Here is a 72,089-nt window from a genome sequence, read left to right as displayed (position 1 = left end):
GAATGTAGACAGGTTCTACAATCATTTTCACATATGTTTTCCTTGATACCTAGTCAAACTGACTGGTGTACCCATGTGGTGGACACTGGTGACAGTCTGCCTGTAAAGAACAAGCTTTACAGACAACCTGACCACGTCAGGGACTGTATAAAGGCTGAGGTACATAAAATGCTGGAATTAGGTGTCATTGAACCCTCAGAGAGCCCCTGGGCTAGCCCAGTGGTTCTGGTCCCCAAACCTCACACCAAAGATGGCAAGAGAGAGATGCGGTTCTGTGTGGACTACAGGGGTCTCAATGCTGTCACCAGGACAGATGCACACCCTATTCCAAGGGCAGATGAGCTCATAGACAAACTAGCTTCTGCAAAGTTTTTGAGCACATTTGACTTAACAGCTGGCTATTGGCAAATCAGATTAGCTGAGGAGTCTAAGGCCAAAACAGCATTCTCAACCCCAGGTGGGCACTACCAGTTTGTGGTGATGCCCTTTGGTCTGAAGAATGCACCTGCCACCTTCCAAAGGCTGGTGAACCAAGTCCTTACTGGGTTGGATGACTTTTGCGCAGCATATCTTGATGACATTGCTGTCTTTAGCTCCACCTGGGAGGATCACCTGATCCACCTGAAGAAGGCTCTTGAGGCTCTGCAAAGGGCAGGCCTCACTATCAAGGCTACTAAGTGCCAGATAGGGCAGAGTAAGGTTGTATATTTGGGCCACCTTGTAGGTGGAGGCCAAGTTCAACCACTGGAGAGTAAGATACAATCCATCAAGGACTGGTCCCCTCCAACCACCCAGACTCAAGTTCGAGCTTTCTTGGGCTTGACTGGGTACTACAGGAAGTTTGTTAAGAACTATGGGTCCATTGTGACTCCTCTTAATGATCTGACATCCAAGAAGATGCCCAAAAAGGTTCAGTGGACAGTAAGCTGTCAGGCATTTGATGACCTGAAGGAGGCCATGTGCTCTGCACCTATCCTGAAAAGTCCTGACTACTCCAAAGAGTTTATTGTCCAAACAGATGCTTCTGAGTTGGGTGTGGGAGCTGTGCTGTCACAACTTAATGTAGATGGTCAAGACCAACCCATTGCTTTTATTAGCAGAAGGTTTACCCCCAGAGAGAAGAATTGGTCAGCTATTGAGAGGGAGGCCTTTGCTGTGGTGTGGGCCCTGAAGAAGCTGAGGCCATACTTGTTTGGCACTCACTTCAAGATTCAGACCGACCATAAGCCCCTCTTGTGGCTAAATCAGATGAAGGGTGAAAACCCCAAACTGCTTAGGTGGTCCATTTCCCTACAGGGGATGGACTTTACAGTGGAGCACCGGCCAGGTACTGACCATGGGAATGCAGATGGTCTCTCCAGGTACTTCCACTTAGGACATGAAGACGAGACTGGTCAAGGCTAGTTTAATGTCCCAGCGTTTGGGGGGGGTTGTGTAGGAGAGTAGGGTCTGCTATCCTATGGTCACCCCAAATTTTTGCTTTTTGCTTCACTGGTTTTTGACATATTGAGGCTGTGGGCCTGCCAATCAGACCCCCAGCCTGCTGTTATCTCTACTAAATTAAAACTATGCACCCTAGGTGCATAACCAATTGGAAGTGGATCACCCTGTCAGCCCCTGTACCAGTGTACACTAGGTACCCAGGGCATTGGTGTACTCAAGGCCTGCCAGGGGCTGAAGCATGTATTATGCCACCCCAGGCTTGGCCTAACAATTTGACACAACTGGCTGATCACTCAGCTGGGGTAAGTTGGTGTAATCACCACTTACTTAGGTGTAGTATACCTATACCTAACCTTAAATGGGACACATGGTAACCTATAAGTCACTCCTATGGCAGGCCTTAACAATCCTGAAGGCAGAGTGCTTGGTTCCATGTGAGATGGTGCTCTGGCATGAGCTGAGCCTGTCTGCAGTGGTCGGAACAACTTCCTTCTACTGTTTCCAGATATCGTCATACCATATACTCTTAAGTGCATTATGAACCTCGCGGTTAAATGCTATCTTTGGTTTGGCTTTATCAAAACATGTCGAGTAAGGTGTCATACGAATTGGAATACTAACCCCTCGCCAATTCTGGCGACGGGGTTAGCATTCCACCCTTCTAGAGGGACACGACATGTACAGTACCTGAAACCCGGGTAAAATCAGACATAGCCTCAGCTCCACAAAATGGATGCTGCCACCACAGACACAAGTCTGCCCTCCTGCTGCTGGGAGTCCTTCCAGCTTGGGAGGTGTGGACAAAGGGTTTGCTGCCAGGGGAGGTGCGTGCACCACCCCAGACAGGATTTTGTGTATTGGTCAGGTAGGGCTTGAAAGAAACCAGACATGCCTGTGGCTCACAAGGAGCCTCGGTGCATATGCCAGTTCAAACCGGTCCTGGGGCACACCAGTCCCGGGCCTGGGGCGAGCTAGACAAAGGATTGGGGGTGTAACCACCCCCCTTCCTGGTCCCACCCATAGGGAGGGACCTAGCAGGTAGTCCGGCCCCTAGAATCCGCTTAAAGGTAGGAGCTGTGTCCTAAGACTTCAGACATCCTGGAATCAACTTAACACTAAGAAGAAGACGGGAACTTCGACGCTCTGCTGCACAGAGGACTGAAGCCAATCTCCCCTGTGGTCAGGGAGTGACCACCTTGCTAACGCAAGCACCATCCAGCGAATCAACGTCTGCTTTGCCGCCGCCTCCCGCCGGAGCCCGAGCCCAGAGACTGACAAGACCTGGACCTCCAGACCTCTCACCACCCGATCCACAGTCCCTGAAAAGAGGAGACCCGTGGAGGCACCGAGACACGTGGAGCCAGCCATCTTGAAACGACCACTACAAGCTGACAAGCGCAACAACCGAGGCTCCCTCCAAGTTGTGCTTTGGGATCTGAGAAGCCCAACACCCGAGTAACATCTGCACCAAAGGTGAGCCCTCCAGCATCTCCATGATCTGCGTGGGGCCCTTCTGCATTTTGCCACTCGACGCGCCTGACCGGTTGCTGGCCCGCTGGCTAGTAGCCATCTTGGCGACGAACTCTACGAAATACACCGCTGGTCTGGTTGCTCCAGACTGGCCCTTGCTCCCCTCCAAAGGAGCAGTCCTTCTGACCTTGCTGGTCAGAACCATCAGCTTATTTCATCTCCTACAACGATTGCTTTTGCCAAGGCTTGGTTGTTTCGATCAAGTCGCCGACACCGCCGACAGCGAGAGTCTGCGTGGGACAGCTCGTGAACCGACTCCTGGACGTCGTCGACCTCCAGGGACCACGTGGCTGCAGAGACAAGCTACACCTTTCTTCCTGTTTGCACCCGACATTGCCTGGTACCCACCTGGTGCCACGCTGGTCACTGGCTAGTGACTGTGAACACTGTCCCCTCTGCTTACAGGTCTTCAGCATCCCCGATCCACTCTTGGATCCACTGCATCTCTCCCGGACCGACCGCCTGCAGCATCTTTGTCTTCAGGCTCCACGGAACAGATCGAAGAAACCCGACGCACTTCGAGGCCTGTGCACCCGCTTCCTGTGGGTGAGGTAAAGCTGGCACACCTGTGCCCAAGTGTAGTATTACATCTCTAGTGCCTGTGTTCCAAATCTTGAGTTCCTAGTCCATCCGGAAGATCCTCTTTGCAGTAACTTTGTACTTTTTACGCACCCATTGAAACCTATGGGAGCACGCGTGTGACTATTTGCTCTGCACACGCCACCCGTGGACCTCCTGGTCACTAACTGAAGTTAGCTCCTTGTAGGCCCAGCGATTCTAGAGGCCCTAGGCCTTTTCCCTTTTCTGTTCGTGGTACTTATACCACTATTTTAGTATATGGTTTGAGCGGCCACCAGGGCCTATCCATATAAAGTGCAACTTCTGTGTATTCTACTGTAATCTTGTTTGACGATTTGTGCTCCTGTGCTCATAAAGAGACTAGGGGTTACTTTGAGAAATAAATACATATATATTTTGAATATATATCTGTGTGGTGTCCTTTCATTGGTATAAAAGGGGGTTACATTTGGTAAAACAGCTGGCTTAACACGCTTCACGAGTTTAGCCTCAAAGACGGCTTAGCCTACGCTACCACTAGGGCAGCTAGTCCGAAAAGGTTGACTTACAACCACACCATAAGGGTTGCTTGGCATGGTACAAGGTGATCACTTTAACTAGTGAGCATCATATACCAGGCCAACTTCTCACACTTACACTCTGTGATACGGAGCCCACTGACACTGAGGAGCGACGCCTTACACTCAGTGATACTGAGCCCACTGACACTGAGTAGCGACGCCTTACACTCTGTGATACGGAGCCCACTGACACTGAGGAGCGACACCTTACTCTCTGTGATACGGAGCCCAGTGACACTGAGGAGCGATGCCTTACACTCTGTGATACGGAACCCACTAACACTCAGGAGCGACGCCTTACACTGTGTGATACAGAGGCCACTGACACTGAGGTGCGACGCCTTACACTCTGTGATACGGAGCCCACTGACACTCAGGAGCGACGCCTTACACTCTGTGATACGGAGCCCACTGACACTGAGAAGCGACTCCTTACACTCTGTGATACAGAGCCCACTGACACTGAGGAGCGACGCCTTACACTCTGTAATACGGAGCCCACTGACACTGAGGAGCGACACCTTACACTCTGTGATATGGAGCCCACTGACACTGAGGAGCGACGCCTTACACTCTGTGATACGGAGGCCACTGACACTGAGGAGCGATGCTATACACTCTGTGATACGGAACCCACTGACACTGAGGAGCGACGCCATACACTCTGTGATACGGAGCCCACTGACACTGAGGAGTGACGCCTTACACGCTGTGATACGGAGCCCACTGACACTGAGGAGCGACGCTGTATACTCTTTGATACGGAGCCCACTGACACTGAGGAGCGACGCCTTACACTCTGTGATACGGACCCCACTGACACTGAGGAGTGATGCGTTACACTCTTTGATACGAAACCCACTGTCATTCTGGCACAGAGGAGCGATGCCGTACACTCTGTGATACGGAGCCCAGTGACACTGAGAAGCGACGCCTTACACTCTATGATACGGAGACCACTGACACTGAGTAGCGAAGCCTTACACTCAGTTCTACACAGCCCACTGAGGGGCGATACCTTAAACTCTGTGATACAGAGCTCACTGACACTGAGGAGCGATGCCTTACAAGCTGTAATTCTGAGCCCACTGACACTGAGTAGCGACGCCTTACACTCTGTGATACGGAGCCCACTGACACTGAGGAGCGACGCCTTACACTCAGTGATACTGAGCCCACTGACACTGAGTAGCGACGCCTTACACTCTGTGATAAGGAGCCCACTGACACTGAGGAGTGACACCTTCCACTCTGTGATACGGAGCCCACTGACACTGAGGAGCGACGCCGTACACCCTGTGATACGGAGCCCACTGACACTGAGGAGCGACACCTTACATTCAGTGATGCGAAACCCACTGACACTGAGGAGAGACGCCGTACACTCTGTGATACGGAGCCCACTGACACTGAGGAGCGACGCCATACACACTGTGATACGGAGCCCACTGACACTGAGGAGCGACGCTGTATACTCTTTGATACGAAACCCACTGTCATTCTGGCACAGAGGAGCGACGCCGTACACTCTGTGATACGGAGCCCAGTGACACTGAGAAGCGACGCCTTACACTCTATGATACGGAGCCCACTGACACTGAGTAGCGAAGCCTTACACTCTGTGCTACACAGCCCACTGAGGAACGATACCTTAAACTCTGTGATACGGAGCTCGCTGACACTGAGGAGCGACGCCTTACACTCTGTGATACGGAGCCCACTGACACTGAGGAGCGACACCTTACACTCTGTGATACGGAGCCCACTGACACTGAGGAGCGATGCCTTACACTCTGTGATACGGAGCCCACTGACACTGAGGAATGACACCTTACACTCTGTGATACGGAGCCCACTGACACTGAGGAGCGACGCCTTACACTCTGTGATACGGAGCCCACTGACACTGAGGAGCGACACCTTACACTCTGTGATACGGAGCCCAGTGACACTGAGGAGCGACGCCTTACACTCTGTGATAAGGAACCCACTGACACTCAGGAGCGACGCCTTACACTCTGTGATACAGAGGCCACTGACACTGAGGAGCGACGCCGTACACTCTGTGATACAGAGCCCACTGACACTGAGGAATGACACCTTACACTCTGTGATAAGGAGCCCACTGACACTGAGGAGCGACGCCTCACACTCTGTGATACGGAGCCCAGTGACACTGAGAAGCGACGCCTTACACTCTATGATACGGAGCCCACTGACACTGAGTAGCGAAGCCTTACACTCTGTGCTACACAGCCCACTGAGGAACGATACCTTAAACTCTGTGATACGGAGCTCGCTGACACTGAGGAGCGACGCCTTACACTCTGTGATACGGAGCCCACTGACACTGAGGAGCGACACCTTACACTCTGTGATACGGAGCCCACTGACACTGAGGAGCGATGCCTTACACTGTGATACGGAGCCCACTGACACTGAGGAATGACACCTTACACTCTGTGATACGGAGCCCACTCACACTGAGAAACAACGCCTTACACTCTGTGATACGGAGCCCACTGACACTGAGGAGCGACGCCTTACACTCTGTGATACGGAACCCAGTGACACTGAGGAGCGACGCCTCACACTCTGTGATACGGAACCCACTGACACTCAGGAGCGACGCCTTACACTCTGTGATACGGAGCCCAATAACACTGAGGAGCGATGCCTTACACTCTGTGGTATGGAGCCCACTGACACTGAGGAGCGACGCTGTACACTCTGTGATACGGAGCCCACTGACACTGAGGAATGACACCTTACACTCTGTGATACGGAGCCCACTGACACTGAGGAGCGACGCCTTACACTCTGTGATACGGAGCCCACTGACACTGAGGAGCGACACCTTACACTCTGTGATACGGAGCCCAGTGACACTGAGGAGCGACGCCTTACACTCTGTGATACGGAACCCACTGACACTCAGGAGCGACGCCTTACACTCGTTGATACAGAGGCCACTGACACTGAGGTGCGACGCCTTACACTCTGTGATACGGAGCCCACTGACACTCAGGAGCGACGCCTTACACTCTGTGATACGGAGCCCACTGACACTGAGAAGCGACTCCTTACACTCTGTGATACAGAGCCCACTGACACTGAGGAGCGACGCCTTACACTCTGTAATACGGAGCCCACTGACACTGAGGAGCGACACCTTACACTCTGTGATACGGAGCCCACTGACACTGAGGAGCGACGCCATACACTCTGTGATACGGAGCCCACTGACACTGAGAAGTGACGCCTTACACGCTGTGATACGGAGCCCACTGACACTGAGGAGCGACGCTGTATACTCTGTGATACGGAGCCCACTGACACTGAGGAGCGACGCCTTACACTCTGTGATACGGAGGCCACTGACACTGAGGAGCGATGCTATACACTCTGTGATACGGAACCCACTGACACTGAGGAGCGACGCCATACACTCTGTGATACGGAGCCCACTGACACTGAGGAGTGACGCCTTACACGCTGTGATACGGAGCCCACTGACACTGAGGAGCGACGCTGTATACTCTGTGATACGGAGCCCACTGACACTGAGGAGCGACGCCTTACACTCTGTGATACGGAGCCCACTGACACTGAGGAGTGATGCCTTACACTCTTTGATACGAAACCCACTGTCATTCTGGCACAGAGGAGCGACGCCGTACACTCTGTGATACGGAGCACAGTGACACTGAGAAGCGACGCCTTACACTCTATGATACGGAACCCACTGACACTGAGTAGCGAAGCCTTACACTCTGTTCTACACAGCCCACTGAGGAGCGATACCTTAAACTCTGTGATACAGAGCTCACTGACACTGAGGAGCGATGCCTTACACGCTGTAGTTCTGAGCTCACTGACACTGAGTAGCGACGCCTTACACTCTGTGATACGGAGCCCACTGACACTGAGTAGCGACGCCTTACTGTGAGAAGTTGGCCTGGTATATGATGCTCACTAGTTAAAGTGATCACCTTGTACCATGCCAAGCAACCCTTATGGTGTGGTTGTAAGTCAACCTTTTCGGACTAGCTGCCCTAGTGGTAGCGTAGGCTAAGCAGTCTTTGAGGCTAAACTCGTGAAGCGTGTTAAGCCAGCTGTTTTACCAAATGCAACCCCCTTTTATACCAATGAAAGGACACCACACAGATATATATTCAAAATATATATGTATTTATTTCTCAAAGTAACCCCTAGTCTCTTTATGAGCACAGGAGCACAAATCGTCAAACAAGATTATCACAGAATACACAGAAGTTGCACGTTATATGGATAGGCCCTGGTGGCCACTCGAACCATATACTAAAATAGTGGTATAAGTACCACGAACAGAAAAGGGAAAAGGCCTAGGGCCTCTAGAATCGCTGGGCCTACAAGGAGCTAACGTCAGTTAGTGACCAGGAGGTCCACGGGTGGCGTGTGCAGAGCAAATAGTCACACGCGTGCTCCCATAGGTTTCAATGGGTGCGTAAAAAGTACAAAGTTACTGCAAAGAGGATCTTCCGGATGGACTAGGAACTCAAGATTTGGAACACAGGCACTAGAGATGTAATACTACACTTGGACACAGATGTGCCAGCTTTACCTCACCCACAGGAAGCGGGTGCATAGGCCTCGAAGTGCGTCGGGTTTCTTCTATCTGTTCCGTGGAGCTTGAAGACAAAGATGCTGCAGGCGGTCGGTCCGGGAGAGATGCAGTGGATCCAAGAGTGGATCGGAGATGTTGAAGACCTGTAAGCAGAGGGGACAGTGTTCACAGTCACTAGCCAGTGACCAGCGTGGCACCAGGTGGGTACCAGGCAATGTCGGGTGCAAACAGGAAGAAAGGTGTAGCTTGTCTCTGCAGCCACGTGGTCCCTGGAGGTCGACGACGTCCAGGAGTCGAGTCACGAGCTGTCCCACGCAGGCTCTCGCTATCGGCGGTGTCGGCAACTTGATCGAAGCAAACAAGCCTTGGCAAAAGCAATTGTTGTAGGAAAAGGAAATAAGCTGATGGTTCTGACCAGCAAGGTCAGAAGGACTGCTCCTTTGGAGGGGAGCAAGGGCTAGTCTGGAGCAACCAGACCAGCGGTGTATTTCTTGAAGTTCGTCGCCAAGATGGCTACTAGCCAGCGGGCCAGGAACCGGTTAGGCGCGTCGAGTGGCAAAATGCAGAAGGGCCCCACGCAGATCGTGGAGATGCTGGAGGGCTCACCTTTGGTGCAGATGCTGCTCGGGGGTGGGGCTTCTCAGATCCTAAAGCACAACTTGGAGGGAGCCTCGGTTGTTGCACTTGTCAGCTTGTCGTAGTCGTTCCAAGATGGCTGGCTCCACGTGTCTCGGTGCCTCCACGGGTCTCCTCTTTTCAGGGACTGTGGATCGGGCGGTGAGAGGTCTGGAGGTCCAGGTCTTGTCAGTCTCTGGGCTCGGGCTCCGGCGGGAGGCGGCGGCAAAGCAGACGTTGATTCGCTGGATGGTGCTTGCGTTAGCAAGGTGGTCACTCCCTGACCACAGGGGAGATTGGCTTCAGTCCTCTGTGCAGCAGAGCGTCGAAGTTCCCGTCTTCTTCTTAGTTTTAAGTTGATTCCAGGATGTCTGAAGTCTTAGGACACAGCTCCTACCTTTAAGCGGATTCTAGGGGCCGGACTACCTGCTAGGTCCCTCCCTATGGGTGGGACCAGGAAGGGGGGTGGTTACACCCCCAATCCTTTGTCCAGCTCGCCCCAGGCCCGGGACTGGTGTGCCCCAGGACCGGTTTGAACTGGCATATGCACCGAGGCTCCTTGTGAGCCACAGGCATGTCTGGTTTCTTTCAAGCCCTACCTGACCAATACACAAAATCCTGTCTGGGGTGGTGCACGCACCTCCCCTGGCAGGAAACCCTTTGTCCACACCTCCCAAGCTGGAAGGACTCCCAGCAGCAGGAGGGCAGACTTGTGTCTGTGGTGGCAGCATCCATTTTGTGGAGCTGAGGCTATGTCTGATTTTACCCGGGTTTCAGGCACTGTACATGTCGTGTCCCTCTAGAAGGGTGGAATGCTAACCCCGTCGCCAGAATTGGCGAGGGGTTAGTATTCCAATTCGTATGACACCTTACTCGACATGTTTTGATAAAGCTAAACCAAAGATAGCATTTAACCGCGAGGTTCATAATGCACTTAAGAGTATATGGTATGACGATATCGGGAAACAGTAGAAGGAAGTTGTTCCGACCACTGCAGACAGGCTCAGCTCATGCCAGAGCACCATCTCACATGGAACCACGCACTCTGCCTTCAGGATTGTTAAGGCCTGCCATAGGAGTGACTTATAGGTTACCAGGTGTCCCATTTAAGGTTAGGTATAGGTATACTACACCTAAGTAAGAGGTGATTACACCAACTTACCCCAGCTGAGTGATCAGCCAGTTGTGTCAAATTGTTAGGCCAAGCCTGGGGTGGCATAATACATGCTGCAGCCCCTGGCAGGCCTTGGGTACACCAATGCCCTGGGTACCTAGTGTACACTGGTACAGGGGCTGACAGGGTGATCCACTTCCAATTGGTTATGCACCTAGGGTGCATAGTTTTAATTTAGTAGAGAGAACAGCAGGCTGGGGGTCTGATTGGCAGGCCCACAGCCTCAATATGTCAAAAACCAGTGAAGCAAAAAGCAAAAATTTGGGGTGACCATAGGATAGCAGACCCTACTCTCCTACACTTACACTCTGTGATACGGAGCCCACTGACACTGAGGAGCGACGCCTTACACTCAGTGATACTGAGCCCACTGACACTGAGTAGCGACGCCTTACACTCTGTGATACGGAGCCCACTGACACTGAGGAGCGACACCTTACACTCTGTGATACAGAGCCCAGTGACACTGAGGAGCGATGCCTTACACTCTGTGATACGGAACCCACTGACACTCAGGAGCGACGCCTTACACTCTGTGATACAGAGGCCACTGACACTGAGGTGCGACGCCTTACACTCTGTGATACGGAGCCCACTGACACTCAGGAGCGACGCCTTACACTCTGTGATTCGGAGCCCACTGACACTGAGAAGCGACTCCTTACACTCTGTGATACAGAGCCCACTGACACTGAGAAGCGACTCATTACACTCTGTGATACAGAGCCCACTGACACTGAGGAGCGACGCCTTACACTCTGTAATACGGAGCCCACTGACACTGAGGAGCGACACCTTACACTCTGTGATACGGAGCCCACTGACACTGAGGAGCGACGCCTTACACTCTGTGATACGGAGGCCACTGACACTGAGGAGCGATGCTATACACTCTGTGATACGGAACCCACTGACACTGAGGAGCGACGCCATACACTCTGTGATACGGAGCCCACTGACACTGAGGAGTGACGCCTTACACGCTGTGATACGGAGCCCACTGACACTGAGGAGCGACGCTGTATACTCTTTGATACGGAGCCCACTGACACTGAGGAGCGACGCCTTACACTCTGTGATACGGAGCCCACTGACACTGAGGAGTGATGCCTTACACTCTTTGATACGAAACCCACTGTCATTCTGGCACAGAGGAGCGACGCCGTACACTCTGTGATACGGAGCCCAGTGACACTGAGAAGCGACGCCTTACACTCTATGATACGGAGACCACTGACACTGAGTAGCGAAGCCTTACACTCTGTTCTACACAGCCCACTGAGGAGCGATACCTTAAACTCTGTGATACAGAGCTCACTGACACTGAGGAGCGATGCCTTACAAGCTGTAATTCTGAGCCCACTGACACTGAGTAGCGACGCCTTACACTCTGTGATACGGAGCCCATTGACACTGAGTAGCGACGCCTTACACTCTGTGATACGGAGCCCACTGACACTGAGGAGCGACGCCTTACACTCAGTGATACTGAGCCCACTGACACTGAGTAGCGACGCCTTACACTCTGTGATAAGGAGCCCACTGACACTGAGGAGTGACGCCTTACACCCTGTGATACGGAGCCCACTGACACTGAGGAGCGACACCTTACATTCAGTGATGCGAAACCCACTGACACTGAGGAGGGACGCCGTACACTCTGTGATACGGAGCCCACTGACGCTGAGGAGCGACGCCGTACACGCTGTGATACGGAGCCCACTGACACTGAGGAGCGACGCTGTATACTCTGTGATACGGAGCCAACTGACACTGAGGAGCGACGCCTTACACTCTGTGATACGGAGCCCACTGACACTGAGGAGCGATGCCTTACACTCTTTGATACGAAACCCACTGTCATTCTGGCACAGAGGAGCGACGCCGTACACTCTGTGATACGGAGCCCAGTGACACTGAGAAGCGACGCCTTACACTCTATGATACGGAGCCCACTGACACTGAGTAGCGAAGCCTTACACTCTGTGCTACACAGCCCACTGAGGAACGATACCTTAAACTCTGTGATATGGAGCTCGCTGACACTGAGGAGCGACGCCTTACACTCTGTGATACGGAGCCCACTGACACTGAGGAGCGACACCTTACACTCTGTGATACGGAGCCCACTGACACTGAGGAGCGACGCCTTACACTCTGTGATACGGAGCCCACTGACACTGAGGAATGACACCTTACACTCTGTGATACGGAGCCCACTGACACTGAGGAGCGACGCCTTACACTCTGTGATACGGAGCCCACTGACACTGAGGAGCGACACCTTACACTCTGTGATACGGAGCCCAGTGACACTGAGGAGCGACGCCTTACACTCTGTGATACGGAACCCACTGACACTCAGGAGCGACGCCTTACACTCTGTGATACAGAGGCCACTGACACTGAGGAGCGACGCCGTACACTCTGTGATACAGAGCCCACTGACACTGAGGAATGACACCTTACACTCTGTAATACGGAGCCCACTGACACTGAGGAGCGACGCCTTACACTCTGTGATACGGAGCCCACTCACACTGAGGAGCGACGCCTTACACTCTGTGATACGGAGCCCACTGACACTGAGGAGCGATGCCTTACACTCTGTGATACGGAGCCCAGTGACACTGAGGAGCGACGCCTCACACTCTGTGATACGGAACCCACTGACACTCAGGAGCGACGCCTTACACTCTGTGATACGGAGCCCAATAACACTGAGGAGCGATGCCTTACACTCTGTGGTATGGAGCCTGACACTGAGGAGCGACGCCGTACACTCTTTGATACGGAGCCCACTGACACTGAGGAATGACACCTTACACTCTGTGATACGGAACCCACTGACACTGAGGAGCGACGCCTTACACTCTGTGATACGGTGCCCACTGACACTGAGGAGCGACACCTTACACTCTGTGATACGGAGCCCAGTGACACTGAGGAGCGACGCCTTACACTCTGTGATACGGAACCCACTGACACTCAGGAGCGACGCCTTACACTCTGTGATACAGAGGCCATTGACACTTAGGTGCGACGCCTTACACTCTGTGATACGGAGCCCACTGACACTCAGGAGAGACGCCTTACACTCTGTGATACGGAGCCCACTGACACTGAGAAGCGACTCCTTACACTCTGTGATACAGAGCCCACTGACACTGAGGAGCGACGCCTTACACTCTGTAATACGGAGCCCACTGACACTGAGGAGTGACGCCTTACACACTGTGATACGGAGCCCACTGACACTGAGGAGCGACGCTGTATACTCTGTGATACGGAGCCCACTGACACTGAGGAGCGACGCCTTACACTCTGTGATACGGAGCCCACTGACACTGAGGAGTGATGCCTTACACTCTTTGATACGAAACCCACTGTCATTCTGGCACAGAGGAGCAACGCCGTACACTCTGTGATACGGAGCACAGTGACACTGAGAAGCGACGCCTTACACTCTATGATACGGAGCCCACTGACACTGAGTAGCGAAGCCTTACACTCTGTTCTACACAGCCCACTGAGGAGCGATACCTTAAACTCTGTGATACAGAGCTCACTGACACTGAGGAGCGATGCCTTACAAGCTGTAATTCTGAGCCCACTGACACTGAGTAGCGACGCCTTACACTCTGTGATACGGAGCCCACTGACACTGAGTAGCGACGCCTTACACTCTGTGATACGGAGCCCACTGACTCTGAGGAGCGACGCCTTACACTCAGTGATACTGAGCCCACTGACACTGAGTAGCGACGCCTTACTGTGAGAAGTTGGCCTGGTATATGATGCTCACTAGTTAAAGTGATCACCTTGTACTATGCCAAGCAACCCTTATGGTGTGGTTGTAAGTCAACCTTTTCGGACTAGCTGCCCTAGTGGTAGCGTAGGCTAAGCAGTCTTTGAGGCTAAACTCGTGAAGCGTGTTAAGCCAGCTGTTTTACCAAATGCAACCCCCTTTTATACCAATGAAAGGACACCACACAGATATATATTCAAAATATATATGTATTTATTTCTCAAAGTAATCCCTAGTCTCTTTATGAGCACAGGAGCACAAATCGTCAAACAAGATTACAGTAGAATACACAGAAGTTGCACTTTATATGGATAGGCCCTGGTGGCCGCTCGAACCATATACTAAAATAGTGGTATAAGTACCACGAACAGAAAAGGGAAAAGGCCTTGGGCCTCTAGAATCGCTGGACCTACAAGAAGCTAACTTCAGTTAGTGACCAGGAGGTCCACGGGTGGCGTGTGCAGAGCAAATAGTCACACGCGTGCTCCCATAGGTTTCAATGGGTGCGTAAAAAGTACAAAGTTACTGCAAAGAGGATCTTCCGGATGGACTAGGAACTCAAGATTTGGAACACAGGCACTAGAGATGTAATACTACACTTGGGCACAGGAGTGCGAGCTTTACCTCACCCACAGGAAGCGGGTGCATAGGCCTCGAAGTGCGTCGGGTTTCTTCTATCTGTTCCGTGGAGCCTGTGGACAAAGATGCTGCAGGCGGTCGGTCCGGGAGAGATGCAGTGGATCCAAGAGTGGATCGGAGATGTTGAAGACCTGTAAGCAGAGGGGACAGTGTTCACAGTCACTAGCCAGTGACCAGCGTGGCACCAGGTGGGTACCAGGCAATGTCGGGTGCAAACAGGAAGAAAGGTGTAGCTTGTCTCTGCAGCCACGTGGTCCCTGGAGGTCGACGACGCCCAGGAGTCGGTTCACCAGCTGTCCCACGCAGGCTCTCGCTGTCGGCGGTGTCGGCGACTTGATCGAAGCAAACAAGCCTTGGCAAAAGCAATTGTTGTAGGAGATGAAATAAGCTGATGGTTCTGACCAGCAAGGTCAGAAGGACTGCTTCTTTGGAGGGGAGCAAGGGCCAGTCTGGAGCAACCAGACCAGTGGTGTATTTTGTGAAGTTCGTCGCCAAGATGGCTACTAGCTAGCGGGCCAAAAACCGGTTAGGCGTGTCGAGTGGTAAAATGCAGAAGGGCCCCACGCAGATCGTGGAAATGCTGGAGGGCTCACCTTTGGTGCAGATGCTGCTCGAGGGTTGGGCTTCTCAGATCCCAAAGCACAACTTGGAGGGAGCCTCGGTTGTTGCACTTGTCAGCTTGTCGTGGTCATTTCAAGATGGCTGGCTCCACGTGTCTTGGTGCCTCCACGGGTCTCCTCTTTTCAGGGACTGTGGATCGGGCGGTGAGAGGTCTGGAGGTCCAGGTCTTGTCAGTCTCTGGGCTCGGGCTCCGGCGGGAGGCGGCGGCAAAGCAGACGTTGATTCGCTGGATGGTGCTTGCGTTAGCAAGGTGGTCACTCCCTGACCACAGGGGAGATTTCCTTTAGTCGTCTGTGCAGCAGAATGTCGAAGTTCCCGTCTTCTTCTTAGTTTCAAGTTGATTCCAGGATGTCTGAAGTCTTAGGACACAGCTCCTACCTTTAAGCGGATTCTAGGGGCCGGACTACCTGCTAGGTCCCTCCCTATGGGTGGGACCAGGAAGGGGGGTGGTTACACCCCCAATCCTTTGTCCAGCTCGCCCCAGGCCCGGGACTGGTGTGCCCCAGGACCGGTTTGAACTGGCATATGCACCGAGGCTCCTTGTGAGCCACAGGCATGTCTGGTTTCTTTCAAGCCCTACCTGACCAATACACAAAATCCTGTCTGGGGTGGTGCATGCACCTCCCCTGGCAGGAAACCCTTTGTCCACACCTCCCAAGCTGGAAGGACTCCCAGCAGCAGGAGGGCAGACTTGTGTCTGTGGTGGCAGCATCCATTTTGTGGAGCTGAGGCTATGTCTGATTTTACCCGGGTTTCAGGTACTGTACATGTCGTGTCCCTCTAGAAGGGTGGAATGCTAACCCCGTCGCCAGAATTGGCGAGGGGTTAGTATTCCAATTCGTATGACACCTTACTCGACATGTTTTGATAAAGTCAAACCAAAGATAGCATTTAACCGCGAGGTTCATAATGCACTTAAGAGTATATGGTATGACGATATCTGGAAACAGTAGAAGGAAGTTGTTCCGACCACTGCAGACAGGCTCAGTTCATGCCAGAGCACCATCTCACATGGAACCAAGCACTCTGCCTTCAGGATTGTTAAGGCCTGCCATAGGAGTGACTTATAGGTTACCAGGTGTCCCATTTGAGGTTAGGTATAGGTATACTACACCTAAGTAAGAGGTGATTACACCAACTTACCCCAGCTGAGTGATCAGCCAGTTGTGTCAGATTGTTAGGCCAAGCCTGGGGTGGCATAATACATGCTTCAGCCCCTGGCAGGCCTTGGGTACACCAATGCCCTGGGTACCTAGTGTACACTGGTACAGGGGCTGACAGGGTGATCCACTTCCAATTGGTTATGCACCTAGGGTGCATAGTTTTAATTTAGTAGAGAGAACAGCAGGCTGGGGGTCTGATTGGCAGGCCCACAGCCTCAATATGTCAAAAACCAGTGAAGCAAAAAGCAAAAATTTGGGGTGACCATAGGATAGCAGACCCTACTCTCCTACACAACCCCCCCCCAAACGCTGGGACATTAAACTAGCCTTGACCAGTCTCGTCTTCATGTCCTAAGTGGAAGTACCTGGAGAGACCATCTGCATTCCCATGGTCAGTACCTGGCCGGTGCTCCACTGTAAAGTCCATCCCCTGTAGGGAAATGGACCACCTAAGCAGTTTGGGGTTTTCAACCTTCATCTGATTTAGCCACAAGAGGGGCTTATGGTCGGTCTGAATCTTGAAGTGAGTGCCAAACAAGTATGGCCTCAGCATCTTTAGGGCCCACACCACAGCAAAGGCCTCCCGCTCAATAGCTGACCAATTCTTCTCTCTGGGGGTCAACCTTCTGCTAATAAAAGCAATGGGTTGGTCTTGACCATCTACATTAAGTTGTGACAGCACAGCTCCCACACCCAACTCAGAAGCATCTGTTTGGACAATAAACTCTTTGGAGTAGTCAGGACTTTGCAGGATAGGTGCAGAGCACATGGCCTCCTTCAGGTCATCAAATGCCTTTTGACAGCTAACTGTCCACTGAACCTTTTTGGGCATCTTCTTGGATGTCAGATCATTAAGAGGAGTCACAATGGACCCATAGTTCTTAACAAACTTCCTGTAGTACCCAGTCAAGCCCAAGAAAGCTCGAACTTGAGTCTGGGTGGTTGGAGGGGACCAGTCCTTGATGGATTGTATCTTACTCTCCAGTGGTTGAACTTGGCCTCCACCTACAAGGTGGCCCAAATATACAACCTTACTCTGCCCTATCTGGCACTTAGTAGCCTTGATAGTGAGGCCTGCCCTTTGCAGAGCCTCAAGAGCCTTCTTCAGGTGGATCAGGTGATCCTCCCAGGTGGAGCTAAAGACAGCAATGTCATCAAGATATGCTGCGCAAAAGTCATCCAACCCAGTAAGGACTTGGTTCACCAGCCTTTGGAAGGTGGCAGGTGCATTCTTCAGACCAAAGGGCATCACCACAAACTGGTAGTGCCCACCTGGGGTTGAGAATGCTGTTTTGGCCTTAGACTCCTCAGCTAATCTGATTTGCCAATAGCCAGCTGTCAAGTCAAATGTGCTCAAAAACTTTGCAGAAGCTAGTTTGTCTATGAGCTCATCTGCCCTTGGAATAGGGTGTGCATCTGTCCTGGTGACAGCATTGAGTCCTCTGTAATCCACACAGAACCTCATCTCTCTCTTGCCATCTTTGGTGTGAGGTTTGGGGACCAGAACCACTGGGCTAGCCCAGGGGCTCTCTGAGGGTTCAATGACACCTAATTCCAGCATTTTATGTACCTCAGCCTTTATACAGTCCCTGACGTGGTCAGGTTGTCTGTAAAGCTTGTTCTTTACAGGCAGACTGTCACCAGTGTCCACCACATGGGTACACCAGTCAGTTTGTCTAGGTATTAAGGAAAACATGTGTGAAAATGATTGTAGAACCTGTCTACATTCAGTCTGCTGATGGGCAGTGAGGTTGCCTCCAAGGGTCACTCCTTCAACTGAGCCATCTTCAGGGTTCTGAGACAACAGGTCTGGGAGAGGGTCCCTCTCTTCCTCCTGTCCCTCATCTGTAGCCATGAGCAAGCCCATGTCTGCCCTGTCAACATATGCTTTAAGCCTGTTAACATGGAGCACCCTGTGGGGACTCCTGGGAGTTCCTAGGTCTACCAAGTAGGTGACCTCTCCCTTCTTTTCCAGGATTGTATGGGGTCCAGACCATTTGTCTTGGAGTGCTGCTGGGGCCACTGGCTCCAACACCCATACCTTCTGTCCTGGCTGAAACTCAACCAAGACAGCCTTTTGGTCATGCCAAGCTTTCTGTAAGGCCTGGCTGGCCTCGAGGTTTTTGGATGTCTTCTCCATATACTCAGCCATCCTGGAGCGGAGACCAAGTACATAGTCCACTATGTCTTGCTTAGGCTTTTTGAGAGGTAACTCCCATCCTTCCTTCACCAAACACAGTGGGCCTCTTACAGGGTGCCCAAACAGCAATTCAAAGGGGCTGTAGCCAACTCCTTTTTGTGGGACCTCTCTGTAAGCAAACAGAAGGCAGGGTAGAAGGATGTCCCATCTTCGCCTGAGCTTTTCAGGTAATCCTTTGATCATACCCTTTAGGGTCTTGTTGAATCTCTCAACAAGCCCATTGCATTGTGGGTCATAAGGAGTGGTGAACTTGTAGTTGACACCACATTCCTTCCACATAGCTGTCAAGTATCCTGACATGAAGTTGGTACCTCTGTCAGAAACTACCTCCTTAGGAAACCCCACTCTGGAGAATACTCCCAGCAGGGCCCTGGCCACAACAGGAGCTGTAGTGGTCCTAAGGGGAATTGCCTCTGGATACCTGGTGGCATGATCCACTACCACCAGTATAAATCTGTGCCCAGATGCAGTGGGAGGATCCATGGGACCCACTATGTCTATTCCCACTCTTTCAAAGGGGACCCCCACCACAGGTAGTGGTATTAGGGGGGCCTTTGTTGTGCCACCTGATTTGCCACTGGCTTGGCAGGTCACACAGGAGCGACAAAACTCCTTTGTATCTTCATTCATATGAGGCCAGTGAAAGTGAGGGACAAGCCTGTCCCAAGTCTTGTTCTGGCCTAAGTGTCCTGCTAAAGGAATATCATGGGCCAAGGTAAGAAGGAAGCCCCTAAATTGCAGAGGTATAACCAACCTCCTGGTAGCACCAGGCTTGGGGTCTCTAGCCTCTGAATAAAGGAGCCCTTCATCCCAATACACTTTATGGGTATCTTGAGCATTCCCAGCAGCCTCAGCAGCAGCCAGCTGTCTGAGGGGTTCAAGAGAGGGACAGGATAACTGAGCCTGCCTCAAGTCAGCCCTTGAAGGTCCCTCTGCCCCCAGAAACTCATCCTGATCAGGTTCAAGCTCTTCAGGGACAGTTCCTTCAGGGTCCTCTAGATCAGCTTCCTGGGAAGGCTGATCATCACTCTGAGGCAGGGGGGAAGGCACAGCCTTGACCCTCCTGTTCTTCTTCTTGGTAGGTGTTTGGTCCATTGTTCCAGGATCCAAGACCTGAGGTTCAGTGAGGCACTTTTTGGCCTGTGACCTGGTCACAGCAAGGACATGTGATGATATACCTAACATCTCTGCATGAGTCCTGTACTCCACTTCTGACCATAGAGAACTCTCTAGGTCATTGCCCAACAAACATTCTACTGGGAGGTCTGCACTAACCACAACCCTTTTGAGGCCAGTTACCCCTCCCCATGAGAAGTTAACAACTGCCACACTATGTGAAGTAGTGGCATTGCTGGCATTGGTCACCAGGTAATTCTCACCTGGTATGTACTGTCCAGGGTCCACAAAGCCTGGTGTCACCATAGTGACACTGGCACATGTGTCCCTGTAGGCTTGAGCCACTTTTTCGTTAATTAAAGGAGTCTGTCTGTACTTGCCCAGGTTACTGGGGCTCACAGTCAGGGACAAATCAATGTCCCCATCACAGATCAAGACTGCCTGTGTCAGGGTTCTGTCTAAGTCAGAATCTCCTTCCGTTCCCATAGTGATTCCCACTACACCCTTTGTCTGGGGACCAACACTGCTAACAGTAGTACTGGGAGCAGGTGCCTTAGGGGCAACAGTGTTGGGGGCTCCACCCTTCTTACAATCACTAGTCCAGTGAGTTGTTTTCTTGCAATGATTTCACCAGGGTTTCTTTTGACCTTCTTTCTTCTTTCCCTTGGATTGTTGTTGGGACCCACCATCCTTAGCAGTAGTTTGGGGCCCTGTTGAAGACTTCTGGTCTTTAGATTTCTGATCTCCACCCTTTTGGTCTGTTTTCTTCTGATCACCCCCTTGGCCCTGGTTCTGGTTCTTTTGCTTAACCCTGGTTCTGACCCATTTGTCTGCCTTCTTTCCCAATTCTTGGGGAGAGGTCAGATCAGAGTCAACCAAGTGTTGATGCAGTTGCTGGTTTTGACAGTTATTTAAAATCTGTTCTCTCATCATCAAATTATACAATCCTGTAAAATCAGATACCTTACTTCCCAGCAACCAACCCTCCAAAGCCTTAGTGGCACATTCAATGTATTCAGACCAGTCCTGAGTCTGTGTCTTTTGGGTGTCTCTGAACATTAACCTGTACTGTTCAGTGGTTAAGCCTAACCCATCAACTAGGACACTCTTCAGGGCTCTGTAATTTCTGACACCCTCTTCTCTAACAGTGAGGAGTCTGTCTCTGCCTCTTCCTTCAAAGGAGAGCCAGAGGATTGCTGCCCACTGGTCTTCAGGAACCTGCTGTACTTTGCAGGCTCTCTCAAGAGCAGTTATCCATTGGTGGATGTCATCCCCACTTTTGTAGGGGGCACAACCTTAGACAAGTTCCTATTATCAAAGACCCTATCTTTGTCCTTAGGGACAATGCTGCCACCAGTGGGTATAGACCCACTCTCTCTAGGTTGCCTAGCCTTGTTCAGTTTTTCTTCCATCAGGGCTACCTCTAGCTCCTGCTTCCTGATCCTCAGCTGGGCTTCCTGCATTCTGGCCTCATGTTCCCTCCTCTGAGGGGTGGTCATCCTTTTCCTGGAGTGACCTTGAGAGCCTCTAGAGGCATGAGAAGCATTAGAGTCACCTGAGCGATTCCTTTGCCTCCCAAGCCCCTGGTTAAGTCCACTGGGGAGATCCAATGGGATGATCCCATTGTCAGTCCCCAATAGCCTTAGTTTAGCTGGGCCAAGTATAACACTTGGCACTGGGCTAGTTCTCCCTTCATCATCACTACTTTCTGTATCCTCCCCACTTTCCTCCTCTGTAGTATGGTTCTCATCTAAGGGATGGCTATTGGAAAGGGGTACTTCTGTGGCATCTTCAGAAGGGGGGCCTCCTGTTCCTGACCCTAAGGGGGCTAACTGGGAAGCTTTCTTGAGCTCAGTCTGATTTTCATCATTTTGCAAGAGTTCTCTGAGCTCAGCAGAGGTAGGGTTCTTGGGCTGTTTAAGGCCTATAAGAGTTGCCAAATGCCTGAGCTCATTCTGATTAAGGGTAGCAAAGATGGATGGTGCCCTCTGGGGGTCACTCTCAACAGAGATGGGTACAGTGGACCCCTCTGCCCCAGCCATTGCTCTTAAGTGTGGGTGGATGTGTTGCAATCTACCTACACTTGGGTTTACCTACTAAACCTATCTAGTAGTTGTAGTCAGGGTGTGCTACTCCCTTTGCTCTACAACAACTAAGTTCAGTAGAACTTATGTATATCTAATCTTGTTTTATATGTACCTACAGGTACCTATGTGATCTTTCAATTGGTAACCAATAGATTACAATGGTAAAACACAGCAAGCTCAAATCCAACCGCTGCTCACCAATGTGAGAAGTTGGCCTGGTATATGATGCTCACTAGTTAAAGTGATCACCTTGTACCATGCCAAGCAACCCTTATGGTGTGGTTGTAAGTCAACCTTTTCGGACTAGCTGCCCTAGTGGTAGCGTAGGCTAAGCAGTCTTTGAGGCTAAACTCGTGAAGCGTGTTAAGCCAGCTGTTTTACCAAATGCAACCCCCTTTTATACCAATGAAAGGACACCACACAGATATATATTCAAAATATATATGTATTTATTTCTCAAAGTAATCCCTAGTCTCTTTATGAGCACAGGAGCACAAATCGTCAAACAAGATTACAGTAGAATACACAGAAGTTGCACTTTATATGGATAGGCCCTGGTGGCCGCTCAAACCATATACTAAAATAGTGGTATAAGTACCACGAACAGAAAAGGGAAAAGGCCTAGGGCCTCTAGAATCGCTGGGCCTACAAGGAGCTAACTTCAGTTAGTGACCAGGAGGTCCACGGATGGCGTGTGCAGAGCAAATAGTCACACGCGGGCTCCCATAGGTTTCAATGGGTGCGTAAAAAGTACAAAGTTACTGCAAAGAGGATCTTCCGGATGGACTAGGAACTCAAGATTTGGAACACAGGCACTAGAGATGTAATACTACACTTGGGCACAGGTGTGCCAGCTTTACCTCACCCACAGGAAGCGGGTGCATAGGCCTCGAAGTGCGTCGGGTTTCTTCTATCTGTTCCGTGGAGCCTGAAGAAAAAGATGCTGCAGGCGGTCGGTCCGGGAGAGATGCAGTGGATCCAAGAGTGGATCGGAGATGTTGAAGACCTGTAAGCAGAGGGGACAGTATTCACAGTCACTAGCCAGTGACCAGCGTGGCACCAGGTGGGTACCAGGCAATGCCGGGTGCAAACAGGAAGAAAGGTGTGGCTTGTCTCTGCAGCCACGTGGTCCCTGGAGGTTGACGACGTCCAGGAGTCGGTTCACGAGCTGTCCCACGCAGGCTCTCGCTGTCGGCGGTGTCGGCGACTTGGTCGAAGCAAACAAGCCTTGGCAAAAGCAATTGTTGTAGGAGATGAAATAAGCTGATGGTTCTGACCAGCAAGGTCAGAAGGACTGCTCCTTTGGAGGGGAGCAAGGGCCAGTCTGGAGCAACCAGACCAGCGGTGTATTTTGTAAAGTTCGTCGCCAAGATGGCTACTAGCCAGCGTGCCAGCAACTGGGTAGGCGAGTCGAGTGGCAAAATTCAGAAGGGCCCCACGCAGATCGTGGAGATGCTGGAGGGCTCACCTTTGGTGCAGATGCTGCTCGGATGTTGGGCTTCTCAGATCCCAAAGCACAACTTGGAGGGAGCCTCGGTTGTTGCACTTGTCAGCTTGTCGTGGTCATTTCAAGATGGCTGGCTCCACGTGTCTCGGTGCCTCCACGGGTCTCCTCTTTTCAGGGACTGTGGATCGGGCAGTGAGAGGTCTGGAGGTCCAGGTCTTGTCAGTCTCTGGGCTCGGGCTCTGGCGGGAGGCGGCGGCAAAGCAGACGTTGATTCGCTGGATGGTGCTTGCGTTAGCAAGGTGGTCACTCCCTGACCACAGGGGAGATTGGCTTCAGTCCTCTGTGCAGCAGAGCGTCGAAGTTCCCGTCTTCTTCTTAGTGTTAAGTTGATTCCAGGATGTCTGAAGTCTTAGGACACAGCTCCTACCTTTAAGCGGATTCTACGGGCCGGACTACCTGCTAGGTCCCTCCCTATGGGTGGGACCAGGAAGGGGGGTGGTTACACCCCCAATCCTTTGTCCAGCTCGCCCCAGGCCCGGGACTGGTGTGCCCCAGGACTGGTTTGAACTGGCATATGCACCGAGGCTCCTTGTGAGCCACAGGCATGTCTGGTTTCTTTCAAGCCCTACCTGACCAATACACAAAATCCTGTCTGGGGTGGTGCACGCACCTCCCCTGGCAGGAAACCCTTTGTCCACACCTCCCAAGCTGGAAGGACTCCCAGCAGCAGGAGGGCAGACTTGTGTCTGTGGTGGCAGCATCCATTTTGTGGAGCTGAGGCTATGTCTGATTTTACCCGGGTTTCAGGTACTGTACATGTCGTGTCCCTCTAGAAGGGTGGAATGCTAACCCCGTCGCCAGAATTGGCGAGGGGTTAGTATTCCAATTCGTATGACACCTTACTCGACATGTTTTGATAAAGCCAAACCAAAGATAGCATTTAACCGCGAGGTTCATAATGCACTTAAGAGTATATGGTATGACGATATCTGGAAACAGTAGAAGGAAGTTGTTCCGACCACTGCAGACAGGCTCAGCTCATGCCAGAGCACCATCTCACATGGAACCAAGCACTCTGCCTTCAGGATTGTTAAGGCCTGCCATAGGAGTGACTTATAGGCTACCAGGTGTCCCATTTAAGGTTAGGTATAGGTATACTACACCTACGTAAGAGGTGATTACACCAACTTACCCCAGCTGAGTGATCAGCCAGTTGTGTCAAATTGTTAGGCCAAGCCTGGGGTGGCATAATACATGCTTCAGCCCTTGGCAGGCCTTGGGTACACCAATGCCCTGGGTACCTAGTGTACACTGGTACAGGGGCTGACAGGGTGATCCACTTCCAATTGGTTATGCACCTAGGGTGCATAGTTTTAATTTAGTAGAGAGAACAGCAGGCTGGGGGTCTGATTGGCAGGCCCACAGCCTCAATATGTCAAAAACCAGTGAAGCAAAAAGCAAAAATTTGGGGTGACCATAGGATAGCAGACCCTACTCTCCTACACTTACACTCTGTGATACGGAGCCCACTGACACTGAGGAGCGACGCCTTACACTCAGTGATACTGAGCCCACTGACACTGAGTAGCGATGCCCACTCTGTGATAAGGAGCCCACTGACACTGAGGAGTGACGCCTTACACTCTGTGATATGGAGCCCACTGACACTGAGGAGCGACGCCGTACACTCTGTGATACGGAGCCCACTGACACTGAGGAGCGACACCTTACATTCTGTGATACGGAACCCACTGACACTGAGGAGCGACGCCGTACACTCTGTGATACGGAGCCCACTGACACTGAGGAGCGACACCTTACATTCTGTGATACGGAACCCACTGACATTGAGGAGCGACGCCGTACACTCTGTGATACGGAGCCCACTGACACTGAGGAGCGACGCCATACACTCTGTGATACGGAGCCCACTGACACTGAGAAGCGACGCCTTACACTCTGTGATACAGAGCCCACTGACTCGGAGGAGCGACGCCTTACACTCTGTGATACGGAGCCCACTGACACTGAGGAGCGATGCGATACACTCTGTGATATGGAGCCCACTGACACTGAGGAGCGACGCCATACACTCTGTGATACAGAGCCCACTGACACTGAGGAGCGACACCGTACACGCTGTGATACGGTGCCCACTGACACTGAGGAGCGACGCCTTATACTCTGTGATATGTAGCCCACTGACACTGAGGAGCGACGCCTTACACGCTGTGATATGAAGCCCACTGACACTGAGGAGCGACGCCTTACACTCTGTGATATGGAGCCCACTTACACTGAGGAGCGACGCCTTACATGCTGTGATACGGAGCCCACTGACACTGAGGAGCGACGCTGTACACTCTGTGATACGGAGCCCACTGACACTGAGGATCGACGTCTTACACTCTGTGGTACGGAGCCCACCGACACTGAAGAGCGACGCCTTACACTCTGTTGTACGGAGCCCAATAACACTGAGGAGCGACGCCTTACACTCTGTGATACGGAGCCCACTGACACTGAGGAGCGACGCCTTACACTCAGTGATACTGAGCCCACTGACACTGAGTAGCGATGCCTTACACTCTGTGATAAGGAGCCCACTGACACTGAGGAGTGACGCCTTACACTCTGTGATACGGAGCCCACTGACACTGAGGAGCGAGGTCGTACACTCTGTGATACGGAGCCCACTGACACTGAGGAGCGACACCTTACATTCTGTGATGCGGAACCCACTGACACTGAGGAGCGACGCCGTACACTCTGTGATACGGAGCTCACTGACACTGAGGAGCGACGCCGTAAACGCTGTGATACGGAGCCCACTGACACTGAGGAGCGACGCTGTATACTCTGTGATACGGAGCCCACTGACACTGAGGAGCGACGCCTTACACTCTGTGATACGGAGCCCACTGACACTGAGGAGCGATGCCTTACACTCTTTGATACGAAACCCACTGTCATTCTGGCACAGAGGAGTGACGCCGTACACTCTGTGATACGGAGCCCAGTGACACTGAGAAGCGACGCCTTACACTCTATGATACGGAGCCCACTGACACTGAGTAGCGAAGCCTTACACTCTGTGCTACACAGCCCACTGAGGAACGATACCTTAAACTCTGTGATACGGAGCTCACTGACACTGAGGAGCGATGCCTTACAAGCTGTGATACTGAGCTCACTAACACTGAGGAGCGACGCCTTACATGCTTTGATACGAAGCCCACTGACACTGAGGAGCGACGCCTTACACTCTGTGATACGGAGCCCACTGACACTGAGGAGCGACGCCTTACACGCTGTGATAAGGAGCCCACTGACACTGAGGAGCGACGCTGTACACTCTGTGATATGGAGCCCACTGACACTGAAGAGCGACTCCTTACACTCTGTTATACTGAGCCCACTGACACTGAGGAGCGACACCTTACACTCTGTGATACTGAGCCCACTGACACTGAGGAGTGTCGCCTTACACTCTGTGATACGGAGCCCACTGACACTGAGGAGCGATGCTTAACACTCTGTGATACGTAGCCCACTGACACTGAGGAGCGACGCCGTACACTCTGTGAGACGGAGCCCACTGTCATTCTGACACTGAGGAGCGACACCGTACATACTGTAATACTGAGCCCACTGACACTGAGTAGCGATGCCTTACACTCTGTGATACGGAGCCCACTGACACTGAGTAGCGACGCCTTACACTCTGTGATACGGAGCCCACTGACACTGAGGAGCGACGCCTTACACTCAGTGACACTGAGCCCACTGACACTGAGTAGCGACGGCTCACACTCTGTGATAAGGAGCCCACTGACACTGAGGAGTGACGCCTTTCACTCTGTGATACGGAGCCCACTGACACTGAGGAGCGACGCCGTACACTCTGTGATACGGAGCCCACTGACACTGAGGAGCGACACCTTACATTCTGTGATACGGAACCCACTGACACTGAGGAGCGACGCCGTACACTCTGTGATACGGAGCCCACTGACACTGAGGAGCGACGCCATACACTCTGTGATACGGAGCCCACTGACACTAAGAAGCGACGCCTTACACTCTGTGATACAGAGCCCACTGACACGGAGGAGCGACGCCTTACACTCTGTGATACGGAGCCCACTGACACTGAGGAGCGATGCCATACACTCTGTGATATGGAGCCCACTGACACTGAGGAGCGACGCCATACACTCTGTGATACAGAGCCCACTGACACTGAGGAGCGACACCGTACACGCTGTGATACGGTGCCCACTGACACTGAGGAGCGACGCCTTACACTCTGTGATATGGAGCCCACTGACACTGAGGAGCGACGCCTTACACGCTGTGATACGAAGCCCACTGACACTGAGGAGCGCAACTTACACTCTGTGATACGGAGCCCACTGACACTGAGGAGCGACGCCTTACACGCTGTGATACGGAGCCCACTGACACTGAGGAGGGACGCTGTACACTCTGTGATACGGAGCCCACTGACACTGAGGATCGACGTCTTACACTCTGTGATACGGAGCCCACTGACACTGAAGAGCGACGCCTTACACTCTGTGATACGGAGCCCACTGACACTGAGGAATGACACCTTACACTCTGTGATACGGAGCCCACTGACACTGAGGAGCGACGCCTTACACTCTGTGATACGGAGCTCACTCACACTGAGGAGCGATGCCTTACACTCTGTGATACGGAGCCCACTGACACTGAGGAGCGACGCCTTACACTCTGTGATACGGAGCCCAGTGACACTGAGGAGCGACGCTTTACACTCAGTGATACGGAACCCACTGACACTCAGGAGCGACGCCTTACACTCTGTGATACGGAGCCCAATAACACTGAGGAGCGATGCCTTACACTCTGTGGTATAGAGCCCACTGACACTGAGGAGCGACGCCTTACACTCTGTGATACAGAGCACACTGACACTGAGGAATGACACCTTACACTCTGTGATACGGAGCCCACTGACACTGAGGAGCGACGCCTTACACTCTGTGATACGGAGCCCACTGACACTGAGGAGCGACGCCTTACACTCTGTGATACGGAGCCCAGTGACACTGAGGAGCGACGCCTTACACTCTGTGATACGGAACCCACTGACACTCAGGAGCGATGCCTTACACTCTGTGATACAGAGGCCACTGACACTGAGGAGCGACGCCTTACACTCTGTGATATGGAGCCCACTGACACTCAGTAACGATTCCTTAAACTCTGTGATACGGAGCCCACTGACACTGAGGAGCGACTCCTTACACTCTGTTATACTGAGCCCACTGACACTGAGGAGCGACACCTTACACTCTGTGATACTGAGCCCACTGACACTGAGGAGTGTCGCCTTGCACTCTGTGATATGGAGCCCACTGAGACTGAGAAGCGACGCTGTATACTCTGTGATACGGAGCCCACTGACACTGAGGAGGGACGCCTTACACTCTGTGATACGGAGCCCACTGACACTGAGGAGCGATGCCTTACACTCTTTGATACGAAACCCACTGTCATTCTGGCACAGAGGAGCGACGCCGTACACTCTGTGATACCGAGCCCAGTGACACTGAGAAGCGACGCCTTACACTCTATGATACGGAGCCCACTGACACTGAGTAGCTGTAGGAGAGTAGGGTCTGCTATCCTATGGTCACCCCAAATTTTTGCTTTTTGCTTCACTGGTTTTTGACATATTGAGGCTGTGGGCCTGCCAATCAGACCCCCAGCCTGCTGTTCTCTCTACTAAATTAAAACTATGCACCCTAGGTGCATAACCAATTGGAAGTGGATCACCCTGTCAGCCCCTGTACCAGTGTACACTAGGTACCCAGGGCATTGGTGTACCCAAGGCCTGCCAGGGGCTGCAGCATGTATTATGCCACCCCAGGCTTGGCCTAACAATCTGACACAACTGGCTGATCACTCAGCTGGGGTAAGTTGGTGTAATCACCTCTTACTTAGGTGTAGTATACCTATACCTAACCTTAAATGGGACACCTGGTAACCTCTAAGTCACTCCTATGGCAGGCCTTAACAATCCTGAAGGCAGAGTGCTTGGTTCCATGTGAGATGGTGCTCTGGCATGAGCTGAGCCTGTCTGCAGTGGTCGGAACAACTTCCTTCTGCTGTTTCCAGATATCGTCATACCATATACTCTTAAGTGCATTATGAACCTCGCGGTTAAATGCTATCTTTGGTTTGGCTTTATCAAAACATGTCGAGTAAGGTGTCATACGAATTGGAATACTAACCCCTCGCCAATTCTGGCGACGGGGTTAGCATTCCACCCTTCTAGAGGGACACGACATGTACAGTACCTGAAACCCGGGTAAAATCAGACATAGCCTCAGCTCCACAAAATGGATGCTGCCACCACAGACACAAGTCTGCCCTCCTGCTGCTGGGAGTCCTTCCAGCTTGGGAGGTGTGGACAAAGGGTTTCCTGCCAGGGGAGGTGCGTGCACCACCCCAGACAGGATTTTGTGTATTGGTCAGGTAGGGCTTGAAAGAAACCAGACATGCCTGTGGCTCACAAGGAGCCTCGGTGCATATGCCAGTTCAAACCGGTCCTGGGGCACACCAGTCCCGGGCCCGGGGCGAGCTGGACAAAGGATTGGGGGTGTAACCACCCCCCTTCCTGGTCCCACCCATAGGGAGGGACCTAGCAGGTAGTCCGGCCCCTAGAATCCGAATAAAGGTAGGAGCTGTGTCCTAAGACTTCAGACATCCTGGAATCAACTTGAAACTAAGAAGAAGACGGGAACTTCGACATTCTGCTGCACAGAAGACTGAAGAAAATCTCCCCTGTGGTCAGGGAGTGACCACCTTGCTAACGCAAGCACCATCCAGCGAATCACCGTCTGCTTTGCCGCCGCCTCCCGCCGGAGCCCGAGCCCAGAGACTGACAAGACCTGGACCTCCAGACCTCTCACCGCCCGATCCACAGTCCCTGCAAAGAGGAGACCCGTGGAGGCACCGAGACACGTGGAGCCAGCCATCTTGGAATGACTACGACAAGCTGACCAGTGCAACAACCGAGGCTCCCTCCAAGTTGTGCTTTGGGTCCTGAGAAGCCCAACCCTCGAGCAGCATCTGCACCAAAGGTGAGCCCTCCAGCATCTCCACGACCTGCGTGGGGCCCTTCTGCATTTTGCCACTCGACGCGCCTAACCGGTTGCTGGCCCGCTGGCTAGTGGCCATCTTGGCGACGAAATCTACGACAAACACCGCTGGTCTGGTTGCTCCAGACTGGCCCTTGCTCCCCTCCAAAGGAGCAATCCCTCTGACCTTGCTGGTCAGAACCAACAGCTGATTTCCGAATCCTCCTGCAATTGCTTTTGCCAAGGCTTGTTGGCTTCGATCAAGTCGCCGACACCGCCGACAGCGAGAGCCTGCGTGGGACAGCTCGTGAGCCGACTCCTGGACGTCGTCGACCTTCAGGGACCACGTGGCTGCGGAGACAAGCTACCCCTCATCACCTGTTTGCACCCGACATCGCCTGGTACCCACCTGGTGCCACGCTGGTCACTGGCTAGTGACTGTGAACACTGTCCCCTCTGCTTACAGGTCTTCAACATCTCCGATCCACTCTTGGATCCACTGCATCTCTTCCCGACCGACCGCCTGCAGCATCTTTGTCCCAGGCTCAACGGAACAGATAGAAGAAACCCGACGCACTTTGAGGCCTATGCACCCGCTTCCTGTGGGTGAGGTAAAGCTGGTACTCCGGTGCCCATGTGTAGTAATACATCTCTAGTGCCTGTGTTCCAAATCTTAAGTTCCTAGGTCATCCGGAAGATTCCTTTTGCAGTAACTTTGTACTTTTTACGCACCCATTGAAACCTATGGGAGCCCGCGTGTGACTATTTGCTCTGCACACGCCACCCGTGGACCTCCTGGTCACTAACTGACGTTAGCTCCTCGTAGGCCCAGCGATTCTAGAGGCCCTAGGCCTTTTCCCTTTTCTGTTCGTGGTACTTATACCACTATTTTAGTATATGGTTCGAGTGGCCACCAGGGCCTATCCATATAAAGTGCAACTTCTGTGTATTCTGTGATAATCTTGTTTGACGATTTGTGCTCCTGTGCTCATAAAGAGACTAGGGGTTACTTTGATAAATAAATACATATATATTTTGAATATATATCTGTGTGGTGTCCTTTCATTGGTATAAAAGGGGGTTGCATTTGGTAAAACAGCTGGCTTAACACGCTTCACGAGTTTAGCCTCAAAGACTGCTTAGCCTACGCTACCACTAGGGCAGCTAGTCCAAAAAGGTTGACTTACAACCACACCATAAGGGTTGCTTGGCATGGTACAAGGTGGTCACTAGAACTAGTGAACAGCATATACCAGGCCAACTTCTCACATTGGTGAGCAGCGGTTGGATTTGAGCTTGCTGTGTTTTACCATTGTAATCTCTTGGTTACCAATTGAAAGATCACATAGGTACCTGTAGGTACATATAAAACAAGATTAGATATACTTAAGTTCTACTGAACTTAGTTGTTGTAGAGCAAAGGGAGTAGCACACCCTGACTACAACTACTAGATAGGTTTAGTAGGTAAACCCAAGTGTAGGTAGATTGCAACACATCCACCCACACTTAAGAGCAATGGCCGGGGCAGAGGGGTCCACTGTACCCATCTCTGTTGAGAGTGACCCCCAGAGGGCACCATCCAGCTTTGCTACCCTTAATCAGAATGAGCTCAGGCATTTGGCAACTCTTAGAGGCCTTAAACAGCCCAAGAACCCAAACTCTGCTGAGCTCAGAGAGCTCTTACAGAATGATGAGAATCAGAGAGCACTCAAGAAAGCTTCCCAGTTAGCCCCCTTAGGGACAGGAACAGGAGGCCCCCCTTCTAAAGATGCCACTGAAGTACCCCTTCCCAATAGTCACCCCTTAGATGGGATGCCTACCACAGAGGATGAGAGTGAAAAGGATACTGACAGTAGTGAGGATGAAGGGAGAACTAGCCCAGTGCCAAGTGTTATACTTGGCCCAGCTAAACCAAGGCTATTGGGGACTGACAGTGGGTTCAACCCACTGGATCTCCCCAGTGGACTTAACACAGGGCTTGGAAGGCAAAGGAATCGCTCAGGTGACTCCAATGCTTCCCATGGCTCTAGAGGCTCTCAGGGTCACTCCAGGAGAAGGATGACCACCCCTCAGAGGAGGGAACATGAGGCCAAGATGCAAGAGGCTCAGCTGAGGATCAGGAAGCAGGAGCTAGAAGTAGCCCTGATGGAAGAGAAACTTAGCAAGGCTAGACAGCATAAAGAGAGTGGGTCTATACCCACTGGTGGCAGCATTGTCCCTAAGGACAAAGATAGGGTTTTCGACAATAGAAACCTGTCTAAGGTTGTGCCCCCCTACAAAAGTGGGGATGACATCCACAAGTGGATAACTGCTCTTGAGAGAGCCTGCAAAGTACAGCAGGTTCCTGAAGATCAGTGGGCAGCAATCCTCTGGCTCTCCTTTGAGGGAAGAGGCAGAGACAGACTCCTCACTGTTAGAGAAGAGGATGTCAGAAACTACAGAGTCCTGAAGAGTGTTCTAGTTGATGGGTTAGGCTTAACCACTGAGCAGTACAGGTTAATGTTCAGAGACACCCAAAAGACACAGACTCAGGACTGGTCTGAATACATTGAATGTGCCACTAAGGCTTTGGAGGGTTGGTTGCTGGGAAGTAAGGTATCTGATTTTACAGGATTGTATAATTTGATGATGAGAGAACAGATTTTAAATAACTGTCAAAACCAGCAACTGCATCAACACTTGGTTGACTCTGATCTGACCTCTCCCCAAGAATTGGGAAAGAAGGCAGACAAATGGGTCAGAACCAGGGTTAAGCAAAAGAACCAGAACCAGGGCCAAGGGGGTGATCAGAAGAAAACAGACCAAAAGGGTGGAGATCAGAAATCTAAAGACCAGAAGTCTTCAACAGGGCCCCAAACTACTGCTAAGGAGGGTGGGTCCCAACAACAGTCCAAAAAGAAGAAAGAAGGTCAAAAGAAACCCTGGTGCAATCATTGCAAAAATACAACTCACTGGACTAGTGATTGCAAAAAGGGTGGAGCCCCCAACACTGTTGCCCCTAAGGCACCTGCTCCCAGTACTACTGTTAGCAGTGTTGGTCCCCAGACAAAGGGTGTAGTGGGAATCACTATGGGAACTGAAGGAGATTCTGACTTAGACAGAACCCTTACACAGGCAGTCTTGATCTGTGATGGGGACATTGATTTGTCCCTGACTGTGAGCCCCAGTAACCTGGGCAAGTACAGACAGACTCCTTTAATTAATGACAAAGTGGCTCAAGCCTACAGGGACACATGTGCCAGTGTCACTATGGTGACACCAGGCTTTGTGGATCCTGGACAGTACATACCAGGTGAGAACTACCTGGTGACCAATGCCAGCAATGCCACTACTTCACATAGTGTGGCAGTTGTTAACTTCTCATGGGGAGGGGTAACTGGCCTCAAAAGGGTTGTGGTTAGTGCAGACCTCCCAGTAGAATGTTTGTTGGGCAATGACCTAGAGAGTTCTCTATGGTCAGAAGTGGAGTACAGGACTCATGCAGAGATGTTAGGTATATCATCACATGTCCTTGCTGTGACCAGGTCACAGGCCAAAAAGTGCCTCACTGAACCTCAGGTCTTGGATCCTGGAACAATGGACCAAGCACCTACCAAGAAGAAGAACAGGAGGGTCAAGGCTGTGCCTTCCCCCCTGCCTCAGAGTGATGATCAGCCTTCCCAGGAAGCTGATCTAGAGGACCCTGAAGGAACTGTCCCTGAAGAGCTTGAACCTGATCAGGTTGAGTTTCTGGGGACAGGGGGACCTTCAAGGGCTGACTTGAGGCAGGCTCAGTTATCCTGTCCCTCTCTTGAACCCCTCAGACAGCTGGCTGCTGCTGAGGCTGCTGGGAATGCTCAAGGTACCCATAAAGTGTATTGGGATGAAGGGCTCCTTTATTCAGAGGCTAGAGACCCCAAGCCTGGTGCAACCAGGAGGTTGGTCATACCTCTGCAATTTAGGGGCTTCCTTCTTACCTTGGCCCATGATATTCCTTTAGCAGGACACCTAGGCCAGAACAAGACCTGGGACAGACTTGTCCCTCACTTTCACTGGCCTCATATGAATGAAGATACAAAGGAGTTTTGTCGCTCCTGTGTTACCTGCCAAGCCAGTGGCAAATCAGGTGGCACAACAAAGGCCCCCCTGATACCACTACCTGTGGTGGGGGTCCCCTTTGAAAGAGTGGGAATAGACATAGTGGGTCCCATGGATCCTCCCACTGCATCTGGGCACAGATTTATACTGGTGGTAGTGGATCATGCCACCAGGTATCCAGAGGCAATTCCCCTTAGGACCACTACAGCACCTGTTGTGGCCAGGGCCCTGCTGGGAGTATTCTCCAGAGTGGGGTTTCCTAAGGAGGTAGTATCTGACAGAGGTACCAACTTTATGTCAGGATACTTGACAGCTATGTGGAAGGAATGTGGTGTCAACTACAAGTTCACCACCCCTTATCACCCACAATGCAATGGGCTTGTTGAGAGATTCAACAAGACCCTAAAGGGTATGATCAAAGGATTACCTGAAAAGCTCAGGCGAAGATGGGATATCCTTCTACCCTGCCTTCTGTTTGCTTACAGAGAGGTCCCACAAAAAGGAGTTGGCTACAGCCCCTTTGAATTGTTGTTTGGGCACCCTGTGAGAGGCCCACTGTGTTTGGTGAAGGAAGGCTGGGAGTTACCTCTCAAAAAGCCTAAGCTAGACATAGTGGACTATGTACTTGGTCTCCGCTCCAGGATGGCTGAGTATATGGAGAAGGCATCTAAAAACCTTGAGGCAAGCCAGGCCTTACAGAAAGCTTGGCATGACCAAAAGGCTGTCTTGGTTGAGTATCAGCCAGGACAGAAGGTATGGGTGTTGGAGCCAGTGGCCCCAGCAGCACTCCAAGACAAATGGTCTGGACCCCATACAATCCTGGAAAAGAAGGGAGAGGTCACCTACTTGGTGGACCTAGGAACTCCCAGGAGTCCCCACAGGGTACTCCATGTTAACAGGCTTAAAGCATATGTTGACAGGGCAGACATGGGCTTGCTCATGGCTACAGATGAGGGGCAGGAGGAAGAGAGTGACCCTCTCCCAGACCTGTTGTCTCAGAACCCTGAAGATGGCTCAGTTGAAGGAGTGACCCTTGGAGGCAACCTCACTGCCCATCAGCAGACTGAATGTAGACAGGTTCTACAATCATTTTCACATATGTTTTCCTTGATACCTAGTCAAACTGACTGGTGTACCCATGTTGTGGACACTGGTGACAGTCTGCCTGTAAAGAACAAACTTTACAGACAACCTGACCACGTCAGGGACTGTATAAAGGCTGAGGTACATAAAATGCTGGAATTAGGTGTCATTGAACCCTCAGAGAGCCCCTGGGCTAGCCCAGTGGTTCTGGTCCCCAAACCTCACACCAAAGATGGCAAGAGAGAGATGAGGTTCTGTGTGGACTACAGAGGACTCAATGCTGTCACCAGGACAGATGCACACCCTATTCCAAGGGCAGATGAGCTCATAGACCAACTAGCTTCTGCAAAGTTTTTGAGCACATTTGACTTGACAGCTGGCTATTGGCAAATCAGGTTAGCTGAGGAGTCTAAGGCCAAAACAGCATTCTCAACCCCAGGTGGGCATTATCAGTTTGTGGTGATGCCCTGTGGTCTGAAGAATGCACCTGCCACCTTCCAAAGGCTGGTGAACCAAGTCCTTACTGGGTTGGATGACTTTTGCGCAGCATATCTTGATGACATTGCTGTCTTTAGTTCCACCTGGGAGGATCACCTGATCCACCTGAAGAAGGCTCTTGAGGCTCTGCAAAGGGCAGGCCTCACTATCAAGGCTACTAAGTGCCAGATAGGGCAGAGTAAGGTTGTGTATTTGGGCCACCTTGTAGGTGGGGGCCAAGTTCAACCACTGGAGAGTAAGATACAGTCCATCAAGGATTGGTCCCCTCCAACCACCCAGACTCAAGTTCGAGCTTTCTTGGGCTTGACTGGGTATTACAGGAAGTTTGTTAAGAACTATGGGTCCATTGTGACTCCTCTTAATGATCTGACATCCAAGAAGATGCCCAAAAAGGTTCAGTGGACAGTAAGCTGTCAAAAGGCATTTGATGACCTGAAGGAGGCCATGTGCTCTGCACCTATCCTGAAAAGTCCTGACTACTCCAAAGAGTTTATTGTCCAAACAGATGCTTCTGAGTTGGGTGTGGGAGCTGTGCTGTCACAACTTAATGTAGATGGTCAAGACCAACCCATTGCTTTTATTAGCAGAAGGTTGACCCCCAGAGAGAAGAATTGGTCAGCTATTGAGAGGGAGGCCTTTGCTGTGGTGTGGGCCCTGAAGAAGCTGAGGCCATACTTGTTTGGCACTCACTTCAAGATTCAGACCGACCATAAGCCCCTCTTGTGGCTAAATCAGATGAAGGGTGAAAACCCCAAACTGCTTAGGTGGTCCATTTCCCTACAGGGGATGGACTTTACAGTGGAGCACCGGCCAGGTACTGACCATGGGAATGCAGATGGTCTCTCCAGGTACTTCCACTTAGGACATGAAGACGAGACTGGTCAAGGCTAGTTTAATGTCCCAGCGTTTGGGGGGGGGTTGTGTAGGAGAGTAGGGTCTGCTATCCTATGGTCACCCCAAATTTTTGCTTTTTGCTTCACTGGTTTTTGACATATTGAGGCTGTGGGCCTGCCAATCAGACCCCCAGCCTGCTGTTCTCTCTACTAAATTAAAACTATGCACCCTAGGTGCATAACCAATTGGAAGTGGATCACCCTGTCAGCCCCTGTACCAGTGTACACTAGGTACCCAGGGCATTGGTGTACCCAAGGCCTGCCAGGGGCTGCAGCATGTATTATGCCACCCCAGGCTTGGCCTAACAATCTGACACAACTGGCTGATCACTCAGCTGGGGTAAGTTGGTGTAATCACCTCTTACTTAGGTGTAGTATACCTATACCTAACCTTAAATGGGACACCTGGTAACCTCTAAGTCACTCCTATGGCAGGCCTTAACAATCCTGAAGGCAGAGTGCTTGGTTCCATGTGAGATGGTGCTCTGGCATGAGCTGAGCCTGTCTGCAGTGGTCGGAACAACTTCCTTCTGCTGTTTCCAGATATCGTCATACCATATACTCTTAAGTGCATTATGAACCTCGCGGTTAAATGCTATCTTTGGTTTGGCTTTATCAAAACATGTCGAGTAAGGTGTCATACGAATTGGAATACTAACCCCTCGCCAATTCTGGCGACGGGGTTAGCATTCCACCCTTCTAGAGGGACACGACATGTACAGTACCTGAAACCCGGGTAAAATCAGACATAGCCTCAGCTCCACAAAATGGATGCTGCCACCACAGACACAAGTCTGCCCTCCTGCTGCTGGGAGTCCTTCCAGCTTGGGAGGTGTGGACAAAGGGTTTCCTGCCAGGGGAGGTGCGTGCACCACCCCAGACAGGATTTTGTGTATTGGTCAGGTAGGGCTTGAAAGAAACCAGACATGCCTGTGGCTCACAAGGAGCCTCGGTGCATATGCCAGTTCAAACCGGTCCTGGGGCACACCAGTCCCGGGCCCGGGGCGAGCTGGACAAAGGATTGGGGGTGTAACCACCCCCCTTCCTGGTCCCACCCATAGGGAGGGACCTAGCAGGTAGTCCGGCCCCTAGAATCCGAATAAAGGTAGGAGCTGTGTCCTAAGACTTCAGACATCCTGGAATCAACTTGAAACTAAGAAGAAGACGGGAACTTCGACATTCTGCTGCACAGAAGACTGAAGAAAATCTCCCCTGTGGTCAGGGAGTGACCACCTTGCTAACGCAAGCACCATCCAGCGAATCACCGTCTGCTTTGCCGCCGCCTCCCGCCGGAGCCCGAGCCCAGAGACTGACAAGACCTGGACCTCCAGACCTCTCACAGCCCGATCCACAGTCCCTGCAAAGAGGAGACCCGTGGAGGCACCGAGACACGTGGAGCCAGCCATCTTGGAACGACTACGACAAGCTGACCAGTGCAACAACCGAGGCTCCCTCCAAGTTGTGCTTTGGGTCCTGAGAAGCCCAACCCTCGAGCAGCATCTGCACCAAAGGTGAGCCCTCCAGCATCTCCACGACCTGCGTGGGGCCCTTCTGCATTTTGCCACTCGACGCGCCTAACCGGTTGCTGGCCCGCTGGCTAGTGGCCATCTTGGCGACGAAATCTACGACAAACACCGCTGGTCTGGTTGCTCCAGACTGGCCCTTGCTCCCCTCCAAAGGAGCAATCCCTCTGACCTTGCTGGTCAGAACCAACAGCTGATTTCCGAATCCTCCTGCAATTGCTTTTGCCAAGGCTTGTTGGCTTCGATCAAGTCGCCGACACCGCCGACAGCGAGAGCCTGCGTGGGACAGCTCGTGAGCCGACTCCTGGACGTCGTCGACCTTCAGGGACCACGTGGCTGCGGAGACAAGCTACCCCTCATCACCTGTTTGCACCCGACATCGCCTGGTACCCACCTGGTGCCACGCTGGTCACTGGCTAGTGACTGTGAACACTGTCCCCTCTGCTTACAGGTCTTCAACATCTCCGATCCACTCTTGGATCCACTGCATCTCTTCCCGACCGACCGCCTGCAGCATCTTTGTCCCAGGCTCAACGGAACAGATAGAAGAAACCCGACGCACTTTGAGGCCTATGCACCCGCTTCCTGTGGGTGAGGTAAAGCTGGTACTCCGGTGCCCATGTGTAGTAATACATCTCTAGTGCCTGTGTTCCAAATCTTAAGTTCCTAGGTCATCCGGAAGATTCCTTTTGCAGTAACTTTGTACTTTTTACGCACCCATTGAAACCTATGGGAGCCCGCGTGTGACTATTTGCTCTGCACACGCCACCCGTGGACCTCCTGGTCACTAACTGACGTTAGCTCCTCGTAGGCCCAGCGATTCTAGAGGCCCTAGGCCTTTTCCCTTTTCTGTTCGTGGTACTTATACCACTATTTTAGTATATGGTTCGAGTGGCCACCAGGGCCTATCCATATAAAGTGCAACTTCTGTGTATTCTGTGATAATCTTGTTTGACGATTTGTGCTCCTGTGCTCATAAAGAGACTAGGGGTTACTTTGATAAATAAATACATATATATTTTGAATATATATCTGTGTGGTGTCCTTTCATTGGTATAAAAGGGGGTTGCATTTGGTAAAACAGCTGGCTTAACACGCTTCACGAGTTTAGCCTCAAAGACTGCTTAGCCTACGCTACCACTAGGGCAGCTAGTCCAAAAAGGTTGACTTACAACCACACCATAAGGGTTGCTTGGCATGGTACAAGGTGGTCACTAGAACTAGTGAACAGCATATACCAGGCCAACTTCTCACAGTAGCGAAGCCTTACACTCTGTGCTACACAGCCCACTGAGGAACGATACCTTAATCTCTGTGATACGGAACTAGCTGACACTGAGGAGCGATGCCTTACAAGCTGTGATACTGAGCTCACTAACACTGAGGAGCGACGCCTTACACGCTGTGATACGAAGCCCACTGACACTGAGGAGCGACGCCTTACACTCTGTGATACGGAGCCCACTGACACTGAGGAGCGACGCCTTACACGCTGTGATACGGAGCCCACTGACACTGAGGAGCGACGCTGTACACTCTGTGATATGGAGCCCACTGACATTGAGTAACGATTCCTTAAACTCTGTGATATGGAGCCCACTGACACTGAGGAGCGACGCCTTACATGCTGTGATACGGAGCCCACTGACACTGAGGAGCGACGCTGTACACTCTGTGATACGGAGCCCACTGACACTGAGGAGCGACGCCTTACACTCTGTGATACAGAGCCCACTGACACGGAGGAGCGATGCCATACACTCTGTGATATGGAGCCCACTGACACTGAGGAGCGACGCCATACACTCTGTGATACAGAGCCCACTGACACTGAGGAGCGACACCGTACACGCTGTGATACGGTGCCCACTGACACTGAGGAGCGACGCCTTACACTCTGTGATATGGAGCCCACTGACACTGAGGAGCGACGCCTTACACGCTGTGATACGAAGCCCACTGACACTGAGGAGCGCAACTTACACTCTGTGATACGGAGCCCACTGACACTGAGGAGCGACGCCTTACACGCTGTGATACGGAGCCCACTGACACTGAGGAGGGACGCTGTACACTCTGTGATACGGAGCCCACTGACACTGAGGATCGACGTCTTACACTCTGTGATACGGAGCCCACTGACACTGAAGAGCGACGCCTTACACTCTGTGATACGGAGCCCACTGACACTGAGGAATGACACCTTACACTCTGTGATACGGAGCCCACTGACACTGAGGAGCGACGCCTTACACTCTGTGATACGGAGCTCACTCACACTGAGGAGCGATGCCTTACACTCTGTGATACTGAGCCCACTGACACTGAGGAGCGACGCCTTACACTCTGTGATACGGAGCCCAGTGACACTGAGGAGCGACGCTTTACACTCAGTGATACGGAACCCACTGACACTCAGGAGCGACGCCTTACACTCTGTGATACGGAGCCCAATAACACTGAGGAGCGATGCCTTACACTCTGTGGTATAGAGCCCACTGACACTGAGGAGCGACGCCTTACACTCTGTGATACAGAGCACACTGACACTGAGGAATGACACCTTACACTCTGTGATACGGAGCCCACTGACACTGAGGAGCGTCGCCTTACACTCTGTGATACGGAGCCCACTGACACTGAGGAGCGACGCCTTACACTCTGTGATACGGAGCCCAGTGACACTGAGGAGCGACGCCTTACACTCTGTGATACGGAACCCACTGACACTCAGGAGCGATGCCTTACACTCTGTGATACAGAGGCCACTGACACTGAGGAGCGACGCCTTACACTCTGTGATATGGAGCCCACTGACACTCAGTAACGATTCCTTAAACTCTGTGATACGGAGCCCACTGACACTGAGGAGCGACTCCTTACACTCTGTTATACTGAGCCCACTGACACTGAGGAGCGACACCTTACACTCTGTGATACTGAGCCCACTGACACTGAGGAGTGTCGCCTTGCACTCTGTGATATGGAGCCCACTGAGACTGAGAAGCGACGCTGTATACTCTGTGATACGGAGCCCACTGACACTGAGGAGGGACGCCTTACACTCTGTGATACGGAGCCCACTGACACTGAGGAGCGATGCCTTACACTCTTTGATACGAAACCCACTGTCATTCTGGCACAGAGGAGCGACGCCGTACACTCTGTGATACCGAGCCCAGTGACACTGAGAAGCGACGCCTTACACTCTATGATACGGAGCCCACTGACACTGAGTAGCGAAGCCTTACACTCTGTGCTACACAGCCCACTGAGGAACGATACCTTAATCTCTGTGATACGGAGCTAGCTGACACTGAGGAGCGATGCCTTACAAGCTGTGATACTGAGCTCACTAACAATGAGGAGCGACGCCTTACACGCTGTGATACGAAGCCCACTGACACTGAGGAGCGACGCCTTACACTCTGTGATACGGAGCCCACTGACACTGAGGAGCGACGCCTTACACGCTGTGATACGGAGCCCACTGACACTGAGGAGCGACGCTGTACACTCTGTGATATGGAGCCCACTGACATTGAGTAACGATTCCTTAAACTCTGTGATATGGAGCCCACTGACACTGAGGAGCGACGCCTTACATGCTGTGATACGGAGCCCACTGACACTGAGGAGCGACGCTGTACACTCTGTGATACGGAGCCCACTGACACTGAGGATCGACGTCTTACACTCTGTGGTACGGAGCCCACTGACACTGAAGAGCGACGCCTTACACTCTGTTGTACGGAGCCCAATAACACTGAGGAGCGACGCCTTACACTCTGTGATACGGAGCCCACTGACACTGAGGAGCGACGCCTTACACTCAGTGATACTGAGCCCACTGACACTGAGTAGCGATGCCTTACACTCTGTGATAAGGAGCCCACTGACACTGAGGAGTGACGCCTTACACTCTGTGATACGGAGCCCACTGACACTGAGGAGCGAGGTCGTACACTCTGTGATACGGAGCCCACTGACACTGAGGAGCGACACCTTACATTCTGTGATGCGGAACCCACTGACACTGAGGAGCGACGCCGTACACTCTGTGATACGGAGCTCACTGACACTGAGGAGCGACGCCGTAAACGCTGTGATACGGAGCCCACTGACACTGAGGAGCGACGCTGTATACTCTGTGATACGGAGCCCACTGACACTGAGGAGCGACGCCTTACACTCTGTGATACGGAGCCCACTGACACTGAGGAGCGATGCCTTACACTCTTTGATACGAAACCCACTGTCATTCTGGCACAGAGGAGTGACGCCGTACACTCTGTGATACGGAGCCCAGTGACACTGAGAAGCGACGCCTTACACTCTATGATACGGAGCCCACTGACACTGAGTAGCGAAGCCTTACACTCTGTGCTACACAGCCCACTGAGGAACGATACCTTAAACTCTGTGATACGGAGCTCACTGACACTGAGGAGCGATGCCTTACAAGCTGTGATACTGAGCTCACTAACACTGAGGAGCGACGCCTTACATGCTTTGATACGAAGCCCACTGACACTGAGGAGCGACGCCTTACACTCTGTGATACGGAGCCCACTGACACTGAGGAGCGACGCCTTACACGCTGTGATACGGAGCCCACTGACACTGAGGAGCGACGCTGTACACTCTGTGATATGGAGCCCACTGACACTGAAGAGCGACTCCTTACACTCTGTTATACTGAGCCCACTGACACTGAGGAGCGACACCTTACACTCTGTGATACTGAGCCCACTGACACTGAGGAGTGTCGCCTTACTCTCTGTGATACGGAGCCCACTGACACTGAGGAGCGATGCTTAACACTCTGTGATACGTAGCCCACTGACACTGAGGAGCGACGCCGTACACTCTGTGAGACGGAGCCCACTGTCATTCTGACACTGAGGAGCGACACCGTACATACTGTAATACTGAGCCCACTGACACTGAGTAGCGATGCCTTACACTCTGTGATACGGAGCCCACTGACACTGAGTAGCGACGCCTTACACTCTGTGATACGGAGCCCACTGACACTGAGGAGCGACGCCTTACACTCAGTGACACTGAGCCCACTGACACTGAGTAGCGACGCCTTACACTCTGTGATAAGGAGCCCACTGACACTGAGGAGTGACGCCTTTCACTCTGTGATACGGAGCCCACTGACACTGAGGAGCGACGCCGTACACTCTGTGATACGGAGCCCACTGACACTGAGGAGCGACACCTTACATTCTGTGATACGGAACCCACTGACACTGAGGAGCGACGCCGTACACTCTGTGATACGGAGCCCACTGACACTGAGGAGCGACGCCATACACTCTGTGATACGGAGCCCACTGACACTAAGAAGCGACGCCTTACACTCTGTGATACAGAGCCCACTGACACGGAGGAGCGACGCCTTACACTCTGTGATACGGAGCCCACTGACACTGAGGAGCGATGCCATACACTCTGTGATATGGAGCCCACTGACACTGAGGAGCGACGCCATACACTCTGTGATACAGAGCCCACTGACACTGAGGAGCGACACCGTACACGCTGTGATACGGTGCCCACTGACACTGAGGAGCGACGCCTTACACTCTGTGATATGGAGCCCACTGACACTGAGGAGCGACGCCTTACACGCTGTGATACGAAGCCCACTGACACTGAGGAGCGCAACTTACACTCTGTGATACGGAGCCCACTGACACTGAGGAGCGACGCCTTACACGCTGTGATACGGAGCCCACTGACACTGAGGAGGGACGCTGTACACTCTGTGATACGGAGCCCACTGACACTGAGGATCGACGTCTTACACTCTGTGATACGGAGCCCACTGACACTGAAGAGCGACGCCTTACACTCTGTGATACGGAGCCCACTGACACTGAGGAATGACACCTTACACTCTGTGATACGGAGCCCACTGACACTGAGGAGCGACGCCTTACACTCTGTGATACGGAGCTCACTCACACTGAGGAGCGATGCCTTACACTCTGTGATACGGAGCCCACTGACACTGAGGAGCGACGCCTTACACTCTGTGATACGGAGCCCAGTGACACTGAGGAGCGACGCTTTACACTCAGTGATACGGAACCCACTGACACTCAGGAGCGACGCCTTACACTCTGTGATACGGAGCCCAATAACACTGAGGAGCGATGCCTTACACTCTGTGGTATGGAGCCCACTGACACTGAGGAGCGACGCCTTACACTCTGTGATACAGAGCACACTGACACTGAGGAATGACACCTTACACTCTGTGATACGGAGCCCACTGACACTGAGGAGCGACGCCTTACACTCTGTGATACGGAGCCCACTGACACTGAGGAGCGACGCCTTACACTCTGTGATACGGAGCCCAGTGACACTGAGGAGCGACGCCTTACACTCTGTGATACGGAACCCACTGACACTCAGGAGCGATGCCTTACACTCTGTGATACAGAGGCCACTGACACTGAGGAGCGACGCCTTACACTCTGTGATATGGAGCCCACTGACACTCAGTAACGATTCCTTAAACTCTGTGATACGGAGCCCACTGACACTGAGGAGCGACTCCTTACACTCTGTGATACTGAGCCCACTGACACTGAGGAGTGTCGCCTTGCACTCTGTGATATGGAGCCCACTGAGACTGAGAAGCGACGCTGTATACTCTGTGATACGGAGCCCACTGACACTGAGGAGGGACGCCTTACACTCTGTGATACGGAGCCCACTGACACTGAGGAGCGATGCCTTACACTCTTTGATACGAAACCCACTGTCATTCTGGCACAGAGGAGCGACGCCGTACACTCTGTGATACCGAGCCCAGTGACACTGAGAAGCGACGCCTTACACTCTATGATACGGAGCCCACTGACACTGAGTAGCGAAGCCTTACACTCTGTGCTACACAGCCCACTGAGGAACGATACCTTAATCTCTGTGATACGGAGCTAGCTGACACTGAGGAGCGATGCCTTACAAGCTGTGATACTGAGCTCACTAACACTGAGGAGCGACGCCTTACACGCTGTGATACGAAGCCCACTGACACTGAGGAGCGACGCCTTACACTCTGTGATACGGAGCCCACTGACACTGAGGAGCGACGCCTTACACGCTGTGATACGGAGCCCACTGACACTGAGGAGCGACGCTGTACACTCTGTGATATGGAGCCCACTGACATTGAGTAACGATTCCTTAAACTCTGTGATATGGAGCCCACTGACACTGAGGAGCGACGCCTTACATGCTGTGATACGGAGCCCACTGACACTGAGGAGCGACGCTGTACACTCTGTGATACGGAGCCCACTGACACTGAGGATCGACGTCTTACACTCTGTGGTACGGAGCCCACTGACACTGAAGAGCGACGCCTTACACTCTGTTGTACGGAGCCCAATAACACTGAGGAGCGACGCCTTACACTCTGTGATACGGAGCCCACTGACACTGAGGAGCGACGCCTTACACTCAGTGATACTGAGCCCACTGACACTGAGTAGCGATGCCTTACACTCTGTGATAAGGAGCCCACTGACACTGAGGAGTGACGCCTTACACTCTGTGATACGGAGCCCACTGACACTGAGGAGCGAGGTCGTACACTATGTGATACGGAGCCCACTGACACTGAGGAGCGACACCTTACATTCTGTGATGCGGAACCCACTGACACTGAGGAGCGACGCCGTACACTCTGTGATACGGAGCTCACTGACACTGAGGAGCGACGCCGTAAACGCTGTGATACGGAGCCCACTGACACTGAGGAGCGACGCTGTATACTCTGTGATACGGAGCCCACTGACACTGAGGAGCGACGCCTTACACTCTGTGATACGGAGCCCACTGACACTGAGGAGCGATGCCTTACACTCTTTGATACGAAACCCACTGTCATTCTGGCACAGAGGAGTGATGCCGTACACTCTGTGATACGGAGCCCAGTGACACTGAGAAGCGACGCCTTACACTCTATGATACGGAGCCCACTGACACTGAGTAGCGAAGCCTTACACTCTGTGCTACACAGCCCACTGAGGAACGATACCTTAAACTCTGTGATACGGAGCTCACTGACACTGAGGAGCGATGCCTTACAAGCTGTGATACTGAGCTCACTAACACTGAGGAGCGACGCCTTACATGCTTTGATACGAAGCCCACTGACACTGAGGAGCGACGCCTTACACTCTGTGATACGGAGCCCACTGACACTGAGGAGCGACGCCTTACACGCTGTGATACGGAGCCCACTGACACTGAGGAGCGACGCTGTACACTCTGTGATATGGAGCCCACTGACACTGAAGAGCGACTCCTTACACTCTGTTATACTGAGCCCACTGACACTGAGGAGCGACACCTTACACTCTGTGATACTGAGCCCACTGACACTGAGGAGTGTCGCCTTACACTCTGTGATACGGAGCCCACTGACACTGAGGAGCGATGCTTAACACTCTGTGATACGTAGCCCACTGACACTGAGGAGCGACGCCGTACACTCTGTGAGACGGAGCCCACTGTCATTCTGACACTGAGGAGCGACACCGTACATACTGTAATACTGAGCCCACTGACACTGAGTAGCGATGCCTTACACTCTGTGATACGGAGCCCACTGACACTGAGTAGCGACGCCTTACACTCTGTTATACGGAGCCCACTGACACTGAGGAGCGACGCCTTACACTCAGTGACACTGAGCCCACTGACACTGAGTAGCGACGCCTTACACTCTGTGATAAGGAGCCCACTGACACTGAGGAGTGACGCCTTTCACTCTGTGATACGGAGCCCACTGACACTGAGGAGCGACGCCGTACACTCTGTGATACGGAGCCCACTGACACTGAGGAGCGACACCTTACATTCTGTGATATGGAACCCACTGACACTGAGGAGCGACGCCGTACACTCTGTGATACGGAGCCCACTGATACTGAGGAGCGACGCCATACACTCTGTGATACGGAGCCCACTGACACTAAGAAGCGACGCCTTACACTCTGTGATACAGAGCCCACTGACACGGAGGAGCGACGCCTTACACTCTGTGATACGGAGCCCACTGACACTGAGGAGCGATGCCATACACTCTGTGATATGGAGCCCACTGACACTGAGGAGCGACGCCATACACTCTGTGATACAGAGCCCACTGACACTGAGGAGCGACACCGTACACGCTGTGATACGGTGCCCACTGACACTGAGGAGCGACGCCTTACACTCTGTGATATGGAGCCCACTGACACTGAGGAGCGACGCCTTACACGCTGTGATACGAAGCCCACTGACACTGAGGAGCGCAACTTACACTCTGTGATACGGAGCCCACTGACACTGAGGAGCGACGCCTTACACGCTGTGATACGGAGCCCACTGACACTGAGGAGGGACGCTGTACACTCTGTGATACGGAGCCCACTGACACTGAGGATCGATGTCTTACACTCTGTGATACGGAGCCCACTGACACTGAAGAGCGACGCCTTACACTCTGTGATACGGAGCCCACTGACACTGAGGAATGACACCTTACACTCTGTGATACGGAGCCCACTGACACTGAGGAGCGACGCCTTACACTCTGTGATACGGAGCTCACTCACACTGAGGAGCGATGCCTTACACTCTGTGATACGGAGCCCACTGACACTGAGGAGCGACGCCTTACACTCTGTGATACGGAGCCCAGTGACACTGAGGAGCGACGCTTTACACTCAGTGATACGGAACCCACTGACACTCAGGAGCGACGCCTTATACTCTGTGATACGGAGCCCAATAACACTGAGGAGCGATGCCTTACACTCTGTGGTATGGAGCCCACTGACACTGAGGAGCGACGCCTTACACTCTGTGATACAGAGCACACTGACACTGAGGAATGACACCTTACACTCTGTGATACGGAGCCCACTGACACTGAGGAGCGACGCCTTACACTCTGTGATACGGAGCCCACTGACACTGAGGAGCGACGCCTTACACTCTGTGATACGGAGCCCAGTGACACTGAGGAGCGACGCCTTACACTCTGTGATACGGAACCCACTGACACTCAGGAGCGATGCCTTACACTCTGTGATACAGAGGCCACTGACACTGAGGAGCGACGCCTTACACTCTGTGATATGGAGCCCACTGACACTCAGTAATGATTCCTTAAACTCTATGATACGGAGCCCACTGACACTGAGGAGCGACTCCTTACACTCTGTTATACTGAGCCCACTGACACTGAGGAGCGACACCTTACACTCTGTGATACTGAGCCCACTGACACTGAGGAGTGTCGCCTTGCACTCTGTGATATGGAGCCCACTGAGACTGAGAAGCGACGCTGTATACTCTGTGATACGGAGCCCACTGACACTGAGGAGGGACGCCTTACACTCTGTGATACGGAGCCCACTGACACTGAGGAGCGATGCCTTACACTCTTTGATACGAAACCCACTGTCATTCTGGCACAGAGGAGCGACGCCGTACACTCTGTGATACCGAGCCCAGTGACACTGAGAAGCGACGCCTTACACTCTATGATACGGAGCCCACTGAGTAGCGAAGCCTTACACTCTGTGCTACACAGCCCACTGAGGAACGATACCTTAATCTCTGTGATACGGAGCTAGCTGACACTGAGGAGCGATGCCTTACAAGCTGTGATACTGAGCTCACTAACACTGAGGAGCGACGCCTTACACGCTGTGATACGAAGCCCACTGACACTGAGGAGCGACGCCTTACACTCTGTGATACGGAGCCCACTGACACTGAGGAGCGACGCCTTACACGCTGTGATACGGAGCCCACTGACACTGAGGAGCGACGCTGTACACTCTGTGATATGGAGCCCACTGACATTGAGTAACGATTCCTTAAACTCTGTGATATGGAGCCCACTGACACTGAGGAGCGACTCCGTACACTCTGTTATACTGAGCCCACTGACACTGAGGAGCGACACCTTACACTCTGTGATACTGAGCCCACTGACACTGAGGAGTGTCGCCTTACCCTCTGTGATATGGAGCCCACTGAGACTGAGTAGCGATGCCTTACACTCTGTGATACGTAGCCCAGTGACACTGAGGAGCGATGCTTAACACTCTGTGATACGTAGCCCACTGACACTGAGGAACGACGCCGTACACTCTGTGAGACGGAGCCCACTGTCATTCTGACACTGAGGAGCGACACCGTACATACTGTAATACTGAGCCCACTGACACTGAGTAGCGACGCCTTAAACTCTGTGATACGGAGCCCACTGACACTGAGTAGCGACGCCTTACACTCTGTGATACGGAGCCCACTGACACTGAGGAGCGACACCTTACACTTAGTGATACTGAGCCCACTGACACTGAGTAGCGACGCCCACTCTGTGATAAGGAGCCCACTGACACTGAGGAGAGACGCCTTACACTCTGTGATACGGAGCCCACTGACACTGAGGAGCAACGCCGTACACTCTGTGATACGGAGCCCACTGACACTGAGGAGCGACACCTTACATTCTGTGATACGGAACCCACTGACACTGAGGAGCGACGCCGTACACTCTGTGATACGGAGCCCACTGACACTGAGGAGCGACGCCATACACTCTGTGATACGGAGCCCACTGACACTGAGAAGCGACGCCTTACACTCTGTGATACAGAGCCCACTGACACGGAGGAGCGACGCCTTACACTCTGTGATATGGAGCCCACTGACACTGAGGAGCGATGCCATACACTCTGTGATATGGAGCCCACTGACACTGAGGAGCGACGCTGTACACTCTGTGATATGGAGCCCACTGATATTGAGTAACGATTCCTTAAACTCTGTGATATGGAGCCCACTGACACTGAGGAGCGACACCTTACACTCTGTGATACTGAGCCCACTGACACTGAGGAGTGTCGCCTTACACTCTGTGATATGGAGCCCACTGAGACTGAGTAGCGATGCCTTACACTCTGTGATACAGAGCCCACTGACACTGAGGAGCCACACCGTACACGCTGTGATACGGTGCCCACTGACACTGAGGAGCGACGCCTTACACGCTGTGATACGAAGCCCACTGACACTGAGGAGCGACGCATTACACTCTGTGATACGGAGCCCACTGACACTGAGGAGCGACGCCTTACACGCTGTGATACGGAGCCCACTGACACTGAGGATCGACATCTTACACTCTGTGGTACGGAGCCCACTGACACTGAAGAGCGACGCCTTACACTCTGTGGTACGGAGCCCAATAACACTGAGGAGCGACACCTTACACTCTGTGATACGGAGCCCACTGACACTGAGGAGCGACGCCTTACACTCAGTGATACTGAGCCCACTGACACTGAGTAGCGATGCCTTACACTCTGTGATAAGGAGCCCAATGACACTGAGGAGTGACGCCTTACACTCTGTGATACGGAGCCCACTGACACTGAGGAGCGTGGCCGTACACTCTGTGATACGGAGCCCACTGACACTGAGGAGCGACACCTTACATTCTGTGATGCGGAACCCACTAACACTGAGGAGCGACGCCGTACACTCTGTGATACGCAGCCCACTGACACTGAGGAGCGACGCCGTACACGCTGTGATACGGAGCCCACTGACACTGAGGAGCGACGCTGTATACTCTGTGATACGGAGCCCACTGACACTGAGGAGCGACGCCTTACACTCTGTGATACGGAGCCCACTGACACTGAGGAGCGATGCATAAACACTCTTTGATACGAAACCCACTGTCATTCTGGCACAGAGGAGCGACGCCGTACACTCTGTGATACGGAGCCCAGTGACACTGAGAAGCGACGCCTTACAGTCTATGATACGGAGCCCACTGACACTGAGTAGCGAAGCCTTACACTCTGTGCTACACAGCCCACTGAGGAACGATACCTTAAACTCTGTGATACGGAGCTCACTGACACTGAGGAGCGATGCCTTATAAGCTGTGATACTGAGCTCACTAACACTGAGGAGCGACGCCTTACACGCTGTGATACGAAGCCCACTGACACTGAGGAGCGACGCCTTACACTCTGTGATACGGAGCCCACTGACACTGAGGAGCGACGCCTTACACGCTGTGATACGGAGCCCACTGACACTGAGGAGCGACGCTGTACACTCTGTAATATGGAGCCCACTAATATTGAGTAACGATTCCTTAAACTCTGTGATATGGAGCCCACTGACACTGAGGAGCGACTCCTTACACTCTGTTATACTGAGCCCACTGACACTGAGAAGCGACACCTTACACTCTGTGATACTGAGCCCACTGACACTGAGGAGTGTCGCCTTACACTCTGTGATATGGAGCCCACTGAGACTGAGTAGCGATGCCTTACACTCTGTGATACGTAGCCCAGTGACACTGAGGAGCGATGCTTAACACTCTGTGATACGTAGCCCACTGACACTGAGGGGCGATGCCGTACACTCTGTGAGATGGAGCCCACTGTCATTCTGACAGTGAGGAGCGACACCGTACATACTGTAATACTGAGCCCACTGACACTGAGTAGCGACGCCTTACACTCTGTGATACGGAGCCCTCTGACACTGAGTAGCGACGCCTTACACTCTGTGATACGGAGCCCACTGACACTGAGGAGCGACGCCTTACACTCAGTGATACTGAGCCCACTGACACTGAGTAGCGACGCCTTACACTCTGTGATAAGGAGCCCACTGACACTGAGGAGAGACGCCTTACACTCTGTGATACGGAGCCCACTGACACTGAGGAGCGACGCCGTACACTCTGTGATACGGAGCCCACTGACACTGAGGAGCGACACCTTACATTCTGTGATACGGAACCCACTGACACTGAGGAGCGACGCCGTACACTCTGTGATACGGAGCCCACTGACACTGAGGAGCGACGCCATACACTCTGTGATACGGAGCCCACTGACACTGAGAAGCGACGCCTTACACTCTGTGATACAGAGCCCACTGACACGGAGGAGCGACGCCTTACACTCTGTGATACGGAGCCCACTGACACTGAGGAGCGATGCCATACACTCTGTGATACGGAGCCCACTGACACTGAGGAGCGACGCCATACACTCTGTGATACAGAGCCCACTGACACTGAGGAGCGACACCGTACACGCTGTGATACGGTGCCCACTGACACTGAGGAGCGACGCCTTACACTCTGTGATATGGAGCCCACTGACACTGAGGAGCGACGCCTTACACGCTGTGATACGAAGCCCACTGACACTGAGGAGCGCAACTTACACTCTGTGATACGGAGCCCACTGACACTGAGGAGCGACGCCTTAAACGCTGTGATACGGAGCCCACTGACACTGAGGAGCGACGCTGTACACTCTGTGATACGGAGCCCACTGACACTGAGGATCGACGTCTTACACTCTGTGATACGGAGCCAACTGACACTGAAGAGCGACGCCTTACACTCTGTGATACGGAGCCCAGTGACACTGAGGAATGACACCTTACACTCTGTGATACGGAGCCCACTGACACTGAGGAGCGACGCCTTACACTCTGTGATACGGAGCCCACTCACACTGAGGAGCGATGCCTTACACTCTGTGATACGGAGCCCACTGACACTGAGGAGCGACGCCTTACACTCTGTGATACGGAGCCCAGTGACACTGAGGAGCGACGCTTTACACTCAGTGATACGGAACCCACTGACACTCAGGAGCGACGCCTTACACTCTGTGATACGGAGCCCAATAACACTGAGGAGCGATGCCTTACACTCTGTGGTATGGAGCCCACTGACACTGAGGAGCGACGCCGTACACTCTGTGATACAGAGCCCACTGACACTGAGGAATGACACCTTACACTCTGTGATACGGAGCCCACTGACACTGAGGAGCGACGCCTTACACTCTGTGATACGGAGCCCAGTGACACTGAGGAGCGACGCTTTACACTCTGTGGTATGGAGCCCACTGACACTGAGGAGCGACGCCGTACACTCTGTGATACAGAGCACACTGACACTGAGGAATGACACCTTACACTCTGTGATACGGAGCCCACTGACACTGAGGAGCGACGCCTTACACTCTGTGATACGGAGCCCACTGACACTGAGGAGCGACGCCTTACACTCTGTGATACGGAGCCCAGTGACACTGAGGAGCGACGCCTTACACTCTGTGATACGGAGCCCACTGACACTCAGGAGCGATGCCTTACACTCTGTGATACAGAGGCCACTGACACTGAGGAGCGACGCCTTACACTCTGTGATATGGAGCCCACTGACACTCAGTAACGATTCCTTAAACTCTGTGATACGGAGCCCACTGACACTGAGGAGCGACTCCTTACACTCTGTTATACTGAGCCCACTGACACTGAGGAGCGACACCTTACACTCTGTGATACTGAGCCCACTGACACTGAGGAGTGTCGCCTTACACTCTGTGATATGGAGCCCACTGAGACTGAGAAGCGACGCTGTATACTCTGTGATACGGAGCCCACTGACACTGAGGAGCGACGCCTTACACTCTGTGATACGGAGCCCAGTGACACTGAGAAGCGACGCCTTACACTCTGTGATACGGAACCCACTGACACTCAGGAGCGATGCCTTACACTCTGTGATACAGAGGCCACTGACACTGAGGAGCGACGCCTTACACTCTGTGATATGGAGCCCACTGACACTCAGTAACGATTCCTTAAACTCTGTGATACGGAGCCCACTGACACTGAGGAGCGACTCCTTACACTCTGTTATACTGAGCCCACTGACACTGAGGAGCGACACCTTACACTCTGTGATACTGAGCCCACTGACACTGAGGAGTGTCGCCTTACACTCTGTGATATGGAGCCCACTGAGACTGAGAAGCGACGCTGTATACTCTGTGATACGGAGCCCACTGACACTGAGGAGCGACGCCTTACACTCTGTGATACGGAGCCCACTGACACTGAGGAGCAATGCCTTACACTCTTTGATACGAAACCCACTGTCATTCTGGCACAGAGGAGCGACGCCGTACACTCTGTGATACGGAGCCCAGTGACACTGAGAAGCGACGCCTTACACTCTATGATACGGAGCCCACTGACACTGAGTAGCGAAGCCTTACACTCTGTGCTACACAGCCCACTGAGGAAGATACCTTAATCTCTGTGATACGGAGCTAGCTGACACTGAGGAGCGATGCCTTACAAGCTGTGATACTGAGCTCACTAACACTGAGGAGCGACGCCTTACACGCTGTGATACGAAGCCCACTGACACTGAGGAGCGACGCCTTACACTCTGTGATACGGAGCCCACTGACACTGAGGAGCGACGCCGTACACTCTGTGATACGGAGCCCACTGACACTGAGGAGTGACGCCTTACACTCAGTGATACTGAGCCCACTGACACTGAGTAGGGACGCCTTACACTCTGTGATACAGAGGCCACTGACACTGAGGAGCGACGCCTTACACTCTGTGATACGGAGCCCACTGACACTGAGGAGCGACGCCTTACACGCTGTGATACGGAGCCCACTGACACTGAGGAGCGACGCTGTACACTCTGTGATATGGAGCCCACTGACATTGAGTAACGATTCCTTAAACTCTGTGATATGGAGCCCACTGACACTGAGGAGCGACTCCGTACACTCTGTTATACTGAGCCCACTGACACTGAGGAGCGACACCTTACACTCTGTGATACTGAGCCCACTGACACTGAGGAGTGTCGCCTTACCCTCTGTGATATGGAGCCCACTGAGACTGAGTAGCGATGCCTTACACTCTGTGATACGTAGCCCAGTGACACTGAGGAGCGATGCTTAACACTCTGTGATACGTAGCCCACTGACACTGAGGAGCGACGCCGTACACTCTGTGAGACGGAGCCCACTGTCATTCTGACACTGAGGAGCGACACCGTACATACTGTAATACTGAGCCCACTGAAACTGAGTAGCGACGCCTTACACTCTGTGATACGGAGCCCACTGACACTGAGTAGCGACGCCTTACACTCTGTGATACGGAGCCCACTGACACTGAGGAGCGACACCTTACACTTAGTGATACTGAGCCCACTGACACTGAGTAGCGACGCCCACTCTGTGATAAGGAGCCCACTGACACTGAGGAGTGACGCCTTACACTCTGTGATACGGAGCCCACTGACACTGAGGAGCAACGCCGTACACTCTGTGATACGGAGCCCATTGACACTGAGGAGCGACACCTTACATTCTGTGATACGGAACCCACTGACACTGAGGAGCGATGCCGTACACTCTGTGATACGGAGCCCACTGACACTGAGGAGCGACGCCATACACTCTGTGATACGGAGCCCACTGACACTGAGAAGCGACGCCTTACACTCTGTGATACAGAGCCCACTGACACGGAGGAGCGACGCCTTACACTCTGTGATACGGAGCCCACTGACACTGAGGAGCGATGCCATACACTCTGTGATATGGAGCCCACTGACACTGAGGAGCGACGCTGTACACTCTGTGATATGGAGCCCACTGATATTGAGTAACGATTCCTTAAACTCTGTGATATGGAGCCCACTGACACTGAGGGGCGACTCCTTACACTCTGTTATACTGAGCTCACTGACACTGAGGAGCGACACCTTACACTCTGTGATACTGAGCCCACTGACACTGAGGAGTGTCGCCTTACACTCTGTGATATGGAGCCCACTGAGACTGAGTAGCGATGCCTTACACTCTGTGATACAGAGCCCACTGACACTGAGGAGCCACACCGTACACGCTGTGATACGGTGCCCACTGACACTGAGGAGCGACGCCTTACACGCTGTGATACGAAGCCCACTGACACTGAGGAGCGACGCATTACACTCTGTGATACGGAGCCCACTGACACTGAGGAGCGACGCCTTACACGCTGTGATACGGAGCCCACTGACACTGAGGATCGACGTCTTACACTCTGTGGTACGGAGCCCAATAACACTGAGGAGCGACGCCTTACACTCTGTGATACGGAGCCCACTGACACTGAGGAGCGACGCCTTACACTCAGTGATACTGAGCCCACTGACACTGAGTAGCGATGCCTTACACTCTGTGATAAGGAGCCCACTGACACTGAGGAGTGACGCCTTACACTCTGTGATACGGAGCCCACTGACACTGAGGAGCGTGGCCGTACACTCTGTGATACGGAGCCCACTGACACTGAGGAGCGACACCTTACATTCTGTGATGCGGAACCCACTGACACTGAGGAGTGACGCCGTACACTCTGTGATACGGAGCCCACTGACACTGAGGAGCGACGCCGTACACGCTGTGATACGGAGCCCACTGACACTGAGGAGCGACGCTGTATACTCTGTGATACGGAGCCCACTGACACTGAGGAGCGACGCCTTACACTCTGTGATACGGAGCCCACTGACACTGAGGAGCGATGCCTTACACTCTTTGATACGAAACCCACTGTCATTTTGGCACAGAGGAGCGACGCCGTACACTCTGTGATACGGAGCCCAGTGACACTGAGAAGCGACGCCTTACACTCTATGATACGGAGCCCACTGACACTGAGTAGCGAAGCCTTACACTCTGTGCTACACAGCCCACTGAGGAACGATACCTTAAACTCTGTGATACGGAGCTCACTGACACTGAGGAGCGATGCCTTATAAGCTCTGATACTGAGCTCACTAACACTGAGGAGCGACGCCTTACACGCTGTGATACGAAGCCCACTGACACTGAGGAGCGACGCCTTACACTCTGTGATACGGAGCCCACTGACACTAAGGAGCGACGCCTTACACGCTGTGATACGGAGCCCACTGACACTGAGGAGCGACGCTGTACACTCTGTGATATGGAGCCCACTGATATTGAGTAACGATTCCTTAAACTCTGTGATATGGAGCCCACTGACACTGAGGAGCGACTCCTTACACTCTGTTATACTGAGCCCACTGACACTGAGGAGCGACACCTTACACTCTGTGATACTGAGCCCACTGACACTGAGGAGTGTCGCCTTACACTCTGTGATATGGAGCCCACTGAGACTGAGTAGCGATGCCTTACACTCTGTGATACGTAGCCCAGTGACACTGAGGAGCGATGCTTAACACTCTGTGATATGTAGCCCACTGACACTGAGAAGCGACGCCTTACACTCTATGATACGGAGCCCACTGACACTGAGTAGCGAAGCCTTACACTCTGTGCTACACAGCCCACTGAGGAACGATACCTTAAACTCTGTGATACGGAGCTCACTGACACTGAGGAGCGATGCCTTATAAGCTGTGATACTGAGCTCACTAACACTGAGGAGCGACGCCTTACACGCTGTGATACGAAGCCCACTGACACTGAGGAGCGACGCCTTACACTCTGTGATACGGAGCCCACTGACACTGAGGAGCGACGCCTTACACGCTGTGATACGGAGCCCACTGACACTGAGGAGCGACGCTGTACACTCTGTGATATGGAGCCCACTGATATTGAGTAACGATTCCTTAAACTCTGTGATATGGAGCCCACTGACACTGAGGAGCGACTCCTTACACTCTGTTATACTGAGCCCACTGACACTGAGGAGCGACACCTTACACTCTGTGATACTGAGCCCACTGACACTGAGGAGTGTCGCCTTACACTCTGTGATATGGAGCCCACTGAGACTGAGTAGCGATGCCTTACACTCTGTGATACAGAGCCCACTGACACTGAGGAGCCACACCGTACACGCTGTGATACGGTGCCCACTGACACTGAGGAGCGACGCCTTACACGCTGTGATACGAAGCCCACTGACACTGAGGAGCGACGCATTACACTCTGTGATACGGAGCCCACTGACACTGAGGAGCGACGCCTTACACGCTGTGATACGGAGCCCACTGACACTGAGGATCGACGTCTTACACTCTGTGGTACGGAGCCCAATAACACTGAGGAGCGACGCCTTACACTCTGTGATACGGAGCCCACTGACACTGAGGAGCGACGCCTTACACTCAGTGATACTGAGCCCACTGACACTGAGTAGCGATGCCTTACACTCTGTGATAAGGAGCCCACTGACACTGAGGAGTGACGCCTTACACTCTGTGATACGGAGCCCACTGACACTGAGGAGCGTGGCCGTACACTCTGTGATACGGAGCCCACTGACACTGAGGAGCGACACCTTACATTCTGTGATGCGGAACCCACTGACACTGAGGAGTGACGCCGTACACTCTGTGATACGGAGCCCACTGACACTGAGGAGCGACGCCGTACACGCTGTGATACGGAGCCCACTGACACTGAGGAGCGACGCTGTATACTCTGTGATACGGAGCCCACTGACACTGAGGAGCGACGCCTTACACTCTGTGATACGGAGCCCACTGACACTGAGGAGCGATGCCTTACACTCTTTGATACGAAACCCACTGTCATTCTGGCACAGAGGAGCGACGCCGTACACTCTGTGATACGGAGCCCAGTGACACTGAGAAGCGACGCCTTACACTCTATGATACGGAGCCCACTGACACTGAGTAGCGAAGCCTTACACTCTGTGCTACACAGCCCACTGAGGAACGATACCTTAAACTCTGTGATACGGAGCTCACTGACACTGAGGAGCGATGCCTTATAAGCTGTGATACTGAGCTCACTAACACTGAGGAGCGACGCCTTACACGCTGTGATACGAAGCCCACTGACACTGAGGAGCGACGCCTTACACTCTGTGATACGGAGCCCACTGACACTAAGGAGCGACGCCTTACACGCTGTGATACGGAGCCCACTGACACTGAGGAGCGACGCTGTACACTCCGTGATATGGAGCCCACTGATATTGAGTAACGATTCCTTAAACTCTGTGATATGGAGCCCACTGACACTGAGGAGCGACGCCTTACACTCTGTGATACGGAGACAAGTGACACTGAGAAGCGACGCCTTACACTCTGTGATACGGAACCCACTGACACTCAGGAGCGATGCCTTACACTCTGTGATACAGAGGCCACTGACACTGAGGAGCGACGCCTTACACTCTGTGATATGGAGCCCACTGACACTCAGTAACGATTCCTTAAACTCTGTGATACGGAGCCCACTGACACTGAGGAGCGACTCCTTACACTCTGTTATACTGAGCCCACTGACACTGAGGAGCGACACCTTACACTCTGTGATACTGAGCCCACTGACACTGAGGAGTGTCGCCTTACACTCTGTGATATGGAGCCCACTGAGACTGAGAAGCGACGCTGTATACTCTGTGATACGGAGCCCACTGACACTGAGGAGCGACGCCTTACACTCTGTGATACGGAGCCCACTGACACTGAGGAGCAATGCCTTACACTCTTTGATACGAAACCCACTGTCATTCTGGCACAGAGGAGCGACGCCGTACACTCTGTGATACGGAGCCCAGTGACACTGAGAAGCGACGCCTTACACTCTATGATACGGAGCCCACTGACACTGAGTAGCGAAGCCTTACACTCTGTGCTACACAGCCCACTGAGGAACGATACCTTAATCTCTGTGATACGGAGCTAGCTGACACTGAGGAGCGATGCCTTACAAGCTGTGATACTGAGCTCACTAACACTGAGGAGCGACGCCTTACACGCTGTGATACGAAGCCCACTGACGCTGAGGAGCGACGCCTTACACTCTGTGATACGGAGCCCACTGACACTGAGGAGCGACGCCGTACACTCTGTGATACGGAGCCCACTGACACTGAGGAGTGACGCCTTACACTCAGTGATACTGAGCCCACTGACACTGAGTAGGGACGCCTTACACTCTGTGATACAGAGGCCACTGACACTGAGGAGCGACGCCTTACACGCTGTGATACGGAGCCCACTGACACTGAGGAGCGACGCTGTACACTCTGTGATATGGAGCCCACTGACATTGAGTAACGATTCCTTAAACTCTGTGATATGGAGCCCACTGACACTGAGGAGCGACTCCGTACACTCTGTTATACTGAGCCCACTGACACTGAGGAGCGACACCTTACACTCTGTGATACTGAGCCCACTGACACTGAGGAGTGTCGCCTTACCCTCTGTGATATGGAGCCCACTGAGACTGAGTAGCGATGCCTTACACTCTGTGATACGTAGCCCAGTGACACTGAGGAGCGATGCTTAACACTCTGTGATACGTAGCCCACTGACACTGAGGAGCGACGCCGTACACTCTGTGAGACGGAGCCCACTGTCATTCTGACACTGAGGAGCGACACCGTACATACTGTAATACTGAGCCCACTGAAACTGAGTAGCGACGCCTTACACTCTGTGATACGGAGCCCACTGACACTGAGTAGCGACGCCTTACACTCTGTGATACGGAGCCCACTGACACTGAGGAGCGACACCTTACACTTAGTGATACTGAGCCCACTGACACTGAGTAGCGAGGCCCACTCTGTGATAAGGAGCCCACTGACACTGAGGAGTGACGCCTTACACTCTGTGATACGGAGCCCACTGACACTGAGGAGCAACGCCGTACACTCTGTGATACGGAGCCCACTGACACTGAGGAGCGACACCTTACATTCTGTGATACGGAACCCACTGACACTGAGGAGCGATGCCGTACACTCTGTGATACGGAGCCCACTGACACTGAGGAGCGACGCCATACACTCTGTGATACGGAGCCCACTGACACTGAGAAGCGACGCCTTACACTCTGTGATACAGAGCCCACTGACACGGAGGAGCGACGCCTTACACTCTGTGATACGGAGCCCACTGACACTGAGGAGCGATGCCATACACTCTGTGATATGGAGCCCACTGACACTGAGGAGCGACGCTGTACACTCTGTGATATGGAGCTCACTGATATTGAGTAACGATTCCTTAAACTCTGTGATATGGAGCCCACTGACACTGAGGAGCGACTCCTTACACTCTGTTATACTGAGCTCACTGACACTGAGGAGCGACACCTTACACTCTGTGATACTGAGCCCACTGACACTGAGGAGTGTCGCCTTACACTCTGTGATATGGAGCCCACTGAGACTGAGTAGCGATGCCTTACACTCTGTGATACAGAGCCCACTGACACTGAGGAGCCACACCGTACACGCTGTGATACGGTGCCCACTGACACTGAGGAGCGACGCCTTACACGCTGTGATACGAAGCCCACTGACACTGAGGAGCGACGCATTACACTCTGTGATACGGAGCCCACTGACACTGAGGAGCAACGCCGTACACTCTGTGATACGGAGCCCACTGACACTGAGGAGCGACACCTTACATTCTGTGATACGGAACCCACTGACACTGAGGAGCGACGCCGTACACTCTGTGATACGGAGCCCACTGACACTGAGGAGCGACGCCATACACTCTGTGATACGGAGCCCACTGACACTGAGAAGCGACGCCTTACACTCTGTGATACAGAGCCCACTGACACGGAGGAGCGACGCCTTACACTCTGTGATACGGAGCCCACTGACACTGAGGAGCGATGCCATACACTCTGTGATATGGAGCCCACTGACACTGAGGAGCGACGCTGTACACTCTGTGATATGGAGCCCACTGATATTGAGTAACGATTCCTTAAACTCTGTGATATGGAGCCCACTGACACTGAGGAGCGACTCCTTACACTCTGTTATACTGAGCTCACTGACACTGAGGAGCGACACCTTACACTCTGTGATACTGAGCCCACTGACACTGAGGAGTGTCGCCTTACACTCTGTGATATGGATCCCACTGAGACTGAGTAGCGATGCCTTACACTCTGTGATACAGAGCCCACTGACACTGAGGAGCCACACCGTACACGTTGTGATACGGTGCCCACTGACACTGAGGAGCGACGCCTTACACGCTGTGATACGAAGCCCACTGACACTGAGGAGCGACGCATTACACTCTGTGATACGGAGCCCACTGACACTGAGGAGCGACGCCTTACACGCTGTGATACGGAGCCCACTGACACTGAGGATCGACGTCTTACACTCTGTGGTACGGAGCCCAATAACACTGAGGAGCGACGCCTTACACTCTGTGATACGGAGCCCACTGACACTGAGGAGCGACGCCTTACACTCAGTGATACTGAGCCCACTGACACTGAGTAGCGATGCCTTACACTCTGTGATAAGGAGCCCACTGACACTGAGGAGTGACGCCTTACACTCTGTGATACGGAGCCCACTGACACTGAGGAGCGTGGCCGTACACTCTGTGATACGGAGCCCACTGACACTGAGGAGCGACACCTTACATTCTGTGATGCGGAACCCACTGACACTGAGGAGTGACGCCGTACACTCTGTGATACGGAGCCCACTGACACTGAGGAGCGACGCCGTACACGCTGTGATACGGAGCCCACTGACACTGAGGAGCGACGCTGTATACTCTGTGATACGGAGCCCACTGACACTGAGGAGCGACGCCTTACACTCTGTGATACGGAGCCCACTGACACTGAGGAGCGATGCCTTACACTCTTTGATACGAAACCCACTGTCATTCTGGCACAGAGGAGCGACGCCGTACACTCTGTGATACGGAGCCCAGTGACACTGAGAAGCGACGCCTTACACTCTATGATACGGAGCCCACTGACACTGAGTAGCGAAGCCTTACACTCTGTGCTACACAGCCCACTGAGGAACGATACCTTAAACTCTGTGATACGGAGCTCACTGACACTGAGGAGCGATGCCTTATAAGCTCTGATACTGAGCTCACTAACACTGAGGAGCGACGCCTTACACGCTGTGATACGAAGCCCACTGACACTGAGGAGCGACGCCTTACACTCTGTGATACGGAGCCCACTGACACTAAGGAGCGACGCCTTACACGCTGTGATACGGAGCCCACTGACACTGAGGAGCGACGCTGTACACTCTGTGATATGGAGCCCACTGATATTGAGTAACGATTCCTTAAACTCTGTGATATGGAGCCCACTGACACTGAGGAGCGACTCCTTACACTCTGTTATACTGAGCCCACTGACACTGAGGAGCGACACCTTACACTCTGTGATACTGAGCCCACTGACACTGAGGAGTGTCGCCTTACACTCTGTGATATGGAGCCCACTGAGACTGAGTAGCGATGCCTTACACTCTGTGATACGTAGCCCAGTGACACTGAGGAGCGATGCTTAACTGTAGGAAGGTGGATATCTGACTATGGTTACCCCCAAATTTTTGCCTAGTGTCTAGCTGGTTTTTCGACTTAGTTGGCCTGAGATCCTGCCATTCAGGCTCTCAGGCTATCTGCTCTCTCTGTAAAATGGACTCCATGTACCCTAGGTACATACCCAATTGGTTGGATCACCCTGTCAGCCCCTGTACCAGTGTACACTAGGTACCCAGGGCATTGGTGTACCCAAGGCCTGCCAAGGGCTGCAGCATGTATTATGCCACCCCAGGCTTGGCCTAACAATTTGACACAACTGGCTGATCACTCAGCTGGGGTAAGTTGGTGTAATCACCTCTTACTTAGGTGTAGTATACCTATACCTAACCTTAAATGGGACACCTGGTAACCTATAAGTCACTCCTATGGCAGGCCTTAACAATCCTGAAGGCAGAGTGCTTGGTTCCATGTGAGATGGTGCTCTGGCATGAGCTGAGCCTGTCTGCAGTGGTCGGAACAACTTCCTTCTACTGTTTCCAGATATCGTCATACCATATACTCTTAAGTGCATTATGAACCTCGCGGTTAAATGCTAACTTTGGTTTGGCTTTATCAAAACATGTCGAGTAAGGTGTCATACGAATTGGAATACTAACCCCTCGCCAATTCTGGCGACGGGGTTAGCATTCCACCCTTCTAGAGGGACACGACATGTACAGTGCCTGAAACCCGGGTAAAATCAGACATAGCCTCAGCTCCACAAAATGGATGCTGCCACCACAGACACAAGTCTGCCCTCCTGCTGCTGGGAGTCCTTCCAGCTTGGGAGGTGTGGACAAAGGGTTTCCTGCCAGGGGAGGTGCATGCACCACCCCAGACAGGATTTTGTGTATTGGTCAGGTAGGGCTTGAAAGAAACCAGACATGCCTGTGGCTCACAAGGAGCCTCGGGGCATATGCCAGTTCAAACCGGTCCTGGGGCACACCAGTCCCGGGCCTGGGGCGAGCTGGACAAAGGATTGGGGGTGTAACCACCCCCCTTCCTGGTCCCACCCATAGGGAGGGACCTAGCAGGTAGTCCGGCCCCTAGAATCCGAATAAAGGTAGGAGCTGTGTCCTAAGACTTTAGACATCCTGGAATCAACTTGAAACTAAGAAGAAGACGGGAACTTCGACATTCTGCTGCACAGAAGACTGAAGAAAATCTCCCCTGTGGTCAGGGAGTGACCACCTTGCTAACGCAAGCACCATCCAGCGCATCAACGTCTGCTTTGCCGCCGCCTCCCGCCGGAGCCCGAGCCCAGAGACTGACAAGACCTGGACCTCCAGACCTCTCACCGCCCGATCCACAGTCCCTGAAAAGAGGAGACCCGTGGAGGCACCGAGACACGTGGAGCCAGCCATCTTGGAACGACTACGACAAGCTGACCAGTGCAACAACCGAGGCTCCCTCCAAGTTGTGCTTTGGGTCCTGAGAAGCCCAACCCTCGAGCAGCATCTGCACCAAAGGTGAGCCCTCCAGCATCTCCACGATCTGTGTGGGGCCCTTCTGCATTTTGCCACTCGACGCGCCTAACCGGTTGCTGGCCCGCTGGCTAGTGGCCATCTTGGCGACGAAATCTACGACAAACACCGCTGGTCTGGTTGCTCCAGACTGGCCCTTGCTCCCCTCCAAAGGAGCAATCCATCTGACCTTGCTGGTCAGAACCAACAGCTGATTTCCGAATCCTCCTGCAATTGCTTTTGCCAAGGCTTGTTTGCTTCGATCAAGTCGCCGACACCGCCGACAGCGAGAGCCTGCGTGGGACAGCTCGTGAGCCGACTCCTGGACGTCGTCGACCTTCAGGGACCACGTGGCTGCGGAGACAAGCTACCCCTCATCACCTGTTTGCACCCGACATCGCCTGGTACCCACCTGGTGCCACGCTGGTCACTGGCTAGTGACTGTGAACACTGTCCCCTCTGCTTACAGGTCTTCAACATCTCCGATCCACTCTTGGATCCACTGCATCTCTTCCCGACCGACCGCCTGCAGCACTTTTGTCTACAGGCCCCACGGAACAGATAGAAGAAACCCGACGCACTTCGAGGCCTATGCACCCGCTTCCTGTGGGTGAGGTAAAGCTGGCACTCCGGTGCCCAAGTGTAGTAATACATCTCTAGTGCCTGTGTTCCAAATCTTAAGTTCCTAGGTCATCCGGAAGATTCCTTTTGCAGTAACTTTGTACTTTTTACGCACCCATTGAAACCTATGGGAGCACGCGTGTGACTATTTGCTCTGCACACGCCACCCGTGGACCTCCTGGTCACTAACTGACGTTAGCTCCTTGTAGGCCCAGCGATTCTAGAGGCCTTAGGCCTTTTCCCTTTTCTGTTCGTGGTACTTATACCACTATTTTAGTATATGGTTCGAGTGGCCACCAGGGCCTATCCATATAAAGTGCAACTTCTGTGTATTCTGTGATAATCTTGTTTGACGATTTGTGCTCCTGTGCTCATAAAGAGACTAGGGGTAACTTTGATAAATAAATACATATATATTTTGAATATATATCTGTGTGGTGTCCTTTCATTGGTATAAAAGGGGGTTGCATTTGGTAAAACAGCTGGCTTAACACGCATCACGAGTTTAGCCTCAAAGACTGCTTAGCCTACGCTACCACTAGGGCAGCTAGTCCAAAAAGGTTGACTTACAACCACACCATAAGGGTTGCTTGGCATGGTACAAGGTGGTCACTAGAACTAGTGAACAGCATATACCAGGCCAACTTCTCACATTGGTGAGCAGCGGTTGGATTTGAGCTTGCTGTGTTTTACCATTGTAATCTCTTGGTTACCAATTGAAAGATCACATAGGTACCTGTAGGTACATATAAAACAAGATTAGATATACATAAGTTCTACTGAACTTAGTTGTTGTAGAGCAAAGGGAGTAGCACACCCTGACTACAACTACTAGATAGGTTTAGTAGGTAAACACAAGTGTAGGTAGATTGCAACACATCCACCCACACTTAAGAGCAATGGCCGGGGCAGAGGGGTCCACTGTACCCATCTCTGTTGAGAGTGACCCCCAGAGGGCACTATCCAGCTTTGCTACCCTTAATCAGAATGAGCTCAGGCATTTGGCAACTCTTAGAGGCCTTAAACAGCCCAAGAACCCAAACTCTGCTGAGCTCAGAGAACTCTTACAGAATGATGAGAATCAGAGAGAACTCAGGAAAGCTTCCCAGTTAGCCCCCTTAGGGTCAGGAACAGGAGGCCCCCCTTCTGAAGATGCCACAGAGGTACCCCCTTCCAATAGTCACCCCTTAGATGGGATGCCTACCACAGAGGAAGAAAGTGATGGGGATACAGATGTGAGTGGGGATGAAGGGAGAACTAGCCCAGTGCCAAGTGTTATACTTGGCCCAGCTAAACTAAGGCTGTTGGGGACTGACAGTGGGTTCACCCCATTGGATCTCCCCAGTGGACTTAACACAGGGCTTGGAAGGCAAAGGAATCGCTCAGGTGACTCCAATGCTTCCCATGGCTCTAGAGGCTCTCAAGGTCACTCCAGAAGGAGACTGACCACCCCTCAGAGGAGGGAACATGAGGCCAGAATGCAGGAAGCCCAGCTGAGGATCAGGAAGCAGGAGCTAGAAGTAGCCCTGATGGAAGAAAAACTGAACAAGGCTAGGCAGCCTAGAGAGAGTGGGTCTATACCCACTGGTGGCAGCAATGTCCCTAGGGACAAAGATAGGGTCTTTGACAATAGGAACCTGTCCAAGATTGTGCCCCCCTACAAAAGTGGGGATGACATCCACAAATGGATGACTGCTCTTGAGAGAGCCTGCAAAGTGCAGCAGGTTCCTGAAGACCAGTGGGCAGCAATCTTATGGCTCTCCTTTGAGGGGAGAGGCAGAGATAGACTCCTCACTGTTAGAGAAGAGGATGTCAGAAATTACAGAGTCCTGAAGAGTGCCCTAGTTGATGGGTTAGGCTTAACCACTGAACAGTACAGGTTAATGTTCAGAGACACCCAGAAGACACAGACTCAGGACTGGTCTGAATATGTGGAATGTGCCACTAAGGCTTTGGAGGGTTGGTTGCTGGGAAGTAAGGTGTCTGATTATACAGGATTGTACAATTTGATGATGAGAGAGCAGATTTTAAGTAATTGTCAAAACCAGCTTCTCCATCAACACCTGGTAGACTCAGATTTGACCTCTCCCCAAGAATTGGGAAAGAGGGCAGATAAATGGGTCAGGACCAGGATCAGGCCTAAAAACCAGGGTGGTGACCAAAAGAAAGATACCACCAAGCCTCAAGAGAAGGGTGGGGATAAAGAAAAAGAGAAACCTTCCTCAGGGCCCCAAAACTCCACACAGGGTGGTGGGTCCCAAGCTCCCTCCTCTACCACAGCTAAAAAGCCCTACTGCCATGAGTGTAAAACTCCTGGGCATTGGAAAACTGACAGCGGTTGCCCAAGGGCTAAAAACAAAACTGTTCCTCCAATTACTCCTGTCACACCACCTATTACTGTCAGCAGTAATCCCCCAGGTGGTGGGAGTGCCCCCAGAAATCTGGGTGGGTTTACTTGGGGAACACAGGGGGACCCTGGCTTAGCCAATTCCCCTACAGCAACCACTCTTGTCTGTGATGGTGGCATGGGGTTTGCCAACTTCACTGCCTGTCCCAACACTTTGGGTAGGTACAGACAGGAGCCCTACATCAATGGTACAAAAGCTGAGGCCTACAGAGACACTGGGGCTAGCATCACAATGGTGGCCCATTGGCTAGTTCCCTCTGAGCAGCTTTTGCCCGGTTTCTCCTACCAGGTGACTAACATTGATGGCAAACAGAACAGTCATCCCATGGCAGAGGTATGTCTCAGCTGGGGAGGGGTCACTGGCCCTAAAAGGGTAGCAGTGTCCCCAACCTTGCCTGTAGACTGCTTACTGGGGAATGACTTAGAACTCTCAGCTTGGGCTGGAGTTGAACAAGACACCCATTCTAAAATGGTAGGCCTTTCACAAAAGGGTAGGGGGGTTGTGCCATTCACAACCCCTGTCCAAATAGATTTCCTCCCTGAAAAGGTTGGAAGGGCAGTGGTAGCCACAGCCCAGGCACAGACAGACTTCCCTGTAGGGACTGGCAGAGCTGTGACAGTCACAGCTCAAACACAAACTGAGTGCCCCCCTGAAAAGGTTGGCAAGGCTGTAATGGTCTCAGCCTATACTCAGACTGACATAGGTGTAGTGAAGCCTGAAACAATGGATCACTCCACACAAACTGAGAGTAGTGGGGAGGAAGAAAAGTCTCCCTCTCCCCAGACATTAGGAAAAGGTCAGCCTCCTCAGGGATCTGACCTCACCCCTTGTGAAGGAACTGCCCCAGAGGTAGCCAGGCCTGGCCTGGCAGAGCCTCTGATGTCAGTGGCCCCTTCCAAGGTGGGATCCAGTCTGGTGCAGGTAGCCTGCCTCTCTCTACCCTGCCTCAGTCAGCCCAGGGCTGCAGAGGTCAGGGAGGCCAGTGGACCCCCAGAGGGCCCCTGTCCACAAGAACCCCCCCATCAAAAGAATGAGGATTGCCTGGCTAGTAGCCCTAGTCAGGTGATGGGTAAAAACATTCCTGAGGGATCTCCTTTACAGGTAGTTAGGGACCTCCCCCAGGGGGATTCTGTTGGGCACAGGCAAACATGGGACCTTAGGGCCCCAAACCTGACCTGTCCCTCCAGTAAGCCCACAAAAGGGACCCAGCCTCCAGCTTTAGGTAGCCAGAGGCTGACCCTGAGAGCACAGTGCAACTCAGTTAAGGAAAGAAAGGCATCCATGGTGAAGGATGAGTGGAGGAAGCTGAGGCCTCACTTTGAGGACACTCACTTCAGTACTCCATCTCAACACCAGCCTTTTACTTTGCCAAGACACGCCAAAGGTAGAGATTCCCTATGGTGGAGACCCTCTGATACCCTTAGGGTGAGGGATTGCTTAGTGGACCATGAGACAGGGGGTAACCATGCCAGTGCTGGTTCCTCCTTATATGGCCACTTGGGCAATATAGGCTTACCTGGTCAAGGTCAGCCTTATCTCCCTTCGTTTGGGGGGGGGTTGTGTAGGAAGGTGGATATCTGACTATGGTTACCCCCAAATTTTTGCCTAGTGTCTAGCTGGTTTTTCGACTTAGTTGGCCTGAGATCCTGCCATTCAGGCTCTCAGGCTATCTGCTCTCTCTGTAAAATGGACTCCATGTACCCTAGGTACATACCCAATTGGTTGGATCACCCTGTCAGCCCCTGTACCAGTGTACACTAGGTACCCAGGGCATTGGTGTACCCAAGGCCTGCCAAGGGCTGCAGCATGTATTATGCCACCCCAGGCTTGGCCTAACAATTTGACACAACTGGCTGATCACTCAGCTGGGGTAAGTTGGTGTAATCACCTCTTACTTAGGTGTAGTATACCTATACCTAACCTTAAATGGGACACCTGGTAACCTATAAGTCACTCCTATGGCAGGCCTTAACAATCCTGAAGGCAGAGTGCTTGGTTCCATGTGAGATGGTGCTCTGGCATGAGCTGAGCCTGTCTGCAGTGGTCGGAACAACTTCCTTCTACTGTTTCCAGATATCGTCATACCATATACTCTTAAGTGCATTATGAACCTCGCGGTTAAATGCTAACTTTGGTTTGGCTTTATCAAAACATGTCGAGTAAGGTGTCATACGAATTGGAATACTAACCCCTCGCCAATTCTGGCGACGGGGTTAGCATTCCACCCTTCTAGAGGGACACGACATGTACAGTGCCTGAAACCCGGGTAAAATCAGACATAGCCTCAGCTCCACAAAATGGATGCTGCCACCACAGACACAAGTCTGCCCTCCTGCTGCTGGGAGTCCTTCCAGCTTGGGAGGTGTGGACAAAGGGTTTCCTGCCAGGGGAGGTGCATGCACCACCCCAGACAGGATTTTGTGTATTGGTCAGGTAGGGCTTGAAAGAAACCAGACATGCCTGTGGCTCACAAGGAGCCTCGGGGCATATGCCAGTTCAAACCGGTCCTGGGGCACACCAGTCCCGGGCCTGGGGCGAGCTGGACAAAGGATTGGGGGTGTAACCACCCCCCTTCCTGGTCCCACCCATAGGGAGGGACCTAGCAGGTAGTCCGGCCCCTAGAATCCGAATAAAGGTAGGAGCTGTGTCCTAAGACTTTAGACATCCTGGAATCAACTTGAAACTAAGAAGAAGACGGGAACTTCGACATTCTGCTGCACAGAAGACTGAAGAAAATCTCCCCTGTGGTCAGGGAGTGACCACCTTGCTAACGCAAGCACCATCCAGCGCATCAACGTCTGCTTTGCCGCCGCCTCCCGCCGGAGCCCGAGCCCAGAGACTGACAAGACCTGGACCTCCAGACCTCTCACCGCCCGATCCACAGTCCCTGAAAAGAGGAGACCCGTGGAGGCACCGAGACACGTGGAGCCAGCCATCTTGGAACGACTACGACAAGCTGACCAGTGCAACAACCGAGGCTCCCTCCAAGTTGTGCTTTGGGTCCTGAGAAGCCCAACCCTCGAGCAGCATCTGCACCAAAGGTGAGCCCTCCAGCATCTCCACGATCTGTGTGGGGCCCTTCTGCATTTTGCCACTCGACGCGCCTAACCGGTTGCTGGCCCGCTGGCTAGTGGCCATCTTGGCGACGAAATCTACGACAAACACCGCTGGTCTGGTTGCTCCAGACTGGCCCTTGCTCCCCTCCAAAGGAGCAATCCATCTGACCTTGCTGGTCAGAACCAACAGCTGATTTCCGAATCCTCCTGCAATTGCTTTTGCCAAGGCTTGTTTGCTTCGATCAAGTCGCCGACACCGCCGACAGCGAGAGCCTGCGTGGGACAGCTCGTGAGCCGACTCCTGGACGTCGTCGACCTTCAGGGACCACGTGGCTGCGGAGACAAGCTACCCCTCATCACCTGTTTGCACCCGACATCGCCTGGTACCCACCTGGTGCCACGCTGGTCACTGGCTAGTGACTGTGAACACTGTCCCCTCTGCTTACAGGTCTTCAACATCTCCGATCCACTCTTGGATCCACTG

This window comes from Triturus cristatus, chromosome 1_1 (genome assembly GCF_964204655.1).
Source record: "Triturus cristatus chromosome 1_1, aTriCri1.1, whole genome shotgun sequence".
Classification (NCBI taxonomy): domain Eukaryota; kingdom Metazoa; phylum Chordata; class Amphibia; order Caudata; family Salamandridae; genus Triturus; species Triturus cristatus.
Note: the sequence above shows the minus strand (reverse complement) of the source record.